This window comes from Impatiens glandulifera, chromosome 1 (genome assembly GCF_907164915.1).
Source record: "Impatiens glandulifera chromosome 1, dImpGla2.1, whole genome shotgun sequence".
NCBI lineage: Eukaryota > Viridiplantae > Streptophyta > Magnoliopsida > Ericales > Balsaminaceae > Impatiens > Impatiens glandulifera.
In genome coordinates, this window is record NC_061862.1 from 138589798 (window position 1) to 138661886 (window position 72089).

The 72089-nt window shown below is 34.5% G+C and overlaps 3 protein-coding genes and 2 pseudogenes across 3 annotated transcripts; 2 read left to right on the top strand and 3 right to left on the bottom strand.

Annotated features, from left to right (window-relative positions):
* Window positions 1-11370: 11370 nt before the first annotated feature.
* Window positions 11371-12390, bottom strand: LOC124944997 (F-box/kelch-repeat protein At1g80440-like). The gene has a single exon (XM_047485359.1). The coding sequence runs from the start codon at window positions 12388-12390 to the stop codon at window positions 11371-11373; it is 1020 nt and encodes a 339-aa protein (XP_047341315.1).
* A 13341-nt stretch (window positions 12391-25731) lies between these two features.
* LOC124919903 (heat shock cognate 70 kDa protein 2-like) lies at window positions 25732-27315 on the top strand. Its single transcript, XM_047460267.1, has 3 exons — window positions 25732-25955; window positions 25997-26348; window positions 26387-27315. Exons 1-3 carry the CDS (start codon window positions 25732-25734, stop codon window positions 27230-27232), a joined length of 1422 nt encoding a protein of 473 aa, XP_047316223.1. The 3' UTR covers window positions 27233-27315.
* A 20487-nt stretch (window positions 27316-47802) lies between these two features.
* LOC124919904 (F-box/kelch-repeat protein At2g44130-like) lies at window positions 47803-48945 on the bottom strand. The gene has a single exon (XM_047460268.1). The coding sequence runs from the start codon at window positions 48923-48925 to the stop codon at window positions 47831-47833; it is 1095 nt and encodes a 364-aa protein (XP_047316224.1). The 5' UTR covers window positions 48926-48945; the 3' UTR covers window positions 47803-47830.
* Window positions 48946-54613: 5668 nt separating this feature from the next.
* On the top strand, window positions 54614-56090 carry LOC124945016 (annotated as a pseudogene).
* Window positions 56091-56144: 54 nt separating this feature from the next.
* LOC124945026 lies at window positions 56145-58501 on the bottom strand (annotated as a pseudogene).
* Between the last annotated feature and the right edge of the window lie 13588 nt (window positions 58502-72089).

The window sequence follows — 72089 nt, forward strand, 5'->3', positions numbered from 1 at the left end:
CATAGTACGTCACTCTTGAGATTTGAATCTTCCGACTTTTGATCTGTACTTTCCGGTTTCTGTGTCTTTGTGCATTATGATCCGGTTGAAGTGTATTCTTCTATCTTGGCTAACCGGTTGCTTGAGAAAGTGAGGCCGGTTCCTGTGATCATTTGTCTTGATCACTTGAAGCCGGTTTCTTTGATATGATAGCAGCTGGTTATTGATGCACGATTTCCGGTTCCGGTTTGTTCAGTGCCTGCACATGAAGTTTAATTTCTGTTTAGTTTGTCTGGCCGGTTCCAAAATTAATCTACTTAATTTTCCTATCACACACGAGCTTTTAATGATTCTTTATAACCAAAGAGATCACCTATGTGAGAGAGTAGTGGGGTCGCTTCGAAAGAATTTCACGTCTCAATTCTAGACCCTCTCATTGAACCAGGAGAGTGTTCATGGCCAAAAAAAACACAATCATGAGAACTGACATGTATCACGAAGAATTCTATGTGAATGTGTGTAATCGTTTACACAAAATGTAGAATAGTTCAAGGACATTGAGACTACTAATCGGCTAGTAAAGTTATATACTTTCATAAGGGAAGGTTCAAAGGGTTACACCTACCTATCCTACATAGATTTCAACCGTTGAACTTTTCACCGGTTAATCTTTCAATTTCCATTAATGTGGGGGTTTGTTAAAATTAAACTAATTCTATTAATCAAATGAAAATGATATTTGGGCAAATGAAATTTAAACCAAATTAAAATGTGAATTAGTGGTGAAGTTTAATCCAAATGAAATTCTCATGAAATTCAAATGTGAAATAATTGTGAAATTAATCCAAATAAAATTCACATGAAATTCAAATGTGAAATAAAGTGAAATTAATCCAATTCAAATTCAAATCAAATTCATTGTGAATTAAATTTATTAATTGTTACAATTAACATTAGTTCTTTGAATGAGGCAATTTATAAATGGTGTTAATTGCTCTATTGTAACTACACGATACTTGTTGTTGGATGTACTGTGCAAGATGATGAAAATGCAAGCAAGGATAACCGTTGGATGAATGGATGATAAATTAGTGACCGTTGGATTAAAGAATTGATTATGAGTTTAATTTTCAACTATAATTATCTCTTCACCTTGTATTCCTCTCCATACATTATCTTATCACTTCTCACTCTAGAATTCTGAAATTCTTTCTTTGTTTCTTTGAGTGTTCTTGTGAGTTTTCTTCGATTTTTTCTTGACTCGACCATTTCTGTGCGAAACTCGATGATTGTGATTCATGTACTTTTATCTAGTTCGTTGTTGTAGTGATTTTTCTATGCTAAATCATTGCAGGTTTCGTTGTATCCTGAGAAGCAGCTACGGACAAAACTCTCCAACACAAACGGGAGACGGTGAAACTGTTTTAAGAGAACTGTGATTTCACAGGCCTCAGAGCAAACAAGAGAACTTTTTCTTCATCTCATTGAATAATATATTGTATCTGTTCTATTATCATTGTATTGTATTCATATAATATTTAAGTGTAATTGTTACGAGATAAGATTACCAACAATATATATCATTACAACAAATTCCAGTTGTTTCGACACATAATCTCCGAGGCATATTAATTGTCGGTAAAAATTTCTCTAAACGATAAATAACGTGTCTTGGAGAAATGCAGAGAGGATGGAGAAGGGGCGAGGGACACTAGAGGAGAACCAACTAGAGCAAAAAAATGAAGTCGTGCCTTACAATCATTTCCCTTGACTTCCCATATGTCGATTGCTAGATGGAATTTTGTCAAAACCAATTGAATGAATGCCAATTTTAGAAGAAAATTGTTTTCTGAAATTTGTCTTTTTGTATTGTTGGAGATTAGTCTTAAATGTTTATTGTCTATTTCTAAAAATCATATAAGTTTGAATTTCTTGAAGGAATTGTTCAAATTTGATTTTGAAGTGATAATATTTTCCTATTATAATATTTTGGATCTCATCTGTTATCGTTAAATTATACCTATGACCTTGATATCTAAACTAAGCCTGAAATATTTTTTTTGATGATTAGATACTCTTATAAATTCATATTTGAATATGAGTATAAACTGATAAACATTCTCAAACAACTAGAATAATAACATGTTTATGAAAAGAAATCAAAAGAATAACATTAATTTGTGAGTAAAAATTATTTGAAAGTCAGATGAAGAATAATAGGTTTGGTTAGTGTATGATGATCATGCTTATATGTATAATTTATAATTTTTAAATAATCTTTTTGATGAATCAGGTGTTTCATGTAAAAGAGGAATGCATCCAAATTATTCTTGCAAATGAAATAAAAATAAGTGTTTCCAAATTGATTAAGTTTCTTACAAAGAATGAGTTCTCAAAATTTCATGTAAGAGTTCTTTAATCTATGTACTGGTATAATGATTTTCTTATGTATTGTCTTATTTTAAATGGGTTTGATTTCCCCATTTTGAGGCAGCTTGGGCCATCACAAATATTACTTCTGAATTTTTTGAGAGCACTAAAGTTATCATCGACATTGTCACGGTTACTATATTTGTGAAACTCGTCAGATCATTGAGTGATGATCTTGGAGATCAAGTAAATTCTTCTACGTTCATTCCTTCTTTATTTGTCCGTATGTTCTCAAGTGACTGATTTTGTCTAGAGCATTCAAATTTCCAAAGAGGTAGCCCCCAGGGGCGGAGCCAGGATGAAAAATTACCTGGGGCTGACTCCAACTTACATCTCAGAATTAACTTTCTATGTTTCGCTTTTTTTTCAATAAAATTTTCACGATTATAAGAAGATGGAAACCCGTCATGTCCTCTCAATGCACACGCTTGCAAAGTAAGACACCGAGTGCTTTCAATAATTGTTGTAACCCGTAATCTATTATTTTGTTTTTCATCTGAAGACTGTGCATTTAGTATTTTGTCAATATGACAAGGATATTCATTAGATTATCAAGATATTCAACTACCCTATTATGTGGTGAAATATTATATCTTATATGCATAACAAAAGAGCATCTATCCTCATCATTAACTCGCTTTCAATATTTGAATCCATCTATTGTAAATGTAGGTTTTGGGGTTGCTTATGTTAAAACAAGAAACATGGAAAACAAAAAGCAGCATCTTTCAAAGGAGAGTATTCTAACCAAGTAAATTTATTAAACCAATGACTTTGGAACCGTCGATTTTGATTTCAAATTTGGTCGGCGGGTACTCATCCTTAATAGGTTGATATGACCCCATCTTAATATAAGCTCTTCTAATTTCATCCATTTGATTAAAAGGATATTTCTATATCGGAATACGTAATGTTGGATCAAGTTTAAGAGAACTTACATCAACATTAATTCTAGGAGATTTATTAAGTTCTTGAGTAGGGATATCAAATTCTTTATTTTAACTTGTTTATTAATATTAATTTATATTTTCTTATAAATTTTTAAAATAGTTTAAAATTAAGAAATATAAAACACTATTATTATTATTTTAATTTTTATATTTTACCTTTATAAATAATTTGTATTATTAATTATATTAAAATAAATAAAAAATAATGTATAATTATTATATAAATATAATTTTAAAATAAATAATATTATTATATGATTTACAAAATTTTATATATAATTTTTTATACATTATTATAAAATATAATAAGTTACAGGGTTTGATCACCTAACCTCATACTCACATTTCAATAACATAGCCAACTAGGCTAAGACTCACATGTCAAACACATATATAACAGTTTTTCTTTTAGTATTTTAATTTAGGTGGGGCTGGAACCCACCCTAGCCCATGGGTGGCTCCGCCACTGGTATCCCCGACCATAATTTTTTAAGCCATGCATTCCTTTTATGAACAAGTTATTTTGGATAGTACTCGAATAATCGCATCAACCCCTCTTAAAACGGGGTAAAAATCTTTGAATTTCAAATATTTTAAGTTCATAATTAATTAGCCACTCTCCTCTCTCCCTCCATATAATTGAATTGTAGCACAGTTATTAAAACACCCATATGATTTGAGTAGTTTTAGCCGAATGCAAATTATCACCTTACTTTGAATTGAATGATACACCGCGTGCCCATCTTATTCATGATAATAGTCACTAATTCACATTGATATATGCTCCTTCCCGATGAGTATATATACATGTTTGGATCGGGATCGTCGATAAGGGACCGGGGTCCGGCTAAAGGGACCTCTTTAAACACACACACCGGTTGGCGCTAATGCGGTTAAAAATTAGAACCGGTCTTAACACCACATAGGCTGTCACAAACTCTTGAACTGAGTTCAAGGGAGGAAATAGTTTGTTTCAACCTGAAGCAACACACACAGACCGGTTAAAGAAAAGAGTAGAGAAGGATCGGTTAGAATGAAGGAAACCGGTTCGGTTAGTTCGGTTGGAATACTCGGTTCGGTTGGAATACTCGGTTCGGTTGGAATAAGGGAAAACCGATACGGTTGGTTTAAGGGAAAACCGGTTCAGTTGGTTTGGTAACCGAAAATAAATGAAGAACACAAGACACAGATTTTATGAATGTTCGGAGATAAAACTCTTACGTCACCTCTTTTTCTCAAACAGTGAGAAAGATATTCACTAAGGAATATTCAACAACACAATACAATACACAATCGAGTCTTATTTACTACTCGTTGTTCACTTTATAATACTCACACAGTATTGTAATACACTTTTACAAATATGTAAATACACATAACTTTTCAGTTTGTTCTTATCACTCAATTGCTTTGTAGATTTCTCAAAATATGTTCGCAAGAGTGAGAAAGTCGCGCAACAGTTTTCGTTCGTTAGTTCTTCACACCAAGTCAGATTTCTTTGGCTCTCTTGCTTCCTTTTATACTAGAAATATGACAACGATCATATTTCTCTTTTTTCAGCATTTAATGCGGTTGGTCAAGAAAAGAGGTTGCTTCTGGACTTGTACAAAGCTAGGTGACTGTACACCTGTCAGCTACATACTACTTAGAGGTTGTTTCTAGATTTAGACAAGCTATAAGGTTGCTTCTGAACTTGTACAAAGCTAGGTGACTATACATTTGTCAGCTACCTACTGCCTAGAGGTTGCTTCTGGATTTAGACAATTATGCTGTCAGTAGTTCATTTAATAATCAGAGCTGAAGACATAACTGGAGCTGAAGGCATTTAATTAACTGAGATTCATTTAATAACAGGAAGGCATTTATGACCGAAGTCACTCCTCATTTAATGCCGAAGTATTTAATTAACCGACAATGCTTCATTCAATACCGGTTGATTAATCTCCTATTCAGGAGCATTAAGTGTCGGTTGACCAATCTTTCATAAAGCCGAAGTCGAATACCGAACCGATATTCACTGCCTGTCGAGCCGATCTCGCCTTCAGGTAAATTTTAGTATTTTGATAATCTTCCCTGAAATAACAAAATTTTAAATATTATTTTGCAGCTAATGAGATTTGATCTCTGGTCACCTATGTGACAGACAAAAGTGTTTACCACTACACTACAGCCCTTTTTTTTCTTATATTTAAACCAATTAATATACTTGATATGACTTAGCAGTTTAACATATATATTTATTTGAACTTAGTTTTATCTATTCATTAAACTTTTCATAAGTTCTAACAATTTCTCCCTTTTTGATTATTTAAAAATAAATATTCAAAACTTGTAATTGTTGGTCGGTTTAAAGAAGTTGTATTTATTTGGTCGGTTGAAAAAGTTGTGGAAATTATAAATAGTTTTGTATGTTCTAACCATTTCTCCTTTTTTTATTATTTAGAATAAATATTCAAAATTTGTAATTATTGGGCAGTTTAAAGAGCTTGTATTTGTTTGGTCGGTTTTTTGGAAAAACGATTTGGTTTAAGGAGAACTTTATTTGACGAAGAATTTTGTATGAATTTTTTTTGTATACTTAGCAATTTCTCCCTTTTGATTATTTAGAATAAATATTCAAACCAGGCGGGTTTTATAATTTAAATCGGTTTAGGAATTATTGTAATCTAACAATCCTAAAATATTTCTAAGGGTAGAAAACTTAGACTCGAGAAGTGGCTTTGTGAGGATGTTAGCCACTTCATGCTTGTTCCCTTCATGTGATGTGTTCGTCAGCAGCCGGCTGTTCGGATGCAATGTTGTCTCTTCCAAGCTTTTGTCTTGATTTATCTATATTCATAGACAATAGAAAATCTGGTCCCCATTTTTCTTTGGGTCCGTGACTTATTAATCCCTTGGGAATCCATACTTTAATTATTTTGATGGATTTTATATTGTGTGTATGTATAGTATATTTACCTGCTGATGATTCTTTAAAGGATGATTTTCGGTAAACATCTCTTGACTTTCGGTCAAGTTTTTTCTTGCCATACAAAATGGTTGTCCTTCTCTCAGGTTTTAGCCAACTTGAAGTTGGCTTTACATAAATCATCTCATCCTTTGAAGTTAAATCATTACAGCTTGTAATTTCTTCCTTGAGCTTCTCATTCTCATATGAGATCTCACTTATTTTATTTTTCGAAACATCATTTTCATTGTTTTGAAATAAAGATCATGTACTGCCAGGTTTAAAATCACTTACCTCAATGTCGCTTGCCATGAGACTGTTGACCCTCCTTCATCACTTTCATTTGATGAGCTGTCGCTAAATGACCTTTCAAGAGGTTGAGTTAGCTTCTCCCAGGTTTCTTTGGCAATGGAGCATGACCTGATTGTTGATAACATGTTTCTGTCCAAAGCTTTGTATATAGCATATCTAGCTATGTTGTCAAGATTATTCTTCCTTCTGTTCTTAGCTGTCCATTCACCTTTTTCTTTCTCGATCTTAATCGGACCATCTGAGAGGATGAACATCATTTCATCATCCATGGTGGTCAAGTGCAAGTGCATGCGAATCTTCCAATCAACAAACTTTTCGCTTTCTAGCATTGAAAGTTTATTGCCGAAAGTCATACTTGCTTGCTTTGTGGGTTGCATTGGTGTTAAGATTTCTGCTCTGATACCACTTGTTAGGATCTGGATCGCCGATAGGGGACTGGGGTCCGGCTAAAGGGATCTCTTTAAACACACACACCGGTTGGAGCTAATCCGGTTAAGAATTATAATCAGTCTTAACACCACACAGGTTGTCACAAACTCTTGAATCGAGTTCAAGGACGGAAATAGTTTGTTTCAGCCTGAAACAACACACTCAGATCGGTTAAAAAAGAGGGTAGAGAAGGATCAGTTAGAATAAAGGAAATCGGTTCGGTTAGTTAAGTAGTAATTCGGTTCGGTTGGAATAAGTAGTGATTCGGTTCGGTTAGAATAAGGGAAAACTGGTTCGATTGGTTTAAGGGAAAACCGGTTCGGTTGGTTTGGTGATCGAAAATAAATGAAGAACACAAGTCACATATTTTATGGATGTTCGGAGATAAAACTCCTACGTCGCCCCTTTTTCTGAAACAGTGAGAATGTTATTCACTAAGAAATATTCAACAACAAAATACAATAAACAATCGAGTCTTATTTACTATTCGATGTTCACTTTATAATACTCACACAGTATGTTCGTAAGAGTGAGAAAGTCGCTCAACAATTTTTCGTTCGTTAGTTCTTCACACCAAGCCAGATTTCTTCGGCTCTCTTGCTTCCTTTTATACTAGAAATATGACAACAGTCATATTTCTATTTCTTCAGCATTTAATGTGGTTGGTCAAGAAAAGAAGTTGTTTCTGGACTTGTACATAGCTAGGTGATTGTACACCTGTAAGCTACCTACTACTGCCTAGAGGTTGCTTTTTGACTTAGACAAGCCTACTGCCAGCAGTTCATTTAATAAGCGGAGCTGAAGGCATATTATTAATCGGAGTTCATTTAATAACCGTAGCTGAAGGCATTTAATTAACCGGAGCTCATTTATGACCGAAGTCACTTCTCATTTAATGCCGAAGTATTTAGTTAATCGGCCATGCTTCATTAAATACCGGTTGACCGATCTTTCATAGAGTCGAAGTTGAACAACCGTTTAAACTACTGATAGGTAAATTTCTGCTTCCCTGAAATAACAAAAATTTATATATTATATGCAACTGGTGAGATTCAATCCCTGGTCACCTGTGTGATAGGCAAGAGTGTTTTACACTACAACACCTTCTTGGTATATTTAAACAAATTAATATACTTGATATGACTTAACGGTTTAACATATATATTTATTTGAATGTAGTTTTATCTATTTGTTGTACCGCTTTTATGACCTTTTGTCTTCTTTCTAGAGACAACTTATACTTCATATTTTACTAGACTCTGTCAACCAATGAATATATACACATTTAAAACGATAACTTATTACCATAATAAAATGTAATATATAAAACAATGTATAAATAAAGATATGTATAAATAAAGATATCATCTCTCTTTATTTATTAAATCATCCTACCATATTCATTATTATTAATAATTTTAATAACCAAACAAATTTTTAAATAACACTAGAACAAATTAAATTATTGTGTTCTAATTTATTTTATATATAACATTTGTATAATGAATATACAAATTAATGTTTCTTGAGAAAATTTTCATATCAAAATATATTAGCTTATAAAACTAAGCTTTAAAAGCATAAGAACATATGCGTTAATAATCAAACATATTTATATGCAATAAAGATTTATCTTTATTTGTTGATTCCTTAAGATGAATCTTTTTCATTTTTTTCCGAAATGAACATCATCTCTTTCGCAACACCGCGGCTCGTATTTCTGAAACATCAAAGACAAAGATTGTCGACGGCAAAAGCTACTAAATAACTTAGCACACGAAACTGTTTTAAAATTGTTAGATATAATGTCTTTAATAACAGAAAAAATATATATACATACGATGTTACAAATAAATAAAAATAAAATAAGATATACGAAGAACAATATCACCATATTTGATGTTGATTCGAGGTATGTGCTTGGCACATTTCCCTTAAAACAGTTCCACCATCTCCCGTTTGTGCTGGAACTTATCATAGATGACTGTCTCCTAGGGTACAACGAATCCAGTAGTGATTCTGCACTGAAATCACTACTCGTCGAGCTTGACCAGTGTACCTGAACTATCACCGGGGGTTTCAACGGAAAATATCGAGCGAAGAACTCGAAGAACACTCACAAAATAAGAAGAGGGCTTTTGGAATTCTAGAGTGAGAAAAATTAAGGATGAAGTGTATTGTAAAATGAATAATGAATGAGTATATATTGTTGAAAAGTTAAACCATTAAATAAAATCATCATTTGATCCAACTGTTGACATTGTTTGCCTCTTCATTATCTTAACGTTTTTCTCTTCATTATAGAGTAATTGTTTTCCAAAACAATTAAGGCATTTATAATTCAATACTAACGTTACATGGTTTTCCAATTTGTTAATAATAATATTAATTATCATAACAAATAATAATAATAACAAACTCATGTAATTTACACTACAAATTAACAACATTTTGTTAATTGGTCATCAAGGCATTTTAGATCAATTAATTTAAATTAATTGATTTAAATTATACATTTGGATCAAATTTCACCATTTAATTCACGTTTGAATTTCATGTGAATTTGATTTGATTTTATTACCCACATTCTAATTTCCATTCATTAATGGAATTTATAGAATTAGTTTAAAAATTCAACAGTTTGTTGGTTATTTCAAGCTAATAATACTTTTTTAAAATAGAAGAAGAGATGGAAGGGAAAATCCATGTAATTTTTATTAAGTTGAAATTATTTAAATACATACAAATGACTAGATAATGGAGCTAAAAATTGAGGAAATACATGTGCATGATCTCCTAAAAATCACTCACCCACACAAACTAAAACTGAAATATTAAAAATAAGAGGAAATAACAGCAGCTCCAAGCAAATTTTAACGGACAAACCAATGATCTTTATCAACTACAAAGGTGAGAACCAATTCTGCACGGAAGAAATATCTTTTATAGAAATAATGAAGATGATCCGTGAAAAACATTATCAAAACAATAAAATTTTGGTAACTCTAGTTCTCCTTTCTAGATGGTGTAGACCGCGATTTTGAGAAAACATTTGTATCAAAGATAAATTTCTTTTAAGTATGATTAGATTTGATTAGAGATATTATATTTGACGAGGCTAAATGATATTGAACTATTAGTGAAACCTTGGCTAAAGAAAGATTCATTACCTCATATTTTCTGCATCTTTTTCTTTATATATATTATGTAAAAAGAAGAATGATTTCTTACTTTAGATTTTTCTACCTTTTTATTTATATATATAGTATAAAATTCTTTCACCTTTTCACTTAAAATACTTCTTATTAGTTTTTATTCATAAATTTGATTTTTACTATTCTTATGGCAGTGAAAAAAACAACACACTTTATAAAATGAATTTTGAAGATGTTTTTATAAGAATTGTTGCATATATACACATGTTTGTTTCTTTTCCAGATAAAGCATGAACTGATTTAATCCCGAAATGAATGAAAGAAATATTATAGTCGATGACGTGAAATTCTATGTCAAACACAATTCCCGATGGTTTAACTGGTATATGAGTACCAAGGATTTCCCTTCGTGCAATTTCTGTTTCATCGCCAAATAGAATTTAAAAATTGATTGGATTTGAGAGTTGTATTCATGATTATAATGAATGAGAAAGGAAGGTTAACAAAGGAGGAGATAGACAAGTTGTTACAAACAACAGAGAAGTACAGAGAGCCGAGGACTAGGAGCACAAAAGAGGAGTGGAGACACAGCTGAGGACTATGCTTACAAAATGAGGAGCAAAGTCAAGAAGATGAGGTATAAGTTGACATATGGTAACAAGAAGAAGATAGATGATACAATAGAGGAAGCATATATACAATTGGACAACAATGAGATGGCAACCAAGGAAGATGTGTTTGAGGAAAAGCTGAAGGAGATAAAAAAGGGTGTGCAACCCCACATTACTGGTTTTGGGGAACCCAGAATGAGGAAGTTATTTGATTATATATTGCTGCTGGTGTTGGGTTCTTTTATCTTCCTTTTTTTTAGTTTGAATTGGGTATTTTTATTATAACCCAGCTGATGTTACTCTACTAATTAAATGTAAAAACAGCAAAAGACATAATAAGAAGTTTCCAACTGCAAGTAACCATGAAAATGAATGCCAGTAAGTAGTAGAAAACAAGCATTACCTGAGAACTATTTATTTTTCATCTCAAGAAGGAACCCTAACTAGGATAGCTGTAAGTTCTCCTATTAATGAAGCACCATATTAGGACCACTTTTCATTGCAGCACTTTTCATCTTCGTCCTATATTAGGACAATTGATATGAAGTTTTCAAATTTTAGAATTCCACACAACAACTTGATCCCACAATTCCAGAAAAAACAGAATTAGAGGGGGGATGCAGTCTTTCAAAATTACTATCTTGGCCCTGCATAAAAAATAATCCCACCCAGTCCCAGTCCGAACAATAATGGTCCTTGAGGATGATGGCCATTAGTAATCTTTGCGTACCCAATTGGAGTCGACAACAGTTGTGCATGTTTTTGAACATAAACTTGAACAACTTCTTCTTCCACTCATACAATTCAAACTCAGTGAGGCAACAAGGACACAATAAGTCACCAAAAGCCCATTCAACTCGTCTCCACTTCTCAGTTTGAAGATGATACACATCTGCACCATGTTCAAACATGCTGAAGTTAAGTATGCCCTTGCATCCGCCTATAACCCATAATTCCTCTCCAATTACCTGCAGCCCTTCGATCTGGCCGCCTCTCACCCGATGCAACTCGGTCCACTCATCCGTCCTTACATTATACTCCAAAACCGCATCCTCTCCCTGACCGAGGTGACCGCTGATGAATACCCGATGGCATTGTGAAGTCACGATGGAATACTTTGAACTACTAGTTAAAGGCATGTCCTTGCCTTTCCTCCACCGTTGAGTCGCAAAATCGAACACGAACACGGACATAACCGGGTCACGACTCTCCGGATTACACGTGCTAAACACGACGAGTTTCCCTTCTGAGCTAGCAATTGATGTCGAATAAGAAAGCCCATTTGTTAAATTAGGGATCGGAGGAAGTCGGTTCCAACCCCGATTCATCGGGTCAAACACGTTGATTACATATTTGACAACAGAAAATATCGTGGTTGGCGGAGGAAATTCTTGGAGCAAGCAAGCCACCTGATTTGTATATCCCAGTTGTTTCCTGATGGTGTAGAAATGAGGAGATCTAATAAGATGAAACCATTTACGACAGACTCGCGATGCGACAGGTAAGTCCTTGAAATGCAGACGAGCAAGGCAATCAAGAATCAAGCTTTCAGGCAAACCGTCTATAGGTGTTTCCATGGCTTGGACTAAGAAAGTGAGAGAGAAGGAAAAGTGAATTAGGGTTGTAAGAAAGTGAAGGTATTTAAAAAAGTTAAGATCCATGGGCTATTGACAATTGTAGTTGTTGATATAAAAATTCACATTTAATGAAACTTACCGGACCTGTTATCTTAATACTTAAATTTATCAATTAAAAAATTAAAAATTATTTACTTTATTTTTATTAAATTTAAATACTAAATAATATTTTAATAATTAAAACAAAAATAACCTATTTTTTATTTTATTTTTTTTATTAAATAATATTTTTTTACTACTAAAAAAAGTTTTGACAACCTTAAGATAATGATTTAGTTTAATCTTGTTCTCTGCTTTAAGTTTAAACGGGTTATGAATAGGAATGTTAGAATAGTTCTCTTTAATTCAAATATATATATATATATATATATATATATATATATATATATATATATATATATATATATATATTTATTATTATTTCAATATTATTATATTTTTATTTGATTTTAGGTTTGGAGCATGATTTTTGTTTAATACTTATTTGATTCTTTGAATTATTTAAAGATTGAGTTATATGATTTATCCTTTATAATTTGTTTTTTCTTATAAATTTTACAAATATTTTAGATTATATAAAAAATACATTATTTGTTAAAAAGATATTTGAGGTTTGTATGATAAATTATTAAAATATTTAAAATATAAATTTAATAAAATAAATAAAGTAAATTTTAATTAATAAATTGATATCAGTGTTAATATTAAAATAAATAAATAAAATCAAAAAATATTATACCACATACGGCTAATATATACACGGGTGAGGCCATATAACCATATAAAGCCCCCCACACCTAGAGATTTAGTGATAATATTTAATTAACTCAATCAAATTATTTTTATTAATTTTAACACAAAATTATTATATGTTTTTAAGATAATATAAAATGAAAAAAGGAAAAAAAAAAAAAGGAAATCCTAAATTTTAGGATAAGATGTACTAAAAATCTATATTTCAATTTGTAAAATTAAAATAAATATTTTGATTAAATTTGAATAAATAAAATTAAAATAATTAAAATTATGATCCAAATCTAATTAAATAATTAATCATATTAATTATTATATTAATTATTGTAATAACTAAAATCTTAATTAATTAAAGTTAATGGCTAAAGAAAATCAATAAAATAATTTGGGATAAAGGTGTACTCATATTATCTTAAATTAATTTTAGAAAAATAAAAAGAGATTAAAATAAATAATTTAGGATAAATGTTGTATTTATTTTATTCTAAATAAATTATTTATTTAACCCAAAATATACACTAATAAAATAAATTGACAAAATAATATCATATTTATTTTAAATATTTTGTTTATTTTAAAAGATTAAAAAAAACAAAGTTAAAAGTATGAAAGAAAAATTAATTTCAAATAAACTCTTAAGGTTAAAATAAAAAAATAAATATGTAATCAAGTGTAGCCGAAATTCGGGAGAATGACTATAATAGGAAGCATAACCTTCAGATAGGCATTGGGTGAAGAATGCAATATAATGCGTCGCCTGTGATAACGGAAGAAGACGAAGTAGCAAAGCATCAAACAGTTGATATAATGTCGTCTCCTCCAACACGGACGAAACGCTTGAGCGCTGACAGAACATGGACGAAACGCCCAACGACCGTGAACGCGCCAAGAAACGGTGTCGTTTTGGCTCTCCCTCGACTCTCGAATGCGGAAGCTTAGAACGACGTCGTTTTGACCTGCATCTTCGTCTTCCTTGCGACGACGGATGGATAGACATTTGCAACCAACTTTGATTTTTAAAAGATGAAATTTCGTCGATTCTTGATCATTTGACTCCATTCAAAAATTGAAATGATCACCCTACTTCGGTGATCATTTCTCTTATATCTAGGATCGTCATTACGACATACACCGACAATTGGCGAGGAGAATAGCCAACACACCATTATGGGTGTTTGACTCAATGAAGCCCACTTGGCCGATCAACCGACTTCATGAGGCTATAAATATCCCCATCAATCCGAAAGAAATAGATCAACTCTTAAGCCCTCAATCCGAATTTTCAGAAAAATCTTCCATTGAAGCTTCAAGCTTCTAGATTTTTGAAATTTTTGTACCAAGCATTAAAGCTCGGATACATGCATCCTTAAAGCTTCCATAAGGTCCAATGAGTGTTCTTCAATCCTTGAAAAACTTTCAATCACCCTTTAATTCAAACTTAAGTTTAAAATTAAAAAAATTATATTTCAGTTTGCAGAAGTTTGTATACTATCTGGTTGTTGATTTTTTTATTGGAAAATGATTATAGGATCATTTGCAAATTATAAGGTCTAATGGTTCAAACTATCATATCTGGAAGTGTAAAATGAAAGATCTTCTATTTGTGAAGTCTTTGCATTTACCTATTTTTGGTAGTGAGAACCCTATCTCCAAATCTGATGAGGAATGGGCTTTTGAGCATGAACAAATATGTGGTTTCATTCGTCAATTTATTGAAGAGAAAGTTTATAAACACATACAACATGAGACAAATGCATCTACTTTGTGGGGTAAACTTGAGAATTTGTATGTTTCAAAGACAGGAAGTAACAAATTATTTTTGCTCCAAAAGATTATTCATTTGAGATATAGTGATAGTTTTTCTATGGCTGATCACTTGAATGAGTTTTAGGGTGTTCTTGATCGGAAGTCAGGAATGGGTATAAACCTTGAAGAGGATGTTCAAGGGCTTTGGTTATTGACTACTCTGCCTAATTCATGGGAGACTTCTAAAGTTTCTCTTTGTAACTCTTTTTTTAATGGTGCAGTGACATTAGAGATGGCCAAAAGTGGTGTCTTAAATGAAGAATTGAGACGAAAATCTCAAGGCTCTTCATCACAGTCAAATGTGTTTGTTGTTAAAAACTAGGGAAGACAGGATAGTAGAGGCGAGAAAGACAAGTCGAGACATAAGGGTCGAAACAAGTCTAAGTCAAAATACAAGCCAACTAAGTGTTACCATTGTGGCAAAAGTGGACACATGAAGAAGAACTGTTATAAGCTTAAATATGAAGCGAACAGATCTAAACAAAAGAAAGATGAGTCTGAAGATCGCGTCTCAGCAACTACTTATGATCTCTTCACTTTTCATGACGAGAATACAATTAACCTTGTATGCGATGAGTCAACTTGGGTGTTTGACACAAGAGTTGCCATACATGTTATGCCAAAGAAAGATTACTTTAAATCTTATACTTATGGCAATTTTGGAGTATTGAAGATGGGTAATAATGTCGTAAGTAAGGTTATTGGTATTGGAGATGTTTGCCTAGAATCTAGCAATGGGTCGAAGTTGCTGCTTAAAGATGTTCGACATGCTCCAGACATGAGGTTGAATTTGATTTCAACTGGAAAGCTTGATGATGATGGTTTCTCAAGCTCTTTTGGTTCTGGAAAATGGAAACTTTCGAAAGGTAACCTCGTTGTAGCTCGAGGAAATAAGTTTTCAAATTTATATTTAATACAATCTTTAATAAGTAAAAATAATGTGAATATTGTACGAAGTAAAGAAACTTCAAAGTTATGGCACCGAAGACTAGGTCACATTAGTGAAAAGGGATCGAATTTGCTAGTTAAGCAAAATGCTATTCCGGGTTTGAGTGACACAAATTTGGAAAATTATTTTGAATTTTCTTGTAGAAAAACAAACTCGAGTATCGTTCAAGCATAATCCTCACTCAAGAAAGTCAGATCTCTTAAAGTTGGTGCATTTAGACGTTTGTGGACCTTTAAAGGTACGAACTAACAGTGGTGCTCTTAACTTTGTAACATTTATTGATGATCATTTTAGGAAACTTTGGATCTATATTTTGAAAACTAAAGATGAAGTTTTAAACAAGTTCAAATAATTTCATGCTCTTGTTGAAAGAGATACTAGAAAGAAGATCAAGTGCATTCGTAGTGATAATGGTGGTGAGTATTGTGGTACATTTGATGCATACTACAAACAATATGGGATCAGACACCAGAAGACACCTCCAAAGACTCCTGAGTTGAATGTCCTTACAGAAGGATGAATTGACATCATTAGACAGATTTAAGATTCTAATTCCTTTGGGACCCTATACGCCTTCTTTTCTTGATCTTTTCTTTTTATACTCTATCGATATAGTCATAGACTTTGTCATTGGTCAAAACGTAGGAAGGCTTAATGCGGACTCCGGGTCCAACAACACTTGGAGATGGAAGAAGAACATGTTGAGCTGAGCAACATATCCAATTGATATTCTTGGATAGGAGATCATTTTCACCAAGTTATCGAAAAGAATTTTTGACTAGTTGATGGGTACACCCCTAGTAATAGCCACCATCATCTCAAAAGTCTTTTTGGAGTAGAAATTAGTGGCTTCTTTAGCTAAAAGAGATTTAGAAATGATGTCACTTAGAAGAGAAAACTTAGGTTTTAGGGAAGACTTAATCCCATGAGTTTCTATAGGAAAGGAGGTGTCTAAGAAGAGAATCTTCATCTCGTATAGAATGTTGTTTAAAGAGGTGGAAAATCTGAAAACCCCTCTGTTGGAAATTCGAAAAATCGAGCAAAGGTTTCTTCAGAGAAGGAGACTTCATCTCCTCTTATTGTTGTTAGGAGAATTCTATCATCTATGATTCTTGCATACTCAAAGAACTTAAAAACAATTTGTTCGTAAATGACAAGGGAACCCTTGAGGGACTTCTTCAGACCAGAAGCTTAGAGGGATCCAAACATTGTGACCATCGGTTAAATCATCACAAAAGAGACATATTTGAAGTTTATAAGTAGAGTGTTTCGAGCAAAGGAGGCCATTTCTTGATTTCGAATGAAGAAGATGGTTTTTTGTTGAGAACATATCTGAATTTTTAAAGAGATTTCTAGAGCAAGGGAAGATAAGATCTCAAGGATAGTGAATCGATAAAGAAACATTTACCCAATAAAATCATCATTTAATAAGGAAGACATGATTTAAGAACCATCATAAAGTCTATCAGACAAAGAAAAAACAGAGGAAAAATAACCATCCGATCTATCTGCCTCCTTAAGGGTTCTGTTTCTCCTTTCAGCCAAGTCGTTTTGCTGTGGAGTTCTGGCACTAGACAACTCATGTCTAATATCAGACTCCTCAAGGTAAGAAGACGAAGTCATGTTAGTGAACTCAGTACTCCTATCGCTTCTAATTTTATTTATGCTTACCGATTTTTCATTTTGCACTCTTTTAAGCATTTTAATCAAGTTAGAAGTAGGTTGATATTTAAAAGGTAAGAAAATAACCCACGTAAACCTAGAGTAATCATCAATAATTACTAATATGTATATCATGCCTTCTAAGCTAGTTATTTTCATTAGACCGAAAAGATCCATATGCAGAAGCTCTAAACATCTTTCAGATTGAATGTTACCTTTACTTTTAAAAGTTAATTTGATCTGTTTGCCCATTTTTCAAATAAAACAAACTTTATCTTTAGAAAACTTCAATTTAGGAATACCTATAACTAATTCCTTAGAGAAGATATAGTTAATAGTCTTAAAATTTAGATGGTTAAGTCTCTTATGCCAAAGCCAGTTTTGATCGTTCTTAACTATAATGCAAATAGGATTGGATGTTTTGTTTTTCTAGTTGACTTTGTAGACATTACATGTCCTATGCCCTGTCAATAGGGTACTTCCCTGTTGACTATGCATGCTTGTTTATGAAATTCAACAAGATATCTTATATCACACATTTGACTTATACTAAGAAAGTTATAGCACAGATTTTCAACAAGTAGCACATTGTTTATAGTGAGGTTACCATTGACAATCTTACACTTGCCCATGGTCTTACCCTTGGAGTTGTCACCAAATGTGATTCTTGATCTAAATTTTTTACAACATTGTTAGAAGCTTGCTATTTCTGGTCATATGCCTTGAGCATCTACTGTCCAAGTACCATTCTGAATACTCCAAATAGCTAACTTGTTTAATCTGCGAATAAAACTATTTACAACCTTTGGTACCTACATTTAATGTGTTCATTAGTTCGGTTTTCGGGTTATTCTTTTTTTAGCCAATTCGAAAATCGAACCGAATTTGAATTTTATATTCGGTTTGAATTTCGAATAAGAACCCAGGTCTATAATGTGGCAGGGTACTATTATACCACTAGACCACTAGTGCTTTACTTTCTTTGTTCTTTTATTATTAAATCTTGAAATCAAATATTCTAATTTGATTATTTTGAAGTTTCTTAAACTATGTTTGGAAAAATAAATAATAAAAAATGAATTCGGTTTTCGGTTTGGTTTCGAGTTGAAACTCAAACTCGAAAACCAATTGGAAAACCGTAGTTGAATTCGAATTGGTTTAAAATTTGATTCGAAAACCGAAAATGAAATTCGAATTCGGTTTATTCGAATTCGGTGAACTTGAATTCGGTCGGATATTCGGTTCAAGCCAAATATTGAACACCCCTACCCACATTTAATTGGGTCCACAGTTAATCAGTCCTTTGGGGACATACTTGTGTTATTTTGATGGATCTCCTTGTGTTAGTCTTATTAATTTTTCTTGTATTAGGCTTGACATCTCTCTGTCTGTCTTTAAATTAGTCATAGTGTTTTGAGGATGAGTTTTGATGAGACCTCCTCGGCCTCTTGCTGTGTCTATGTCCAGTCGACTGACTGACTTTCCTTCTCTCAGGATTAAGCCACAGTGACTTGTCAGTTGGTTCAACATATTTTAGTTCCTTTTTAGTTACTGACTCATCTATATCGTGACTCGCTTGAGTGCCAGTTGAAGTACCCTTGACAAAACTTATAGGAGGATGTTTGCCTTTCTTGGGTTTCAACTTCTTGCATGACTTGTCTGGGTTGCTGTTGTCATATCCTAGACCAAATTTTTAATTGGAAGGCCTTTGATGACTCGTCATCTGATTGACTGCATCCCCAGACTTTGTCCATGCAACAATCACATAGTTGGTTCTATAGTTTTCTTTGGTTAACAATTGAACTGTCTCCTTGAGTTTTTCAATCTCAAATGATAGTTCATTTATTTTACCAGTTATGTTGTCTAGTTGAGTTGAAACGAGATCAGACAATTTCCTTTACTCAATGACTAGTAATTAGGTCCTCTCGAGTGAACTCTTTAAAGGAAAAGTCGAATACCTCTTCATCGTTATCCATAAAGCACTTGATGTATTCATCATCACTATTACTTGAGGAGCTAGAGTCCAAATCACTTTGGGCCCACTTGCTTCTACTTTCTTCTACAAACATCGCTTTCTAATCCTTTTTATGATTGGATGATTTATAATCCTCCTTATATTTCTGATCAGCTGGCTTCTTGTCGTCTATCCCTGGCTTCCGACATTCCGACTTGTAGTGACCTAAAGTGTTACAATTAAAACAACGAATGTTAGCCTTATAATCATTAGAGTTATTGTTGTTATTGGAAGATGAGTTGGATTGATTATTCCTCATGAATTTTCCAAACTTCTTGACAAACATTTCCATCGCATTTTCGTTGATTTGCTTAGTCGACTTGATGGGCGAGGGAACTACTACCTCACGGTCGAGGATGAGGGCTCGTCTTCATTCCTTGAGTTCATCTCGAACTCATGAGCTTTCAGGTCGGCAAACATATCGTGCAACTCCATCTTGTGGAGGTTTCTTGACTCCCTCATCACCGTTGTTATAATGTCCCAAACACTAGGAAGAACCTTCATTGCCTTGACGATGATTTCTTTGTTGCCATAGACCTTTCCCAGAATGGAAAGTTCCATGACAATTCTTTCATCGTCTCCCCGGGACACATCTTCATGTTATCAAACTTCTGAGTAGCAACCATGATTTTGTTCTCTCTAGTTTGTTCGTTGCCCTCATTAAGTTAGATAATTTTCTCCCATATGTCCTTGGCGGAGGAACATGCCCTGATCTTTACAAACATGTTCTTGTTAAGAGTCTTATACAGAGAGTTCTTTTCCAAGTTATCAAGGTTGTTCTTCCTCTTATCTTCATTTGTCCACTCGCATCTTGGCTTTTCAATCTTTATCATACCATTAGTGATAACATACCACATGTCGTCGTCTTGTGAGGCCAAATACACCTGCATACGGATCTTCCAATCAACATGATGATATTTGATTGCTTGAGAATATAAACAACTTGCTCTAATACCACTTGTTAAGATCGGGTGCAACAATAGAGACAATGGTCTTACTATATTGAACGCTTATACACTTCACTTTGATATAACTCTGTTAGAAGTTAATATTTGTTTCTATTCTACGCAAGCCTTCACAAACTAAAGTCAAGTGCGGAACTGTTTGTTTGGACTTGAATCGGGAGATGAAAGGGGATTAAAAGATTAGGAAAGTAAAGAACATAAGACACAAAGTTTGTTTATAGATGTTCGGAGAAAACTCTCCTACGTCACTCCTTATTCTCAACCTTGAGAAGGATAATCACTAGAAGATTTGATTTGAGTACAACGCTTACACATACCCAGTCGGACAACCTGGACTTAGACACTATTTGTTTCAAACTCCTAGTACACAACACTATGTTGAACAGAAACAAATTTTTGTCAACTTACAATACTGAAAATTCATACAAAATGAACAGTATGTAATACAACTTTAACAATCTAGAAAACTTCTAACTCTTAGAACTTGAGAGCTTAAGAGATTGATTTAGAAAGGATTAAGACTCGTAAGAAATTGTAATCATAAGCTCGTGTAAAAAGGTTGAAAGTAGGCGAAGAGCGGTGAAGCAAGGGTGTAGCAAATTGTCCTCTAACTTCTCTTTAAATAGACAATATGCAACGGACACATTTGCTTCCGAGGACACATTTGCTTCAGAGAACACATGTCCTAATTTGATTGGATGAGTTCCAGAATAGTATATTAGAGAATATGCTCTTTTTATCTTGTCTATACTGGATGATAGTATGTCAAATATTCATTAATTGAATGTGGTGTACTGGGAACGTACAACGCATGTAATTTGAATGATCTTGGTACATGGAAATCTTCTATAGGTCTGGCTCTGCTGCTGTGTCAGACTGCCAATAAATGATTGATGATGCGCTGGAAATGTATTTTGGATGCTTGATCAAATACTAAATTTGATCAAGTACCAAAAGCTCTTCACAAAAACCGAACTTTAAATACCGAATTTAATCAAATACTGGAAGCGCCTTGATACAAAATCGGTCAGACTAGTTAAATACCGGAAGGCCTTGTATAAAACCGAAGAGCACATAAAACCGGAAGCGTTTATCCAAAAACCGATTTGGATAAATTACCGGACGTGCTGATATAAAATCGAAGTTAATATAATATCGGGCGCGCTTCTGTAAAATACCGAACTCCATATAAAACCGGAAGCTAACAAAATACCGGACGCGCTTCTGTAAAATACCAAACTCGATATAAACTCGAAAGCTAACAAAATACCGGACGCGCTTCTATAAAATACCGAAATCAATATAAAACCGGAAGATAACAAAATACCGGACGTGCTTATATAAAATACTGAACTCGATATAAAACCGGAATCGTTTATCCAAAAACCGATCTGGATAAAATACCGAATTGGAGAAATACCGAATTGGAGATAGAAACCGGAAGCGCCTTATACAGAAACCGAAGTTGATCAAATACCGAATTTGATCAACAACCGGACAACTTTTCTTTTCGGTTTTTTTCAATCTGCATAGAGTTAATTTAACACAACTCAGTTTACACTTATAATTAATATCTTAACTTAACAATTTCTCCATTTTTGATTATTTAAATTAAATTATCAAAACCCAGTAATTTTATAATCATTGACTAATTATCTTAAGTTAATTAGTTACTTTAATATAACAATTTCTGTCTTTGATTTTCAAACGTTAAACAAGCTTTTAAACTTGATTCTGAGATAATAGAAAGTTGCTAGAAGGTCTTAAGAAGTTTTTTACACTAAACTAAACATTAATTCTACCTGTAATCCAAGAAATTAATTGAAATTTATTCTGAAACTTTTGAGTTCATAGTTACTTCATTTCTTCATTATTTGTTGATCGGATTGTTGGTACACAATCCTAAGAGATGAATTAAAAGCTAACTACATGATTAAAAACTAACGACTCAACCTAATTGAGAATCGCCTAATTTGAAACTTTTCTCCAACAATCGTGGATTGTCCTCTTGAAGCGGATGTCTGAAAAGAGTGATCTAAAATCATTCAATGAAGTACTTAGAAACTATTGTTGGAGTCAAATCTTGATTGTAATCATGTTTAATCACCTTTACAAAACATTTTGCAGGATCTTTATTTGCTATCTAGAGTGATTAACATGTTCTTGTTTTAATTTAAAGGCCAATGTGAATTCCTATGAGGATTATAGGACGGTTAGAATCATTTTGACTTTGCTATAATCATTTGTATGAAATAAGATATTTGAGATGAAATTTTGAAATCTGATTTTGATGATCAATAGCTGTCTCATGCTAGATATGAATGTTCTCGATTTAGTTTGAATCAAAGACTTGACTATGTTAGATTTAAGGAGAATTGAGACCCTCAATCTCAAATAGACAAACCGAGTTGAACCATTATACCAAGGATTCCCTAATGTTGGTTTAGTTTCCAACTTGTCTCTTAACCTGAACCATTTTAATCCAAAACCCTTGCTTGAATCCTAGATATATCCTACTAGTTTTCAACGGTTACAAATCAGCCACTGGACTAAGCCTTCATCCATGTTTTACCTCCACCTTCTAGAATTAATTTAAATTGATTCTAAGTCCCGTTTGGCTTAATATTTCCAACATTTCGAATTCTCTAATTAATTTGGACCTCGAAACCATTTTAGAAAAATCTAAAAAAAAATATTAATGACGTGAACTAATTATTTTAAGCAAAATAAAATCATTTTCCAATTTTTAGAACTTGTTTGGAATATTTCTCAAATTCTTCAAACTTTGGGAACTCATAACTCAAGTTTTGCAATTCTAAAAATTATGAGAAAAATGTTGAGTTTTGCAATAGCAAAACTATGGATCTTCTTCGAAATCAAACTTGTAACAAATCAGTTTCCAAATCGTCTATGAAGACAAACAGATTACGAAAACTGAAATAGCACAAAACAATAAACGACAACACAATATACATGGTTCGGTCAAAATCGACCTACGTCCACGGGAGGGATAAGTTTCACTAAATCAAAGAAATGTCAATAGTAGAAACTTACATGATCTGCTCTCAAATGAAAGAAGTGATTACACTAGGAATGATTGGACTACTCCACAATCAAAAGCTCCCCCAATCTTTCTCTCTGAATCAACCAAAGAACAAGAAGAAGAAGGAAACCAGAAAACCCTAGATCTGTAATTCACTCTCTCTCATAACAGAAAACCCTGACCCGTTTACCCGGAATTTAAAACCCGCCGGAATGGCAAGGAACACCTCAACAAAAAAATTCATACACGATCCTCATAATTTAAATAAAATTGTCGTGATAAAAAACTCTAATTTTGGACAAGTCTAGATTTTTACTTCATTCTAAGATTCCTAAATTCTTCTTATTAATGTTTAAGTCTGGTTTACAACTACAAACATCATAGACATCCTTTCGAAATGGAATAAACGCGGTCCTTTTAGACATATGATATATCTTTAGACGAACCATTCAGGTTTGGAATCAAAATAAAGTGAACAATTTATTTATGTTTCGAAATTTTTATTATTATGTAGTAGAGACTGTTCATCTGGACGGGCGTGTGACCATAGCGCCGATGTTTTTTCTAACACGTAACCAAGTACCGAGCCCAAAATAATTTATACAACTTTTCTTTCTTAGTTTCTTTTGGAGCAAACCATGTGATGACCCTTAAATGAGCTATAAAATCGACTTTTGTTTTAAAACAAAACTCAGTCTAGGCTTACAATTTTGGTTTCTCATCCCACTCGAAATTCGAGAGGAATGTAAGGCAAGTAGCTTAAAGACTTTGAAACGAGCGAGTTTTTGAGAAAACGTCGTGGTCGATTTTGCCTAAACGACAAAACATTTTCTAAAATAGTGAATGGGTCGAGTTTTACCATTTCGATTCCCACTCAGAATTTTAGAGGAAAATAAGACATGATTTCGGATCGAATTAACCGCTCTTAAAACTAAGGAAAAATGTTTTAAGATCGAGAAACTTTTAAAAAAAGTGAAAAAAATGACGTAGAACTAGACTTTTATGTTATTACCTTTATTGAAATAAATCTTATAGTGAGAATTATTTGACTATTAACATCAAACTATTTATTTTCATCATTTAATATTGAATAAAAATTGACATGGTAAAAACAATAAAACAAATAATAATATTGAACACTCAATTATATGAAATCTTTCTGTTTGTATTTATTTGTTTAAACAAATACATTTATTTTCTTTTATATTAACTTAAATTTTCAATTTGTAAGTGATCAAAATTTGTTATCATATTTTTCAATAGTCTTCATTTTAGATTTTAAGCTAGGCATATGCATATTACAAACCCATTAAAAAGTTTTACACCTTTTCCCTAAAATTTGCTCTTTCCTTCTCTAATTTATTTTTGAAAGGGAGAATCTTCTTGATTTTTGCAGCGCAAGAATAAGAAGAGTAGAAATAAAGATATGTATATGCTCATCGGGAAGGAGGAGATATCAATGTGAATTAGTGACTATTATCATGAACTAGGAAGATTCTCGTGCGATGCACATAGATAAAAATATATTGTTACAACGTCTCGTGTCATCAAATTTAGTGTTGAATTAAAAGTAAAAAGTGTTATTAGCCTAGTTGGTTGAAGAGTTGTATTTGTTTTATTAGGTTGCGAGTTCGAAATATACGTATATCATTTTATATTTTATTTTTAACCGTTTTAAGTTTATGGGCGGGTTAACCCAGAGTTCGACTCAAGTGTCCATTTATTCTCACATATATATCCAAATTAACCACAATTTTCAACCCGCCAATCCGGACACGCACGCGGTGGAGCATTCAATTCAAGGTACGTGTGATAATTTGCATTCGGCTATAACTACTCAAATCATTTGGGCGGTGTTTCGAGAATGCTACAATTCATTTATATGGAGGGAGAGATGAGAGTGGGTAATTAATTAATTATGAACTTATACTCGGGATACCAAAGGATCATAATAATTATCTAGAACCACATTCTCGGGATACCAAAGGACAAGAATCAACAACTGACCCTAACTATAGTTATATATATAGCGTATACACGACAACATAAAAACAGTACCAGACATCAAGTTAGATTCATTTGATATATAATGTCAGAGAAAGGGAAATGGAAAAGACCGGCAATTGGAATCGATCTGGGTACAACAAATTCATGTGTTGGAGTATGGAAGCACAACCGTGTTGAAATCGTAGTCAACGATCAGGGTAACAGAACAACACCCTCCTACGTTTCATTCACGGAAACAGAGCGGTTGATAGGTGATGGAGCTAAGAATGAGGAATCTATTAACTCCATCAACACTGTTTTTGGTAAGTTTCTCTTCTTATACTTTTATAATGTCATTCCATATATAGTTTTCAAATCATTTTTTATGGTGGTAGGAGGTTTAGTGATGAATCTGTGCAAAGTGACACAAAATGTTGGCCATTCAAGGTGATTTCCGGGTTAAAAGATAAACCAATGATCGTTATCAACTACAAAGGCGAGGAGAAGAAGTTCTGTGCAGAGGAAATTTCTTCTATGGTTTTAATGAAGATGAAGGAGATTGCTGAGGCCTTTTTGGGATTACCCGTTAAAAACGCTGTCATTACAGTCCCGGCTTACTTCAATGACTCACAAAGGCAAGCTACCAAAGACGCTGGCGTAATTTCAGGTCTGAACGTGATGCATATCATTATTGAGCCAACTGCAGCTGCCATTGCTTATGTCTGGAAAAGAATAGATCTGTAAGCAGCATGGTGGAGAAGAACGTACTCATTTTCGACCTTGGAGGAGGAACCTTAGATGTCTCTGTCTTGAACATTAATGGGCCTGTCTATAAAGTGAAGGCCACCTCTGGTGATACCCATTTGGGAGGAGAGGACTTTACCAATAGGATGGTGAGTCATTTCGTGCTGGAATTCAATCGAAAGAAAAACAAGGATATAAGTGGAAACCCCGGTGCCTTAAGCAGATTGAGGGCGGGTTGTGAAAGGGCTAAAAGGGCTCTTTCATATACTGCCCAGACCAATATAGTCATTGATTCTCTCTTAGACGGTGTTGACTTTAGTTTTAAACTAACCCAAGCCATGTTCGAGGAGATGAACATGGATCTATTCATTAAATGTATGGAGACTGTTGAGAAATGCTTGAAGGATGCGAAGATGGAGAAGAGCAACATGGATGATGTAGTTCTTGTTGGTGGGTCTACTAGAATTCAGAAAGTGCAAAACCTTCTTACAGAGTTGTTCAATGGAAAGGAACTCTGCAAAAGTGTGAACCCTGATGAGGCTGTTGCCTACGGTGCTACAGTTCAAGCTGCAATTTTGACTGGGGAAGGAAATGAGGAAGTTGAAGATCTGATTCTTATAGATGTCACTCCCCTCTCCCTTGGATTGGAAACAAGTGGAGGCATAATGACAGTTTTAATTCCTAGGAACACTAGTATTCCCACAAAGCAGGAGAAAGTCTTTTCTACAAGTTCCGACAACCAATCGAGTGTTTTGATTAAAGTTTACGAGGGAGAGAGATCCTTCACGAGAGACAATAACTTTCTAGGGAAATTCGAGCTTTCAGGAATCCCCCTGCTCCGACCTGTGTTCCTCAAATAACTGTATGTTTTGACATCGACGAGAAAGGGATCCTGAATGTTTCAGCAGAGGTAGAGAATTCCGGAGAGAAGAGTATGCTAACGATAACAAATGAGAAAGGGAGGTTATGTGTAGAAGATATAGAGAAGATGATGCAAGAGGCAGAGAAGTACAAGTTGGAGGACGAGATACATATGGAAGATGAACAACTTCTTCTTTAGATTACAAACCATTTACAAGACTCTGATTCTGATGACAACTTGAGTTCTCTTAAATGAAAACTCAAGAGTTGCTCTTACAATTAACTGGTGAATGCAGATGATTGTGTGGAGAAGATGAATGAATGATTTTGGGAACATATAAGGAAGTTGATTGATTATAATTATATTGCTTTTCTTTTATATTTGCATTATTGATCATGATTCGGTATTTTATAAACTAGTATCTTAATTTATTGCTTCACAAAATTCAGTTGAGTTAATTTTATAAAGTTTCATTTTTTACTTAAGCATCCAGTTTTCAAAAATATAGTTCCACACAACAGCATGATCTCACAAATAAAAAAAACTCAAAACTAGAAGGCTGCATTCTTTCAAAATTACCATATTGGCCCTACATATAAAATAATTCCTTCCGACCATAACAACCTCCTGAGGGCGAGGACCTCAGTAAACTTTACTTACCGAATTGGAGTCGAAAACAGTTTTCCAACACATTGAAGTTATTCTCGGACAACTTCTTCATCAACTCATACAATTCAATGTGAGTGTGGGGACTGTTAACTCATTAAGTCCTCCCAAAGCCCATTCAACTCGTTTCCATTTCTCAGTTTGAAGATGGTACACATCTACACTGTTTTTGAACATGCTGATGTTTGTTATGTCTGCATCGGATTATAATCCATAATTTCTCATCAATTACCTTTAGCCCTATGATCTGCCCGGTTCTCACCCGAAAAAACTGTTGTTAATCTTATCTTGTAACAAAAACACAAAATATTATCACAATACAACTAAATGATAATATAAAAAAATACAATAGTTTATTAAAAAATAAAATGAAGAAACTCCTTGATTATTCTGATGCTTTTGAGATTCACAGTTCCTTAAAAACAGTTTCACTGTCTCCAATTTGTGCTGGAGATTTTTTGTCGGTGGTTGTTTCCCAAGGTACAATGAAACATGCAATGATTTAACACAAAAATAACCAACGAACTTGACAAAATTATCTAAATTCTATCACCGAATTTCAAACAGAAATAGTCGAGTAAGGAAACTCAAAGAACATTCACAAAGATAAGAAAAAAACTTTGGGAATTATAATGTGAGAAATTATAAGATAATGTGTAGAAATATATTGGAGTGAAGGGATATATATAGCGGGAATTTAAACCCTAAAAGAATTCACCGATTATTTAATTCAACGACCACTAATCATTTATCCAATGGTTAGCCTTGTTTGTCTCTTCATTATATTGACATTTCCTTTTCATTAGGATAATTAAAGTTAAATAGGTTATATTAATAAGTATTTTGTAGTTACAATAACAATTTTCAAGACATTAATGTTAATTGCAACAATTAACAAAAATCTTCTACAATCTACCTCTAAAAACAACGATAACAGCTCTACTACTGCAAATGTCCTCAATAAAATCAACTCCGACTATCCCAAAGCGCTTAACACCCACTTAGGATTGAATCAGGGAAGACGATTGGCAATTCTAAGTTAGTCTATAAAAAAAATCTAGTGATACTCCGGCGTTTCAAGTCAACTCGTCGTCATCAAATTTCAGTGAAATTTTAGCAATTCAAAGCCTTTTCACTGCCATCCAGCGAAACTCCGGCGATCCAAAGCTAACTCGTTGTTATCCACATTTCATCCCATCGGTAACACCCTCTTCAATCTCTGCCTAAGACTCTATTGCACCCATCTACGTTACATCCCGCAATCAGGTGGCTGACATACTCACCAAGGCGATTCGAGAAAGTATGTGGCAAGTTGGGCAGTCTCAACATCTACTACCCATCTTAGAAGGAAACAAATCCAAGAATTGAATGTTATAGTAACAAATCAATGAGAATAATTAATTTTCTATTTGATTAAAGATTTGTTGCTAATTGTCAAATCAATTATAATTGACCTAATTTTATTTTATTTTATAAATAAACTTGATTTTTATTTTATTGATATTTTATTTTATTTTATTTTATTTTTATTTTATTTTATTGATATGCAATCTTTACTATTTAAGCTCTAGATTTCTTATATAATACATGAGCAAATACAAACAATAAAAATATTATTTTTTCTCTCTCAAAAATTCTACATCTTCATTTGGATTAAATTGTACCTTAATTCAATTTGAATTTATTGTCAATTTCATTTAGATTTAATTTCACATTAATTTACATTTGAATTTAGTGTAAATTTTATATGGATTAAAATTCACCATTAATTTAAATTTGAATTTAATATGAATTTTATTTGGATAAAATTTCACCAGTAATTCACATTTGAATTTGGATTGAATTTTATTTGGATTAAATTTCACAAATAATTCACATTTGAGCACCATGCCTTACCTTTCGCTCGAATATTCCCACGGTAAAATACGAGTGATTTTAATGATAAAGCTCAACTCAAGTATTTTTAGAAAAACTAGCATGTAGTCCGTGCATTTGCACGAGTAATAATATAAAACCGAGAACAAATTACGATTAAAATGTAATAACATTTTTAATTTACTCTCACATCAAATTTTCGACCCGACAATCCAGACACTTTGAAAATTATGCATCATTATATATATATATATATATATATATATATATATATATATATATTAGTTAGTTAGTTAAAATGTTGAACTTATATTGTTAAAACGTCCCGCGTTCATCAAATTTGGTGTTAAATTTAAATTATAAAGTCTTATTAGCCTAATTGGTTAAAGAGTTGTACTTGTTTGGTTAGTTTATGGGTGGGTCAACCCACAATCCGACCCAAATATCCATTTACTCTCACATATATATCCAAATTAATCACAGCTCTCGACCGGCAATCTGGACACTTTGAAAATTAAGCATCATTATATATATATATATATGTTTTGTCAATTAGGTTTTGTTTGATCTATTTGTTAACCTTTCTCTTGAATCTCGTAAAATGAGGTGAGAAAACAATCACTCAAGAGTCGCCTCACTAAAATTGAATTGAGATGAGTAACCAAAATAGAACTTACAAAAATTGACGTACTTTTAGCACTATTTTAATAGTCACCTCTTTGTATAATTCTCAAAAATTAAGAAAACATATTTTAAGAAATATTTTTGGGCTTAGTGTTTGGTTATGTGTGGGAAAAGGCATCATCGATTGGACAGTTCCTAATCCGAAACAAATTTGGCCTTTTTAATTTTCACATTACATGTTACACATTTTATTTTATTTAAATTTAAATTAATAACCTAACCTCATTTCTCTTCTAAAGGATTTTACCTAGGCCCTAATCTAGGATCTAAAGGGAGCATGTTCTTTTCGTTTCTAAAATACATTTAGTTTGTGACATTAAGTAACTAAAGATTTCTATTATGTTTAGTTGGGTTACTTACAACTTTAATGACAGATAGATACTGAAATTAATAAACGTTTGACTTAAACTTACAATGTGTTCAAATTTTGATATTAGTATATCAAAAATTCATAAATAATGTGATAAGCATTCTCGATTTTTTATATATTTTTTGGACACATATAGCACAAGTCATTGACATTACAAGTTAGCAGTACCGGCCCCTGGATTTGGGCTGCCCCATCCATGTAAAAAAGCGTGGAATTTCTTTTTTATGCATTAATTTTAGTTAAAATAAATTTCTTCTTGAATTCATAATCAATTGTTTTTTGATTCACACCAAATAAGAACAATCAAGTTCAGTATTAGATAATCATTAATCATCAAAATAAAATTTCCAAATCTTATTCAAAGCATTATGCCAAAATGGAATTCATGCTAAGCTTATGATATTGATTTACAAAGCCACAAACAAGCTCCCTCAAGTGATTTAGAACTTATCCACACCGAATCACTCTCTCCGTGCTGTTCCCCGCCTGAATCTCTCTACGCTCGCTTCACCCATCATCTCCCGCGTGTCTCATAGAGTTAATAGTCACGAAATTACTGTCGGCGGTCATATCTACACAAGGACGTTGACTTTTGCATACTCTCACCATGGCCGTCTCCTTTCTCTCTATTTCATTTGTATTGATTTATTGTTCATAGCAAAGAATATGGTCTACGATAACATAGGTTATATACATTTCTGATCAAATTTATCCGTTCTGATCAATTTGGATATGTAGGTTTCTTCTAGATCGGATTGGGGCCAACATACTTGAAATTCATTTATTTTTTTCACATTTAGGGCTTTCTTTAATGAATTTTTTAGCGTTGTGGAATTCTCATATATTCGTCTACTCCTGTTCTTCTGATCACTTGGATTATTGGAGAAATTTGTTATAAGCATCTATGTCATCTATTAAATGTACTTCCATTCCATTCCTTTTGCTTATGATTTAGGGTTCTTAAGATACTATTTGGAAACTCATTTTGGATTTAGTCTGAATTCGGATATGGATGAGAAATCAAATAAAATTATGAACATGTTCTTACACCCTAAGATGTAACCTATGAAGATAAATTAGGGTTTAAGGTAATAGATAGAAATGAGGAGAAGAAAGATCAAAGAACTATAAGGTGAGAGAAGGGAAATTTGACGAAATAACCCTCATAAGAGGATTATTTCCAAATTTAGCATAGGCCAAATAATTTTTTCAAATTTAACCTTTTGCCTATGGAAAAAGAACCTTTTGCCCTCAAATTAAAAAAAAAATCAGTTGGTTTTCTTCTCCCCTTCAGTTTTCCCTCCCTCTCCTCTTTTCATATTTCCAAATCGCGTCCTCCCCGACGACGACCAATCTAAGCCCACGACCCACCTCTCACCGACGACGATCCAAGCCACGAAACATCACCGCTCCCTCGACCCCCGATGACTGTTAGAGCCCCCGAAGACATATCTGAGCCCCCGACGACGATCCAAGCAGAACGGAGAACGATCAAACAAAACCAAGGAAACCGGAACGTCTTCAACATTTAGGTTAGTTTTCTGTGTTTCCGTTGCCTTCGTCGCCTTCGTCGTTTCATCGCTGAAATGGAAGAATGTTTAGGGTTTCGTCGTTTAGAGTCTAGGGTGTAGGTTAGGTCGTGGATGAATGGTTTTAGAGCTTAGTTGATTGGTTTTACGGTGGAATATACATCTGACGAAGGCGACTGTGCATTTGTCGCAGGCGACTATGCATCTGTCGCAGGCGACAAATGCACATTCGCCTGTGACAGATGCATATTCGCCTGCGACATATGCACATTCGTCTGCGACATATGCACATTCACCTGCGACATATGCACATTCGTCTACGACAGATGCACAGTCGCCTGCAATAGCCTTTGACAGATGCATTTTAAACCCAAAACGATTCAGTCAGCCTTCGACGATGCATTTTAAGCCTGGTTTTGTTGGATCGTTCTTCGCAACGATGATCGTTCTTCGCAACGATGATCGTTCTTTGTTCTGCTTGGATCGTCGTCGGGGGCTCGGATATGTCGTCGGGGGCTCGGACAGTCGTCGGGGTTCGGGGGAGCGGTGGGGTTTCGTGGATTAGATCGTCGTCGGGGAGAAGTGGGTCGTGGGCTTGGATCGGTTGTCGTCGGGGAGGAGGCGGTTTGGAAATATGAAAAGAGGAGAGGGAGGGAAAACTGAAGGGAAGAAGGGACGGAGAAAGGAAACTGTTTTTTTTTTTTATTTAAGGGCAATAATGTCTTTTTGCATAGAGAAAATGTTACATTTGAATATTTTGTTTAGCCTATGCTAAATTTGGAAATAAGCCTCTTATGAGGGTTATTTCGTCAAATTTCCTGAGAAGAAAACCATTCAATAACATTCATACCCTTCAAAAGAGGGTATTCAGAATTACATATAGTCTGAATGATGAGCTGGCCTAACAGGTGACCACTTTATTAAAAATAGAAAATAAAGGTGGTTTAAACATAAAACATAAAGTCATGGTGAGTTTGAATAAATGAAATTACTGAAAATAATATTAATTGTCCTTATATCCCTTAGATCGTAACAATACCCTCCTCTTCAGTGTTTCGACGACCTCAGCGAAACGAACGATGTCTTGTTCTTCCCCAATTCGCGACTAGTTCTGGATGTGCAATTTCAATCGCCTCCTCGTCTTCCCACGTATTATCTTCATCAGTATGTCCTGATCATTTCACTAGCACCTGTCTTGTGTTACCATCTATATGTCTTTCTCGTACAATGGTTTCTGGAGTTAAGGCTTGTGATTTCATCTCAGGAAGTGCAGTAATTTCGCTTGGATTTCCTTGATAGCTTTTCAGCTGTGAAATATGGAACACGTTATGGATTCTTGATCCCACTGGAAGGTCCAATCAATAAGCCACTTCCCCTATTTTCGCACTAAATATGAATGGCCCAAAGAACTTATTCTGGAGCTTATGGTGATTTCCTCGGACCGATAATTGTTGATAAGGTTGGATCTTGACCAAAGCCCAATCCCCAATTTTCAATTGTGCTTCAGTACGATGTTTGCCTGTCTTTTGTTTCATGCGATTCTGAGCCCGACTTAGATGAAATTTCAGCAGTTTTAATGTTTCTTCACTATCCAACAATAAACGATCAGCTTCGTCTACCTTCGAATCTCCACCTAAGTAAGGAGTGTGGATAGGAGGTGCGTATCCGTAGATTATTTCAAAAGGAGTGGATTTCTTCGCGGAGTAGAAATTCGTGTTATACCACCATTCTGTTAGTGGTAACCATTTAATCAATTGCCTAGCTTTCTGACCTGTCATACAACTCAGATAAGTACCAATACAACGATTAACTCGTTCTGTTTGCCCATCTGTTTAAGGATGATAGGCGGTGGACAACGCTTGATGAACTCCCTACAGTTTAAGAAATTCTCTCCAAAACGAGCTAAGAAATATTTTATCTCTATCACTTACAATAGATGAGGGAATTCCATGTAGTTTGTAGACGTTGTCGATAAACACCTCTGTAATGCTTTTAGCAGTAAATGGATGTTTTAACCCGATAAAATGTCCCATTTTGGAGAGTCTATCCACTAATACCAAGATGACGGTTTTTCCTCCATATGGGTGAAGGTTTTCAATGAAGTCCATTGAAATGGATTGCCAGACCTGGTTCGGTATGGGTAAAGGTTGAAGGAGACCTTTAGGGGCCACTGGTTCGATCTTGTTCCGTTGACAAATATCGCACTTACGAATAAACTCTCATACATCTTTTAACATTTCCACCCAGAAGTAACCCAACTGCAGCTTTTTGGTTGCTACTAATACTCCTGAATGACCACCCAATGGAGTTAAATGTGTGGCTGCGATCAAAATAGAATGAAGCTCGCTATCAAAGCCTACCACCAAATTGTCATTTTTCCTCAAACTCCCATCGATGAAAGTATAACTTAGGTGAGATTTTTCATTTTCAGTTAACTCTTGAATGAGTTTAATCATATTTGGATCATATTGCCAAGCTTCATTTATACGTTTTATGATTGGAGAATGGTAGACCGATATACCAGCACATTGTATCATATTATTATGACGAGATAGAGCATCAGCCACTATATTCTCTTTTCCTCTTTTGTATTGTACTGTGAAATCATACCCGATAAGTTTATACAGCCATTTCTCCTGAGCAGGAGTCTGGACTCTTTGTTCCAGAAGGTGCTTCAACGCTTCATGGTCTGTCTTGACAATGAAGGACTTGTAGCGAAGGTATGATTGCCATTTTTCCACGACAAATGTAAGAGCTATTAGTCTGCGTTCATAGGTGGATGACGGATTCTTGGTTGCTGGTATGGATCGGCTGATGAAAGCGATCGACTTGTTCCCCTGTATCAGCACTGCCCCAATCCAATGCCGCTCGCGTCCGTTTCCACCACAAATAGTTGTGCAAAGTCTGGAAAAGCTAGAACAGGGGGTGTCATCATGGCCTTCTTCAATTCCATGAATGCAGTTTGTGCTTCTAGTTTCCATTCGAACTTTCCCTTTTTTAATAGGTTAGTTAAAACCTTGGCAATTAATCCATACCCCTTTATAAACCTTTTGTAGTACCCCGTTAAACCAATAAATCCTCGCAGTTGCTTGATTGATTGGGGGATTGGCCATGTTTCCATTACTTGTAACATCTCGGGGTCAGCCACAACTCCTTCTTTGTCAATAATGTGGCTTAGATATGATACTCGAATGCACCCAAATTCACATTTTTTCCTGTTAAGAAGTAAATCATTAGTTCTCAACAATTCCATAACTAACCTTAGATGTTGTAAGTGTTCCCATCTTGAGCTGTTATAGATTAGGATGTCATCAAAAAACACAAGGACAAACTTCTGAAGGTACGGTTTAAATATCTCATTCATTAGGCTTTAAAAGGTACAAGGTGCATTAGTTAATCCAAATGACATTACCAAGAGCTCATATAAACCTTCATGTGTTCTAAATGCTGTTTTGTGGCAGTCTGCAGGTTTCATTCGGATTTGATGATAACCTGCACGAAGGTCTAATTTGGAAAAAATTCTTGAACCGTGCAATTCCTCCAGTAGTTCTTCAATCACAAGTATGGGAAATTTGTCTTTTATGGTGGCAGCATTTAATTTCCTGTAATCAATACATAATCTCCATGTCAGATCTTTCTTCATAACCAAGACCACTGGTGTTGCAAACGCACTGTGACTAGGTTGAATAACGCCTTTCTCAAGCATTTCATCAACCATTCTTTCCATTTATGCCTTCTGGAGGGAGGGATATCGGTATGATCTTAGGCATATTGGGTTGGTTTCTTCTTTCAGAGGTATTTGATGGTCTTGATTTCTGATTGGAGGTAGGTGGTTGGGATGTCGGAAGATGTCTTCAAACTAGAGTAACAGATGGCTTAATTCCTCTTCCCCATGCTCTTCAAATTCCCCTTGACCAGTAAGTAGAAACAATTGACATTGATTCGTTTGAGGTATGATAATCTGAACTAACGCTGCTTGTGCACCTTTCTGTAACATTCTATCAAGTTTATCTCCTTACAAGATACAAATATCCATTTGGTTTACTCCCTGCAGGAACAATGGGATTTCATTCTTACAGAATGATAGTGTTAGTCTCTCAAAGTCCCAAGTAGATGGACCGAGAGTGATGAGTCATTCTATCCCTAGAACTATGTCATAGGAATCCATGTCCAAAACTCTTAGGTTAGACATAAATTTGATTCCATCCATTGTCCATTTGAGATTTTCACAGCTTGCTGTGCTTAATATGTTTGATCCGTCAGCTACTTTAACAGGCAAAGCACTTATTTTTTGTACTTGATGATTGATGTTTCTCATTACCCGACTGTTAATGAAATTATGTGTGCTCCATGTGTCAATGAGAATAATGATTGGTAGCTGACCTATATTTCCAGATATCCTTAGAGTTTGATAATTCTTCGATCCATCAAGGGCATGTATAGATATAGATGCTTCATCCACTTGAGGGATAACCTCACTGGTCTCTCTAGCTTCAATTAATAGGAACTCCTTGTCTTCTGTCTCATCTACATTAATCATGAATAACTTAGCCTTGCATTGGTGGGTATAATCAAATTTAGCATCACAAGTATAACACTGTCGCTTTCTTCTCTTCTCTTCTAGGATTTTGGGATCTATTTGTTGGAGGTACTTATTCATTTGGGAGATAAAGTGTGTAGGTGAGTAATTTGGTCGTGAATAAGTTGGTTTAGGTGGGAGATAAGTTGGTTTAGAAGATGGTGGCCAAGTAGAATTAGATTGGGTGTGGGTTGGTGTAGGAAGGATGGGAGGGTTACCTGAGTATAGACTACCTCGGGTAAACAGAGATTTGAACGTGGATTCTTGTACTTTGGCTACTGCCATAACTTCATTTTGGGACCTTGGGTTTAATAGCCTAACTGTATTCGCTATCTCTTCATGTATTCCACCCAGATAACAATCAATCACATACTCCTCAGGTATATTGAGTAGTTTTTGAGATATAGCCATATATCTCATGTTATATTCTTGTATAGACCCTGTCTATTTTTGATTCATGAGTTGGCTAATGGGACTATCATAAATAGAAGGTCCAAATTGTTGTAGCAGAGCAATTTTAAATAAATGCCAAGTGAGGGCAACTGTAGGACTACGAGTTTGAATAAAGGATCCATACCATAATCGTGCATCCCCTTGAAAATGAATCGGGGCGATTTCGACTTTAGTCGCATCGTCTGTATGATCGACTCGAAAAAAGTGCTCTACTGAAATGAGCCATCCTTCCACATCCACGTCATCGAACTTCGGGAAATCAACCTTAGTCAAGCGGGTTGGGGGTACATATTGCCTTTCTCTGGTTGGTGTAGTGCGGGAGGATTCTGCTGAATCTACTCGACCTGAGCTCTCTTTTACAGACATGTTTTCAAGCTTCTGTTCAAGTGAGTTAACCTTGTTTTCCATCCACTTCCTTTGTTCTTCCAGTGATTGTGTAATCGACGTCAATGTTGCTCGCAAGGAGTCGTTGTCCGCCTGGTTCCATGTTTCCACCATGGTCGTCGGATCTTCGGCTCTGATACCAATTTGTTACACCCTAAGATGTAACCTATGAAGATAAATTAGGGTTTAAGGCAATAGATAGAAATGAGGAGAAGAAAGATCAGAGAACTATAAGGTGAGAGAAGAGAACTATTCAATAACGTTCATACCCTTCAAAAGAGGGTATTCAGAATTACATATACTCTGAATGATGAGTTGGCCTAACAGGTGTCCACTTTGTTGAAAATAGAAAATAAAGGTGGTTTAAACATAAAACATAAAGTCAGGGGTGAGTTTGAATAAATGAAATTACTGAAAATAATATTAATTGTCCTTATATCCCTTAGATCGTAACACATGTGTGATATTAAGTTTTGTTTTTGAAAGTCCACATCCATTGTGAGATTCCTTATAAAAGCTTTTCAAATTAAATCTATTAATTTCTGAGGACATGACTGATATCGGATTCATGGTTTCAGACTCGTCGTGACTAATTATCAGTTTCAAGAACTAGGGTTATTTGTTAAGTAGTATAGGATTCAGATTATTTCAAACTGTAATAGTAATAGTATTGCCCAAAATCTCCTTCTACTTTCTTCAATGAGATTGTGTAAGTATGAGTTATATGTTATGGGAGGGACAACTGATAAATCAAAAATCTCTTTAGAATTTGTTGATATTAGGAAGAGAAGGAAGTTTGTTGATTAAACCAATTGGGAAACAACATATTTTAAGGTAATTGATTAGTTGTTATATAAGTTTTTATTGATTATTGATCACTTATGGAGGAATTGAAGTGCTATTGTTCTTGTTTCATGTATTTATATATACTTGTTCATTTTTCCTTCAATGGGTTTCATATGAGCAATGTGGTCTAATTTTTATGTTCAATGGTCATTTTTATGTTAAATATATTGATGCCCATACCCTAATTTTGGCATTAGTTTTTGTTAGATACATAAATCAATTATCTTGATTAATTATTGCTCTTGTTTTTTTTATTGTATTTGATGATGAAAAATTGCAGTTTGATACCTGACATTTGAAAATAATTTGTTCTCTTCTTTATTTTTGTTATTCTTCTATCTCTTATCTTGTTTGATGTAAAAATAGTTTATTTGGATAGAATTACCAAAATATTTAATATTTTAGTTTTGTATTCTTCATATGTAGTTGAAGACACCAGAAAACTCACCAAAGGAGGAAGAATAATTATTCTACTTAATTAAGAAGATTAGAGATCTCTCCCTCAAACCTCTCGGTTAATTTGAAAAGCTGATGTAAACTTGGTGAACTTTAAGAATCATGTTAGTATAAAATTTCAAGCATTTTATTGATCTCTCTATATAGAAAAGTCTCTTCATGTATTTTACTATTTAGGATCCATTTGATACGTTTCCGGAGCATATTGATATTCACTTACAAACTAGCATAACATATGCCAAACAAATATGAGATAGATGGTGGAGTGATTTGCATGCCAAGGTCATGAGAGGTGAGGGAAATGAGGCACTTATTTGGGAGAAAAAATCCGATGAGTACTCGCAAACAGATTGGGATTACATCTTGGACAACAGCTATTTCACGAAGTACTTTAAGGTACGTATATAGTATTTGAAACCTTATTTTAACATTCATTAACTATTCTAATTGTTTTTTTAATGTAGAGAAAGAGCACTATTGATATCTAGAATAGGGGGAATGTGAGATATGCCATCACATGGGAAGTAAGCCATATTATCAAATTAAACGAGAGATGTAAAAAACTCTAGGAAAACCTTCCTACATACATAGAGAGGTTTATACAGACTCAATCTCCGATAGCGATTAGAGAGAATCCCACACCGACACCTAATGCACTGGCTCAAGAAAAAGTAATAAATATAATACCACATTTAAGTACCTAACAATTAAAATGTATGACTTTATTATTTTAAATGTGTAGACAAAGATGGAGCAAGTGCTAGCTGAGAATTTGGAGATGAATGACTTTGCTTTAATAGAGACCGTTTTCGGAACCCAGGGACATAGAAGGGTAATGGGAATGAATCCAGTATATGAGTTACACATTTTAGAGATGATCGAAGTGGTGAAAATAATGCGTAGAGAAGTAGTCAAGATTTTCTCGTCCCCACCTTCGGATCAGTAGTAGACATGTACAGGAGCTAATGGAAGAACAAGCCACAATGAGAGTTGAACAAGCATCAACCTAAGCTGCAATGCAAGTACAAATTGCATTCCTAATATCATATTTTTTTCCCATCTTCGGATCAGTATTAAACATGTATGTTAGGTGAACTAAATGTATTTGCGTGTTATGGATCTTATTTTTGGTATGAAAGTTTTATTTAGTTACATATGTTTTGATTGATAATTATTATATAGTATTATTGATATTTGGTATGAACATTGATGGGGAATACAATAAATAAATAATTTTTTTAAGGCGACCGACAACTTTGTTGAAATCTATCGGTTTTATCAATCGACAATTTCCCCTAAATCTGTCAGTTTTACCTGTCGACAGTTGTTTCTAAACCCGTCAGTCTACCACGATGGTTCTGGAACACTATCACTAGGGATTTTACCGACAACTCAAGTGAAAGCTGTCAGGAAAACTCTTTCCCTTTTACAGAAAGATTTCAAGCTGTCGGGAAAACTCTTTCCATTTTACTAACACAGGTAATACCGAGAGATGCCGACAGATATTGGAGCTGTTGAATTTAGTCTAATACTAACAGTTTTATGGGTTTTAAGAATGGCTTATGCTGTCGGTGAAACTCCAATTTCCACTAGTAATAGAACTATAAATGTGGGATACTCATTTTCGACATTGGAGGGAAACCTTAGATGTCTTTTTTTTAACCTTAAAGAGCCTATCTGTAATATAATTTGAACCTTAATGAGCCCATCTATAAAATGAAGGCACGTCTGGTGTTACCCATTTGAGAGGAGAAGATTTTGACAACAAAATAGTGAGTCGTTTTGTGAAAAGAAAACCAAGGGCATAAGTGGAAGCCCTATGCCCCCTATGAAGATTGAGGACAGTTTGTGAGAGGGCTAAAATGGCTCTTCCATATACTTCCCAGACGAATATATGGATTGATTCTCTCTTAGTTTTAAATTAACCAATCCATGTTCTAGGAGATGAACATAGAGATTGAGAAATGCTTGAGGATGCCAAGATGGAGTTGATGTTATTCTTGTTAGTCTATTTAAATTCTAAGAGTGCACAGACTTCTTATGGAGCTGTTCAATTGAATAAGTTGAAGATTGTACTTATTAACGTCACTCCCCTCTCCCTTGGATTGGAAACAAGTGGGAGGCATGTGACAGTTTTGATTATAGGAACACTAATATTTCAATACAATCGAGTGTTTTAAAAGAAGCAAAGAAATCCGGAGTGAAGAGGATGATAACATTAACAAATGAGAAAGGAAGGTTACGACAAATGAGAGATTTGTAACTTGTGCCACATTTCTTTGTTGAAGGTTCACTTGAGTCACATCCTCTACTACAGATTACTTTTGCAAATCTTCTGGTGATGCCCATCACATGACATTTCTCACACTGCACATCTACTTTCTCAAGCATCTCAAAATTGTATAACATTTCTTCTCCCAATACTTATAAGGACGAAAATCAGGTTTAGAACCTCTACTTGTTCTTGGAGAATTTGAACATGCACTTTTCTTTTTTGTTTTCTTATTTTTCTTCCCTTTTTTACTTTGACTTTATTGCACTTTTGCTAGCAATGCTCCTTCTATAGACCTCTCATTCTTCATCAATCTTCTTTGTTCTTGTATCTACAATGCACTCAAGATTTCTGCAAGATTGACTTTTGACAAGTCCTTAGTGTTCTCCAATAAAAAAATGATAACCTTAAACATTTCAGGAACATTTACCAGAACCTTTTGAACCTATCTAGAATTAGAAAATTCAGTGCCAAACAATCTTATCTTGTTGGAAATTGTGAGTAATTTTTTACACTACTCTTTGATGGTATTTGAATCCTTCAACTTCACCATCTCAAATTCCTTAATTCAATTGTGGACCTACAACCCTTAATTTTTCATTTCCTTCATGTTCCTCTTTGAGAAAATTTTAGAACTTGAATGCTAATTTTTTGGTCATTATCCGGATGAAAATATAAGTTTACACACCAACAAACAATGTAGCAATTGCCTTTGACTTCATTGTCTTCTTCTCCTTGTGATTCTTTATCTGTGCTAATGTTAGGTTAGCTTGTAATTACGACACTTTGTACTCCTCAACAAATTCTCATATATCATTTGTCTTCAGATGAGCCTCCATTTGATCAGCCCAGGAATGATAATTGTTACCATTGAACACAAGTGATGCTAATGATTACTTCATTGAATCCAAAGACAAGCCAACAAAGACGCTAATGTAATTTCTATTTTGATCATGATATTTATCATTATTGAGCCAACAAAATTTTACAACTACTGTTGCGATTGCCTATGGTCTAAGCAATAATAGAATTGTAAATAACGTGGGATACTCATTTTCGTCCTTGGAGGGAAACCTTAGATGTCTCTAATTTGAACGTTAATAAGCCTATCTATAAAATTGCAGCCTCGTCTAGTGATACCAATTTGGGAGGAGAAGATTTTGACAATAAAATGGTGAGTCATTTTGTGCAAAGAAAACTAAGAGCATAAGTGAAAACCATCTTCCCCTAAGTAGATTGAGGATGACTTATCAGAGGGCTAAAAGGGCTCTTCCATATACTACTCAGACGAATATAGGGATTGATTCTCTCTTAGTTTTAAATTAACCAGGCCATGTTCGAGGAAATGAACATAGAGATTGAGAAATGAGAAATGCTTGAAGAATGCGAAGATGGAGGTGATGTTATTCTTGTTGGTCTATTTGAATTCTGTGAATGCAACAACTTAAGTTGTTCAATGGAATAAGTTGAATATCTGGTACTTATTGGATTGGAAACAAGTGGGTGGCATATAATAGTTTTGATTCCTAGGAACACTAGTATTCCAACAAAGATAGAAAAAGTATTCTCAACAAGCTTCAACAACCAATCGAGTTTTTCAGCAGAAGTAAAGAAATCCGGACAACCAATTCGGAGTGAAGAGTATGATAACATTAACAAATGAGAAAGGAAAATTATGTTAGAATTTGTTTGAAAAAAATGTTGGTTATTTTTTAATTAGTTGGTTAGACTAAGTTGATAGTACTCTTAACTTGTTCTAAGTAGTGAGTTAGTGTTTCGTAGTTTATTTAGTAGTGGGTTTGTGTTTGGCAGTTTATTTAGTAGTGGGTTCATGTTATTGTTTAGCAGTTTTCTTATTAGTTAGTGTTTACTATTTTGTAGGACAGTAGTTATTTGTTGTACTATTTAAGACCTATTTTTCATTAATATTATTATGAGTTTAAAAAGACTTTTGATTATTATTTTACAATTGGTATTAGAGCCATATTCAACTATTAGAATCAATCGAGAGTTTGATTTATAATCAAAGGGGCGAAGTAAGACGCATTCGATTCACAAGGATGGACGAGAAGATCGACAACAGCCTCACTGGTCAACATTATGACCACTATAATGAATTGATGGAAAAAAATTTAGGGCAAAGGGGATGTGGCATCTAATCAAAAAAATTGTTGAAGAACACACAGAGGTAGACCGTCTTAGAGAAACTCAAATTGAAGAGCTAAAGAACAAGGATTGTAAAGTGAAATACTTCCTCTATCTAGCAATCGATAGAGTTACATTTGAACAAATCTTAGATCGTAGTTCAGATTGTTTAGGAGTCTCTTAAAAGAAAATTTGGGGGCAACGAGAGGGTCAAGAGATCTCTGCTCAATACTCAAAGACGTGAATTTGAAATCTTGGAGATTAAGAAGAGTGAAACGATTAAGGAGTATTTCGTGAGGGTTACAGCTGTAGCAAACCAGATGAGAAGCAACGGAGAAACAATGTCAGACACCATTATCGTAGAAAAAATCTTGAGAACCTTGACTGAAAAGTTTACCTACGTTTTAGTTGCAATAGAAGAGGCAAGAGATGTTAGAACAATGTCAGTCAATGAACTACAAAGCTCGTTGGTTGTACATGAGCAGAAATTCAAGCCCATCGAAAAGGAAGAAGATCAAGTCTTGAGAATGTATGTTTCTATTAATGGAAGAGGAAGAGGCAGAGGCATGAATAAAGGAAGAGGAAAAAGAGGAAAGGCATTTGACAAATCATGTATTGAAAATTTCAAGTGCAAGAAGTTGGGATATTTTCAAATTGAATGTCCTGAGTGGGACAAAGCCAATTATGTTGTAGAGGATGAAGAAGAAGTCCTATTCATGATTAATGTTGAATCAGAAGTTACAAAAGCAACTCCAATAAAAGTACAAGTAGAGCTCAAGAATAATAAATGGTTTCTAGACTAAGGCTGCTCAAATCACATGTGTGGAGAACTACATTAGTTAACACACTTGGATACCAAGTTCAATCACTCTATTAAAATGGAAAATGACATGAAAATTGTTGTATTAGAAAAAAGAAGCATTCAAATTAAAGTGGATGGAATTAAGAAATTGATTGAAGATATTTACTATGCTCAAGAGCTGAAATGACTTAAGTATGGGTCAACTACAACATACAGATATAGGGTTGCTTGTGCTATACAATGAATACAAAATCTATCATCCGAGAAGGGGATTAATAATAACCACCAAGATGATCTCAAATAAACTCTTTAAAAGTTAAGCAACATAGGAAGAAGCAGTCAAAGAAAAGTAAGTGGAGAGCCACAAGGAAGCTACAATTAATTCACTCAGATGTTTGTGATCCTATTACTCCAGTCTCTGGTGAAGGTAAAATATACCCACGTACTAACTTTTATTAATGATTACAGTAAAAAATATGGGCATATTTTATATTTAAAAAATCTTATATGTTTGAGAAATTTAAGAACTTTAAGATAATGGTTGAAAATGAGAGTGGACTACCACTGACTTAGCGTCGTACCGATAGAGGTGGGGAATTTACCTCGAAAGAGTTCAACTAGTTTTGTGAGGAAAGGGGAATTAAGAGGTTATTGACTGCATCATTCACTCCTCAGTAAAATGGAGTTGCATAATGGAAAAATAAGATAATCGTGAATTCTGTAAGGAGTATGTTGGCTAGAAGAGAAATGCCTAAAGAGTTTTGGACAAAAGTAACTAACTAGTGTATATACCTATTGAACAGAAGTCACATTTCTGATGTGCAAAAACTAACTCTAGAAGAAGTATGGAGCAACATAAAACCATTTGTAAGTCATTTGAAAGTTTTTAATTGTATAGCTCACACCTTAGTTCCTATACAAAAAAGATATAAACTTGATGATAAAAGTTAAATTTTCTTATTTTTTGCATTAATAGAGAATCTAAGACATATAAACTCTATGATTCAATGTTAAGAAAGGTCATTGTGAGAAAATATGTGATATTCAAAGAAAGAAAATGGTGGGATTGGAAAAAAGAAATGCCTGAAGTTTATAATGGAGTAGTTTGGAAAAGTGGAGTGATTGAAGAAAAAAGTGAAACAGGAGAAAAATATGCTATAGAAAATGAAGAGGAACTTGAGTCTTCTAACTCATCTTCTGAAGAAACAACAACAAATAAACCTACTATATCTAACTCCTCTCAAGAAACAACAGTAATTCAACGTACTCAACTTACTGTCCAATCGAGAAAAATTAGAAGGGCCCCTGAATGGAACAAAAACAATGTAGTTGATGAAGACTTGTCAGAGGAAAAGGGATAGAGTTATGTGGCTTTAATTGTTATTCTTGATCCAGTCACTTATGAAGAAGTTGCACTCAATGGCAAGGGAAATAAACAATGAACCAAGAAATATCATCCTGAGAGAAATAATACATGGAAGCTAGTGAAGCTTCCAATTGAAATAAAAAAGATAGAAGTGGTGTGGATTTTTAAAACTAACTCAATGAGCATGGAGAAATTGATAAATATAAGGCCAAACTAGTTGTTAAAGGGTACGCTCAAGAATAATGCATTAACTATAATAAAGTATTTGCTCATGTAGCTCGTTGTGATACTACTATTTGTATGATCATTGCAATATTTGCTCAACAAATGTGAAATCTCTATCAAATGGACGTGAATAGTGCATTTCTTCATGGAAAACTACTTGAGGAAGTATTTAATTACCAGCCCAAGGGATTTGAGAAAAAAAGGGGAGGAGGACAAAGTTTATAAACTAGAAAAAGCTTTGTATGGATTAAAACAAGCTCAAAGGGCTTGGTTTAGTAGAATTGAAGCTTACTTCATAGAAAAAGGCTTTGAAAAGTGCTCATCTAAACCAACTTTGTTTGTTAAAGTAAATGCGGAAATAAAATATTGATTGTTAGCTTGTATGTTGATGATTTGGTTTTAACATGAAGTAGTGAACAGATAATTGATGTCTTCAAAAAGCTATGATGCAAGATTTTGAGATTACAGACCTTGGATTGATAAAAAAAATTCTAAGGGTTGAGGTGAAGTAAGATAGCAGTGGGACTTTCATAATATAGAAGAAATACATGTGAGAAAAATCCAATTCTTTCTGGAGCTAAATTTAACAAAGATGAAAGTGGAAATAAAGTTGATTCAACGAGATACAAATAAATGGTTGGTAGACTGAGATATCTCACAGTCACTAGACCAAACTTGATGTTTTCAGTTGAAATAGCAAGTAGGTACATGAAGTCACCCACTGAATTGCATCTGAATCTTTTAAAAAGGATAGTCAGGTATATAAGTCGGAGTGTTGGATTGGGTATACTATATGGAAAAGAAAAACAAGAAGAACTTGTTGGGTATAGACAGTGACTACGCAGGAGATGTTGATAATCGTAGAAGCACATCTGGGTATGTTTTTATGATGGGAGGAGGAACTGTAGCATGGTCATCTAAAAAAACAACCAATTGTTATACTTTTCTCTACTAAAGTTGAATTGGTGGCAGTCACTTCTGTAGTATGTTAAATATAATATTGAAGCTGAATTGGTGGCAGCCACTTCTGTAGTATGTTAAATATAATATTGAAGCTGAATTGGTGGCAGCCACTTCTGCTTAGTATGTTAAGCATAATGGATGAGAAGAATTATGCAAAAACTCCATCAGTCATAATCCAAATACATTACAGTTTTTTGTGATATTTTTTCCACTAAAAATTGTCTAAAAATGCTATTTTGCATGGAAGAGGCAAGTACATTGACACTCTTTATCACTTCATTGAGTTTGATAAACCTTGTTCATTGCAGGACTTAAAAACTTGGATTTGAGAAGTTTGATGGGTATCACTAAAGTTAAACTATAATAGGGTGAACTTTTGTTTGAATAAAATGTTGGTTGTTTTATAAGTAATGGGTTAGTGTCTAAACACTTCAACTAGGATCCATCCAAAGTAGTGGCTGCTACAAAAATGGAATATTCCAAAGCATTCGGTGAACAAATTGAATAAAGATATGGAAGACGAACAACTTCTTCAAAGGACAAACCACTTACAAGAATCAGATTCTAACGACAGATTGAGTTCTCTCAATTAACTGGTGAATGCAGAAGAGTGTTTGGAGAAGAGGAAGGAGGTGGAGAAGAGGAAGGAGGTGAATGCTTTTGAAATTGATTGATTATAATTATATTGCTTCTCTTTTATATTTGTATTATTGATCATGCTTGGATATTTTATATACTAGCATCTTTGTTGAGTTAATTTTTCACAAGATAAGTTAATATTTTGGCCAACCACCTCCTTATTGAAATAGGGTAAATGGATAACTTCAAATGCAAAAACAACCAAGATACATAAACATGGAAAAACAACTAAGATACATAAATATGAAAAAACAACTAAGATACATAGACAGTTGCCTATTATGTAAATCCTACTATTAGGCCCAAGAATCATCTCTTACTTGGTATCCAGTTTTCACAACTTTAGAGTTCCACACAACAGCATGATCCCACATATCCAGAAAAATCAGAACTAGATGGCTGCATTCTTTCAAAACTACCATCTTCGAACTGCATATAAAATAATTCCTCCTGACCATAACCCTCATTGAGGGTGGCAGCGGTGACGAAGGGAGCCATTAGTAAACTTTGCTTACCCAGTTGGAGTCGGAAACAATTTTCCAAGACCTTGAAGTTATTCTCAGACAATTTCTTCATCAACTCATACAATTCAAAGTCAGTGCAGGGACACAATAACTCATTAACTCCTCCCGACTCCAATTTAACTCGTCTCCAATTCTCAGTTTGAAGATGGTACACTTCTGCACCAATTCCTTCAATCATTCCCATGTTTTTTATACCTCTGCATCCGATTATAACCCATAGTTCCTCTCCAATTACCTTCATCCCTATGATCTGCCCGCCTCTCACCCGATGCAACTCAGTCCACTCGTCCTTCCACGCATCATACTCCCAAACCGCATCATACTCCCAAACCGCACCCTCTTCACGGCCGAGGTCACCGTTGATGAATACTCGATCGGATCGGGAAGCCACGGTGGAAAACTTTGAACTCCTAATTGAAGGCATGCCCTTGCCTTTCTTCCACCGCTGAGTTGCAAAATCCAACACGAACAAGGACTTCACCGGGTCACGACTCTCCGGATCGCACTCGCTTAACACGACGAGTTTCCCTTCTGAGCTAGCAATCGAAGTCGACCCAGGAAGCTCCTTCGTGAAGTTAGGGATAGGAGGAAGTCGGTTCCACTCCCGATTCATCGGGTCAAAGACGTTGATTGCATATTTGAGATTAAAGAATGTTGGCGAAGGAGACTGCTGGAGCAAACAAGCCACCTGATTCGTAAATCCCAGTTGTTTCCTGAGGGTGTAAAAATGACGAGATCCAATAAGATGAAGCCATTTATGACAGACTCTCGATGCGACAGGTATATCCTTGAGGTGCAGACGAGCAAGACATTCAAGAATCAAGCTTTCAGGTAAAGCGTCTATAGGTGTAGGTGCAAGACATTCAAGATTCAAGCTTTCAGGCAAAGCGTCTATAGGTATAGGTGCTTCCATGGCGTACGTAAAGGGCTAAGCCGGCATAGAGGGAGAGAGAAGGAGAAGAGCGAGTTATATTGGAATGATAAATTAGGGTTCTAGGAAAGTGAAGGTATTTAACCAGGTTGAGATCCATCGCAGCCGTTGAAATAAAACTTCATATATAAGAGTTCATATCTATCATGACATGTGGTTTCATAGATAATTGACACATGACGTATTCTAATGGAAATAAGTGACACATGTGATAAGAGAGGCAAGTAATCTAGTTCTTTGATAAGATATTATCTGTATCAAAAAAAGCGATATATAATTCGATAATAAGACCTTATCTGTATTCACCGATAAAGCGACACATATACAAAGCATTTAATTCGATAATAAGACATTATATGTATCCACCGATAAAGCGACACGTGTACAAAGTGTTTAATTCGATAATAAGATATTATCTGTATTCACCGATAAAGCGACACATGTACAAAGCGTTTAATTCGATAATAAGACATTATCTGTATCCACCGATAAAGCGACACATGTACAAAGCCAGAAAAAATCACTAAAAATGAGAGTTGGTGATTTACTTTTGTATAAATCTCACTTCATGAATGAGATACCAGCCATGCATGTACTTTGGATCAAATTAGCCGTGTGTCAATATTTATTATAACCTTCCTAATTAGAGAAGACTAGTTTGGTTTGGTTGGAAGAAAAAAGAAAGTAACTAAACCCTTATTTTAGAATATATGTGTCGGCATAGGATTGAGCTGCCAGTGAAAAAAAAAAAATTTACAATCTGTACAGGTTCTTTCGGCTTGTGTATACATGGGATCAGGTAACCATACGATCGAGATTATGGATAAATATGGAATAGGTAATTCAAATCTTATCAGCTTCAGAGGCAGATAATTCACTACTCACGGGTATCGTCCACTAGGAAAAGTAAAAATATTTTCCCACAATTTACATGATTTGGTTTTAATTAAGTGAATTTCACAAATAATAATATGATTTAACATCTGTTACTTATTTGTTTTTTATGAGATTTTAGAGCACAAAATAGAGAAGACATAACAAAAAAACGAGCATAACAAGAGGCTCTTACTTATTTATCGTTTTTACCGCAAATTTGATCGATGATTGTTAATAGATATAGATAACACTTTGGTCAATTAATTAATTATATATGTTTTATGTTTGGAAACATCGGGAATTTGATACTTTATGTTTAAATGAACTAATGTTATTAAATTTATTAATATATACATAATTAAAATATATTTTAAAATATTATTTCATTTAAATCAATAGCTTAATAAGAAAAAATAGTATTTAAGTAAATTAAAAATAAATATATCGCCCAAACTCAAACTCAAGTCCAACGTTTAAAAAAAAAAGGGTAAATTATTGATCTAGTGGGTACACTTATTTTAATAAATGGTATTTTTTTTAATAAAAGACTCGGTTAGATTTCCTTTAAACACAAATTTAGAGAAATTATAAAAATTTATACTATAAAATAATGGTTGTATAAAAGAGTAAGAGGTTGGTTGTGAGAAAAAATATCTCATGTCATGTTAGAGTAATAGTTATGTGAGGGTTAATGAAAGATAAAATATTATGTATGGGGTCAACTTAAAATATTTGAAGGTGGATTTTATTATAAAAAGTTTATATATGTTTTTTATACAAAACAAGGAGGGAAAAAAGGACCATGAGATTAACCTGCCTTGTCTTAAGTAAGTCTTGTGTTCAATTCCGTGAGTTGATCAGTTAGAAGGATTGTTTTCTGCCGTCTATTTTTTTTTCTTCTCTCGTCAAGTCACACTTTTAGCTTGCCATGGAGAAAGAAATTGCTAGCATTTATCTAATATGCCATCCACGAGAGACCCCGCAAGAAAAGAACCGGTACGAATTGTGACATTTTATAATCAAGGTTGTTAAAATCTCGAGTTGATTCTTAAAATTTTACGATTTTACGATTTTATGGAAGGTTAAAGAGTCTGATTTTAAATAAACTCTTTAATATATAAACTCTTACAATTTTAAATTTACAATAATAAGATTTTACGATTTTACGAGTTTATAAATAATTTCGATTTTACGATTTTATACGATTTTACGTTCAGAAAAAAAATTTATATTTAAAAAATAAAATTATTATTTACTCAAATAAATAAATTAATATAATTGATTTTTTAAATATAATATTTTAATAGTGTTATTTATTTATTATTAATTTTTAATTAATTTTATATTTATATATATATATATAATTTAAATTGGTTAAGTATATTTATTATATATAAAAATAATAATAATATATAACTATTATTTTTTCAAATTAAACTTTTACGATTTCGAGTAAACTCTAGATTTTACGAGTTTATAATTGGCCAACGATATTACGTAAACTCTCGATTTTGACAACCTTGTTTATAACTGTAAATGAAAGAGCTCTTCCTCCCTATCCAACGAACCACTGCTCTACGGATTCTCTTCCACCCTATCCAACCAACCACTGCTATACGGATTCCTCTTCCAAGGCCACAGATTGTTGAATCACGAATATCCCTAAGTCTGAAGAAAAGTAGTGTATGTTATACTTATTATACAATACTAGCATGTATCTCGTGCATTTGCACGAGTAATAATATAAAAAACCGTGAAAAAAATATTACGGTAAAATTTTTATGGGCGGGTTAACCCACAATCCGATCCAAGTATCCATTTACTCTCACATATATCCAAATTAACTACAGCTCTCTACCCGACAATCCGGACACTTTAAAAATTAAGCATCATTATATATACATATAGATTAGTTAGTTAAAAAGTTGAACTTATATTGTTAAAATGTCACGCGTTTATCAAATTTTGGGTTGAATTTAAAATATAAAGTGTTGTTAGCCTATTTGGTTAAAAAGTTGTACTTGTTTTGTTAGGTTGCAAGTTTGAACCATACCTATAGCATTTTTAATTTTATTTTTAACCGTTTTAAGTTTATGGGCGGGTCAACCCACAATCCGACCCAAGTATCCATTTACTCTCACATATATCCAAATTAACCACAGCTCTCGACCCGGCAATCCGGACACTTTAAAAATTAAGCATCATTATATATATATATTAGTTAGTTAAAAAGTTGAACTTATATTGTTAAAATGTCACGCTTTTATCAAATTTTGGGTTGAATTTAAAATATAAAGTCTTATTAGCCTAGCATTTTTAGGTTGTACTTGTTTGTTAGGTTGCAAGTTCGAACCATACCTATAGCATTTTTAATTTTATTTTTAACCGTTTTAAGTTTATGGGCGAGTCAACCCACAATCCGACCCAAGTATATCCATTTACTCTCACATATATCCAAATTAACCACAGCTCTCGACCCGGCAATCCGGACACTTTAAAAATTAAGCATCATTATATATATAGATTAGTTAGTTAAAAAGTTGAACTTATATTATTAAAATGTGACGCTTTTATCAAATTTTGGGGTGAATTTAAAATATAAAGTCTTATTAGCCTAGCATTTTTAGGTTGTACTTATTTTGTTAGGTTGCAAGTTCGAACCATACCTATAGCATTTTTAATTTTATTTTTAACCGTTTTAAGTTTATGGGTGGGTCAACCCACAATCCGACCCAAGTATCCATTTACTCTCACATATATCCAAATTAACCACAGCTCTCGACCCGGCAATCCGGACACTTTAAAAATTAAGCATCATTATATATATATATATATATATATTAGTTAGTTAGTTAAAAAGTTGAACTTATATTGTTAAATGTCACGCGTTTATCAAATTTTGAGTTGAATTTAAAATATAAAGTGTTGTTAGCCTAGTTGGTTAAAAAGTTATACTTGTTTTGTTAGGTTGCAAGTTTGAACCATACCTATAGCATTTTTAATTTTATTTTTAACCGTTTTAAGTTTATGGGCGGGTCAACCCACAATCCAACCCAAGTATCCATTTACTCTCACATATATCCAAATTAACCACAGCTCTCGACCCGGCAATCCGGACACTTTAAAAATTAAGCATCATTATATATATAGATTAGTTAGTTAAAAAGTTGAACTTATATTGTTAAAATGTCACGCTTTTATCAAATTTTGGGTTGAATTTAAAATATAATGTCTTATTAGCCTAGCATTTTTAGGTTGTACTTGTTTTGTTAGGTTGCAAGTTCGAACCATACCTATAGCATTTTTAATTTTATTTTTAACCGTTTTAAGTTTATGGGCGGGTCAACCCACAATCCGACTCAAGTATTCATTTACTCTCACATATATCCAAATTAACCACAGCTCTCGACCCGGCAATCCGGACACTTTAAAAATTAAGCATCATTATATATATATATATATATATATATATAGATTAGTTAGTTAAAAAGTTGAACTTATATTGTTAAATGTCACGCGTTTATCAAATTTTGGGTTGAATTTAAAATATAAAGTGTTATTAGCCTAGTTGGTTAAAAAGTCTTATTTGTTTTGTTAAGTTGAAAGTTCGAACCATACCTATAGCATTTTTAATTTTATTTTTAACCGTTTTAAGTTTATGGGCGGGTCAACCCACAATCCGACCCAAGTATTCATTTACTCTCACATATATCCAAATTAACCACAGCTCTCGACCCGGCAATCCGGACACTTTAAAAATTAAGCATTATTATATATATATATAGATTCTAGAAATAGTAGTTAAAACACGTGATACCTAGCAAATAAAAATGTCGGTGATTGAAAACAAAATGTTGGATTTAAAACAATTGATTGTATTTTTTCAAGATTCGTTAGAAAAACCATTTTAAAATTTTAGAATGAACCACAACAATTAGATTTCTTTTATTTAAACCATTTTGATTAATGATAGTGACATATTTTAATTATTTATTTAAAAATATTTGTTATTAATTTTAATATTCAGATATTTTAATATTATTTTTATAAAACTTACCCTAAAATAATAATATAATATAAAAGAAATATTTAGAATAATTAATTATTTTTAATAAATAAAAATATTTAAGTTAATCTTTATTTATATATATATTAATTAGATGAATATTTTGTCTCTTGTGTGTAAAACCGTCTTCTCTATATTTACTGTTTACTTATAGGTAGATCGTGAGTCAAACCCAACAAACCATGGGCTAGGGCAGTCCACTTTAGGAAATTTGATGAAATGGTCCTACTAATAATCTTAATTTCAAAAAAGGTCTACATCTGCTAATGTTTGCAAGATGAGCCTTTTTGCCTTCTAAAAAGTCTGAAATACCCATCGCACTTAATTTACCGCTCATTTACGAGAAATTTCATTCACGCATTTTTATCTAAAATGCGTCAGTTGATTAAATGCGAGAAATACCAAATGCGAGAAATACACCAAATGCGAGAAATATACCAAATGCGAGAAACACACCATAACTTTATTCTGCGTTAATAAAAAAATTTCCCGCACTTCGTGTAATGCTCTTACATCTGAGTATATATTGAGATTCGAAAATTTGTAAAATATATGAAAACGACTTGCAGCTAGGGTTTCATATCGACCTACAATAGGCTATGAAAGAAGACGATTGAAGAATCTCTACGACTGCGATTCTACAAGGAATAGAAAGAGAGAAATGAAACCTGTGGTAGGAATGGTGGTTTCAAACAAGATGCAGAAATCAGTAGGGCTGGTAGTGGCGTATGCTTCTCAAGGTTATAATTCTCGGCGACAGCGGGTAAGACCTAAAAACACCTACAATTTTAACCATTCGAATCATTTACTTGAGATATCATGTTGGCTGCTCGTAGATCTGAAATATTTACTTTCTGAATTTGGTCAAAACATGTCCGTATGTAGAATTTAAACTTTTGATTTCGTTTGTATATTAAGGTTCAAGGTTTAGATTTACTGATATGGATATATCTTTCATCTTCTTCTAGTAGGTCGGGAAAACGTCATTGATAAATCAATAAGAATCATGTGGAGCCCTACATTCTGATGATGATTTCTTTTGTTGAAGTTCTTGGATGTATTTCTTTGTCCAGTGTTTTATTTATTTCTTCGACTCTGAAGGTATGTGAATCGTAAGTTTAACAATCAGTATAAGGCTACCATTGGAGCTGATTTCCTTACTAAATAAGCTCAGCAGTTTGAAATTTGAAGACAAAGCCTTCACTTTGCAGGTCAGCTTTCTTCACTATTAGATTTTGATTGGATTATTTAATTGGCATGTAATGTCAGCACTAGATTCTTTTTTTCAAGATCCTTAAACATATTAAAAGAATGTATTTGGTGGCCACAAAAGGATAATGAGGTTAAATTTCGTGCCATTTTCTTTAGGGTTTAACAATGGGATTCAAACACCTGATGATTTGCAATGAACAAAATGTTTATGTTGAATATGCCAATATGGTCCTATATACTTGATATAATGGATAGATGATAATTTATATTCATTTTTCATTCTTTAATAAGTTGAACATGGAAATGTCAGTTTGGTGATGGACTAAATATCTCACTTCTACTCCAATTTTCATTACACAAGTTGTTATACTTATAATTTCTCAATATTCATAGTATAGTAATCAATCCTTGCAGATATGGAACACAACAGGACAAGAAAGGTTGGCGTGGCTTTTTATCGAGGGGTTGATTGTTGTGTTCTCGTCTATGATGTTAATGTGATGAAGTCGTTTGAGAATCTTAACAACTGGAGGGAAAATATTTTGTTTCAGGTACTAACTATTTTGGTTAAAAAAAATTCATAAATTTACTGAACTAACTATTTTGTTCATTTTTTGGGATCTTTTAGGCTAGCCCACATGACCCTTAGAACTTTCCATTTGTGGTCCTAGGTAACAAGGTATATGTTGATGGTGGCAATAACAGGATAGTATGTTTGAATCATTTTTTGACATCAGAAAATAACTTAAAATATTTCCTGACTTATTTTGGCTACTGAGGCTACTGATCACTGTATACATACTGCTCTCTGAATTTCAGGTTTAAGAGGAAAAAGCAAGGGCATGGTGCGCTTCTAAGGGTAACATACCTTATTTTAAGACTTCTGTAAAAGATGGCTTGAATGTTGAAGCTGTGTTTGAGTGTATAGCTAAAAATGTTCTGAGAAATGAGATAAATTATGAAACATGTACATTGCTTCAATATGTTCTTTAATATTGCATTTATCCACAATTCAATTGTGTTTTCAATTATAAGACCTTATGTCTTTTAAGGCATTATTTGTATTGAATTAGAAGTACTTGATTTTATAATTACATTTACACCTTCCTTCCCCACACTAGTCCATATCACAACCCTCCCAACTTGTGAAGCACTAGCAATGGTAGATTTAACAAGCCTCAAATTAGGCGCCCACGAAACATCTCTAACCCAATCATCATGCATTTTCAAGGCAGGAAAGTAATCTATCTTCCATAATCTAGATGATGTCAGCTTCTATACTTTCACAGTATTATCACATCCATCAAACACCAACTTCTGAACAGAAGGGGCCCAAGAAACTGATGTTACTCCTACAGGATGAGCCTGCTCTTTCATGGAATTATCTCAACCACCTTCGGATCTAGAAGTGAAAATTGAGATGCTTCCATCCGAAGATCCCAAGCCAGACACAACCTGAATTCATGAGGAGCCCAAGAAATTGAGTTCACAGATGATTTATGGTCTTTGAATACATGTGCTTGAGCCCACTCGTTCTGATTGCCTTCTTTCCATATTATTACTCTACCGTTGTATCTGCATCTTTGTATATTTATCAGTTGGAAGGATTTTTAGACCATATTATTTTTTTAAATATCTTTTTCTATGCAAAATAAGTTTTTGAAGAGTACTAATACTGTATAAATGCCAGAATATGCTAATACAAACATTGCCTTTGTAAAGTAAAAAACTTACACTGCATTAAAATTCAAAGAAAAGTTTGAATGAATAGAGCCTTCAAATTTCTATATAAGTGAGTTCCTGGTTCACAAGGCATCGCGAGCAGCAATTCTGCTTACAATGGCATCAACTACAGAGGATATCCCCTCGAGTCTAGATATTTTGTAGTGTAGAGAAAGAAAGAGCAATTAGTCATCCTCCTCCTCTTCCTCGAGTTTTTTTAATAAAGTATGAAACAGACGCACAAAATAGATAAATAATACCTTCTGAATTTGAGTTTTATTTGCTCTTGCTTGAAATCCGTCTAAGTCAATTTCTTTCCCCCTTGACAAGTTTTTCAATGGATTTCATCTGAAATTAATGTCAACAACAACAACTTAAGTCCTTTCTTGTAAGGGGAAGGAAAACAGACAAGACAAACTACCTCATCCTCGGAGGCATCAAAACGTGCCACAAGAACATAAGTGGCACTCTCGGAGATTCCACATCGCTTAAAGGATTCCGTTATATAATCAAGTTGGTTGGAACTATGAGCCGGTCAATCATATCGTTAACAGGAAAAAGAGAAACAATTTGTTTGCGCCTGCTGCCTAATAGAGAGAACACAACAAGACTTATATGCTTGGAGCCGGAGTAGTTATAAACAAGCTCAGAATGAAGAGTGCGTGTAGTCAGTGATTCCCTATTCTTAGCCACCAGAGCTTTATGTGCAGCCGCTAGAACAGGGAAAACATCTAGGGATCTAAATGTAAGAGGAGGATGACATTGACAAGTTAAGGGCGCATTAAAATGAAATCTATCGAAACAAAAACTAGATAATTAATGGATTGATAGTGAAGCGTTAAGAAAAGCCACTTCCAGTTCAGTTGTCCCGGCTTGCATCAAGTCAAGAAGTTCTCTGCAACCATATCATAAAGAGATTTCAAACACATGTTTATTATCATTATAGGTATCCATTGTTATCTTTCAATCGTCTCCTGCAGCAGTATCAAATAAGCTTGGAGTTAAAATTCCTAACAGAGATTTCTATATATTTATTAGCCAGACAATTAAACAAATCAAAGTACATAATCAATCTGCGCTCTTCAAATTAAGAAAGAGCCAAATCAAATCTGAACCCTGTTGTCAAGACTAAATATTCAAGCTAACCGAAACGCCTGCGACTACCAGAGAAAGAGATAGAGAGAGTACTTGGAGTTAGCGACGTTCGTATAAAGGGAGAGAGAAAGGGTGTTTCCTTCTATGTGGAAGGGCTTCATGGCTACTGCTGGTGGTTTCCCAAGTAAAGAAGGCGGATGAGTTCTGGTTTAGATTAATCGAATGAGTTTCTTGAAGTCCAAAGCTTGGACTTTGGAATCGACCCTGCGTTAATCAACTTTTTTTTAAATCTCTTTTATTCTGAGTTGATTAACACATAATAAAGTTATGGTGTGTTTCTCGCATTTGGTATATTTTTCGCATTTGGTGTATTTTTCGCATTTGATGTATTTCTCGCATTTGATATTTCTCGCATTTGGTTTTTCTCGCATTTAATCAACTCACGCATTTTAGATAAAAATGCGTGAATGACATTTCTCGTAAATGAACGGTAAATCAGGCGCGATGAATATTTCAGACGTTTCGCAAGGCAAAAAGGCTCATTTGTAAACATTAGCATACGCGGGCCTTTCCCGTCCACCTCCCATAATAGCTCATTTAATAAAACAATAAAATATTTATGTTATATTAATTAAACTTTAATATAAAAATGAGTAGTTTATGGATTTAAAACAAAAAAAAATTATTTATTCAAATTTTATCTAAAAAAATTTATATTATTTTTAAACTAAAATTATGGCAAGATTAAAAGAATAAACAAAATATTATTTATATATAAATATTTTTAAATAAAAATAATATTATTCAGATTTAAATAATTTTAAATTTATTTAATTTATAAAAATTAAGTTAAATTATAATATAATGTTTACACATATTTTTAAATTAGTTAAAAAAATATTTAAAAAAATAATCAGAACGGATCTATGGATGGGTGGACTAAAGCCCACCAATATTTTGTTTTAATTTTTAATTGTAAAAATGTGTCTTTACTTCTTAATTTAAAAAAATAAAATAAAAAAGTATCTTTATCCATCCGTTTATTTTAAATTTTCTTTTTATTTTTTAATCATAACCACAATTATTTTAAAACCCACCACAGTTCAGATTTTTTAATTAGTGTAAATACAAATTTCAAAAATTAAATTTTGAATCAAATTATTAATCAAATTATAAAATTTTACTAAGTCTAATATTATTTATTATTATACTTATTTGAAAAAATAAAAATATTAAAAAAATTAAATAATCAATTCATTTATTTTTTTTTATATTTTTTATATTTAAAATGATTTTAATTATTTAATAATTAAATTTAGTAAGAATGGATATTTATTAAAAAATAAAAAATATATAAATGGAATATAATTAATTATTTTAAAATAAATAAATTATTATAATATATAATTAGACAAATATAATAAAATAATTTAAATTAATATATATATAATTAAAAATATATATATGATAATAAAAAATCGTGTCTTGTTTTTTTATAATAATAAATTATTATAAAAGATAATTAAAAAATATTTAAAATTAATATAATAATTAAATAAATAAATAAATGTACTAATATAAAAAATTGTTATACAATGTCTTAGTTTGTTTTCTTTAATAATAAATTTTATAATAGATATTTGGAAAATATTAAAAAAAAAATTTAATTAATATGTATATATAGTTAAATAAAAAAATTATATGATAATAAAAAAATTATTCTTTGATCTTAATTATTCTTATAATAATAAATAAGTCTTCAATACATTAATTCCTGCATAATGTAAAATTTAACATATTTAACTAGGTATATTTTCATATTTTTTTATTTAAATTTTTTTATTAAATTTTTTTTACATTTATTTGTTTTTTTAATTTATTTTACAATAAAAATGATATAATTATTATTTTTAGTGTATCTTTTATAATAATAAATAAGCTTCAAATCAATTTCTAAATCACTTTAAAACTTAATTTGACTAATTAAATATATTTTAAAATTTAATAAAAGTATTTTCTCAATTTCATGTTTTTGTATGATTTTAGGCATTTACTCATTGACGAACCATGCAGTCTTAAAAAATATATTTAATTATTCGATTACACATTTCGACAAATTGTGTTACCTTAAAAATCTCTAGTACTCTTATTTGTAGAAAAGAAAGATGTGTCAAATTGATATTATTTGCCAATGATTGATAATTTGTTCGACCAATTAAAGGATCATTTTTGTTTAACAAGATTGACATACAATCAGGCTACTATTATTTGAAGATATAGGAAAAAAATATTACAAAGATAACTTTTCGAACAAGATATATGGTAATGCCTCTTGGATTAACTAATGTTCTTGTTGTGTTTATGGACCTCAAAATCGAGTATTAAAACAAATTATTGATAAATTTGTGATAGTATTTATTGTTGACATACTTGTATATTCTATGTCAAAAGAGACACATTAAAGTCATCTAAGGATAATACTACGCACTTTAGAAAAATATCAATTATATGCCAAATTCTCCAAATGTGAGTTTTGGCTCTATCAAATATAAAATTAGGGACTTGTCGTGTCAAAGGACAGGGTGTGTAGATTAAAAAAAGACGAAGCAATGTTAGCTTAGACCATCAATTGTCTAAGTGTTGGGTATTTGTTGGCTCAATATTATGGTCCAATCTCTAGTAACCCGTTTATTGGACTAGACCTAATAATATAAATAAATATTACTCTCTTGGTGGGAGGCACAAGTCAAATTCATTTATGGTGTTTGGATGATAGTGAGAGGGTTTCCTACTTTGTGTGAGATAGTGGTGCAACAGAATTGATAAACAAGAGGACTGAACCAAACTCCAATCGCATTCACACTCAATAGTGGTATCAGAGTTAGGGTTTAGGGTTTGTAATTGAAGTTTGAGATTGGGTTGAAGGATATAAGTTATCTTCACCAATAAGCGTAGATCAGTCATCTGTTTCATCTTTAATCCTCTTGCTTTTATTCTCTGCTTTTGTTTCTACTGGAGGAAGAAGAAAGTCGTTGCCGCCTCTAGAGAAGAAATCGTTGTTGTCCTGTTCAACCATTGTCGGTGTAGTATTTGTCGCGACTGTTGAGAATCAAAGTTGTCTTCGTGCCGCTGTCATGCCACTACTGAGAAGACGAAGCAGCAAATCCCCGAGCGGGGTGGGTAAGTCGAAAGTTTCTTTGAGTTTCGCAAGGTATCATAGCTTGAACCCTCCTATTAATTTATGTCAATTGATTGTTGATTGCTTTTAATTTGTTTGATAGAATGTCTGGTGTTAATCAAATATGTATGGTTCTGTTTGACGGAAAAACTGATTTTAGCATTTGGAAACAAAAAATGAAATGTGTTTTGATTCAGAAAAAATGTTTTAAAGCTGCTAGTCAGGTTTATGCGGTTACTAATACCGTTGAGAAAAATAGTGAAATGAATGAAAATGCTTGTGCCTCTATATACTTGAATTTATCTGATTCTGTGATGAGAAAAATTGGTAATTTAGAGTGTGCAAAAACTTTGTAGGATAAATTGTCTAAACTTTATACTGAAACTTCTCTGTCTAATAAAATGTTCTTACTTGAAAATTTTTCAAATTTAGATTGGATATGTCCAAGGAAATTGAAGATAATCTGGATATTTTCACTAAACTTATTTCTGATATTAAGTTGTGTGGTAATAAGAACATTGATGAGTATGCCCCCATTGTCTTGTTGAATGTTATTCTTGATTCTTTTAATGATGTGAAGTCTGACATTAAGTATGGTAGAGATAGTGTCACTCTTGATATTGTTGTCAATGATCTTAAGAGTAAGGAGTTAGATTTAAGACACTCTGAGAGGGATAAACAATCTGGTGGGGAAGTCATGCATTTGAGGGGTAGATCTCAGGGTAGGTCGAGTGCCCAAAAGAATGTCAATAATGAGAGTTCTGGTAAGAAATCTCATCCTGCTAGTAAAAGCAGATCTAAGTCTAAGTCTAGTGCTAAAAAGTGTTATAATTGTCATGATCAGTCTGGTCATTTTATCAAGGATTGTCTGTTAGGATCTAGGTCGCGGCTGGCGGACCGGGGTCTGACCGATTAGTACTTTCACTCAACGGTTGGTGTTTAATCCGGTTAGAGATTAACACCGGGCTTCAATACTACACAGACTGTCACAAATCCTTGAACTGAGTTCAAGTGCAGAAGTGGTTTGTTTCAGACTGAAGCAACACGCACACGGGATGAATAAGACCGGATCTGAGTAAAGTCGGTTTGGAGTTTAGTGGGTCGGTTTGAGATTCAGTAAATCAATTTAAGTGATGTTGAATCGGTTAGGGCGGTATGAGTCGGTTAGTATAGATCGGTTAGAATGTAAAGTCGACATAGAGTAAAGAACAAGACAGGTTTTTATGGATGTTCGGAGATAAAACTCCTACGTCACCCCTTCTTCTCGAAACCGCGAGAAGGATATTCACTAAGGAATACACAAACACAATCCGATCGAGACTTATTTTCTGCTCGATAAACACTCGTACAATTTTCACCGAAATTGTAATCTTACTTCAAATGCACACTTAAAACCTTGAATCTTGTAGAGAGATAAGCTTGTAATTAATAATTCTTAGAGCTTGTAGCTGGTAGGACTGGTTTCTGCTAGAACTACATTACTCCTCTTCAGCTCCTTCTTTTATAGGTGAAATGTGTCAACGGTCACATTTCTTCTCCTTGAATCTGATTGGTTGAGCAGAGGTTCAGTGATTCAGATCTGGCTGTTTAGGCTTCTAGTGCGTAGGTCAAACCGGCTAGTTTTGTCTTTTACATAATGTAGCAACTGTCGGTTTGACAGTTGCCTGCACCTGGAATGTTGTGCCTCTGACTTATCCCGGAATAGGAAAGATCTTCTTTAGGCGATTTTCTACAGCCTACAGAGTATCCTCAGACTTGTATGGATATGGCAATGTTATAGTCTGTTCCTTTGGTATCATCTTCCTCAGATACTCGAAGTATCTGTTTGCACCGATTTTTAGATTGTACTTAGTTTGATGTTCTTGGCTTCTTTTTCTAAGTAGCTTCTTCATCGGTTTTCTAGATTGATGCATTTCGGTTTAGAATGTTTACCGATTGTTTAGGTTGACCGGATGACTTCAGGTTAACCGGATGACTTCCGGTTTTGGTTACATCTTTTGCCTTGTCTTCTAACCGGTCTTGTTTTCCTGATTGGTTAGATTCTCGGCCGGTTAGGTTGCTTGACCGGTTGTATTCTTTGACCGATCCTGGTTCTTAACCGTTCCTGCACTGGAAGTTTGTTTGTTAAGTTCTATTTAACCGGTCTGATTTTATCTATCAATTTCTCACTTTTTGATTATTTTATTTAAAATATTCAAAACCATGTAAGAGTTAAAATATAGGCCGGTTTCATTAAAAGTTCATTTGGCCGTGATGGCTTCGTTGACAAATTCCTCGATTATGTCCTTGACCCTATCCTCTATTATAGCCGGCACCGAGGCGTTGTCGGTTTGCGAAGATCCGTGCTGATCGGTGATCGGAATGCCCGTTTCGATTTCAGTGTTGTTGATCGTGGGTTCCGGTGGAGGGGAGATATCCTCGACCTCGTTCGGATTCGGACCGCCATCATCCTCATGATGAGATATGGAAAAGAGCGACGCTTCTTGGTGAGCGGGTTCCGATTCTAACTGTGCCAACTGATCGGTCAGTTCCCGTTCCTTAGCTGTTAGCATTTCCAGCACGAGGGCCTCGAACTGGGATATCTCCGTCCCAGGGGCATACTTTTCACGAAGATGATGAAGGTGATCGGTGAGTTCCATCAACCGTGCATGCGGTTCGACCATCTTTCCTCTTCGAAGAGCGGCCACTACGCTCTTAGCTTTAGTGAGTTTGAGCACCAACATTTCCATTTCGATCATCTTTTCGTACCTTCGGTCAGCGGGAAGTTTCGGCAACATGTTGGCATAGAAGATTTCCTGCCGATTCAGAGCCCATTAAAAATAAACATCGTTTGCAGCGTGAGCCTGAACGTAAAGTTGATCCAATATTTGGGAGACGAGATCCTCTCCCAGTTGCCGAACGTTTTCATCCGCGATTTCATTTCTTTCCGGTTGCCTACCCGAACCGGTTTCAATATCGTCATTTCTGGCCGATTGTCCTTCGACTACCTTACCCTTCCCTTTGTGAGACCGATCCTCCTCGGTGTTGTGGGAGAGAGTCCGACTAGAACTTGATGCCGAGTTTTCCGGATTAGGGGTGTCGGCCTGAAGATTGGCCGACCCGGACTGTCGCGGAACCGCTTTGCTTCCGGACTGTTCACCCGCCGGAGCCTTCTTTCTAGGTTGCTGTTTCCTTCGGGGGTTTGATTGTTTGTTGGCGGAGACCTTTGTCCTGCCCGGTTTGTCCTCCGGTTTCAGAAAGTGATGGGATTTTATGATTTTGCTGGGGGAGTGTAGACGCCGGGGCCGGTTTCGGCATTGAAGTTGCGCATTATCTTTCCAAGTGGAACGGCGTATCCCCACGACCGCCTTGAAGATGGATCCACCATCTCACATAGGTTAGAGAAGATTACCTTTGCCTAGTTGATTTTAATGTCGTTGACCAAACCGGCTATCATCTCAATCTTAGAGCGTGTGAGGCTATCATAGTTGCCTCCCCTTCCTTGAACTGACTTTGTGAGAATCTCGCAAAGTGGCCTATATTCCGGTTTGAGAGAAGTTTTCTTACCGGACACTGCTATCGGTACCTCGGTATCCGAGACATCGCGGCACACCATTGGGAATGTATCCTCATCTGAAACAACCGAGAAGTCCTTCCCCTCTATTGGTAAATGGAGAACCTCAGCAACCGACTCCATTGTGATTCGAAACGGTTTTCTGCCTATTGTTGCATTTATATCTCCTTCGTTGTGTACGGCGGTTTGGAAGAATTCTATGACCGCGTCTTGATATAGGATGAATGGTCCGCTCAGAAAGTGTTCAAGACCGGAGGCAGAAATTAGATCTACCACTTGTTTAGCCTCCGTCGATCCGTTGGATCGAATTTCTTCAAAATCTACTTGAAAGATGTGTGTAAAATGTACAGATTCGCGACCCATCTTGATTTGGAGAGACCGAAAGATCGAGAGATTGAGAGCTTTGAGGAGATTAGAGTGCTAGAGAGAGAAAGCGATTTCGCGGAAGAATGAAATAAAATAACTAAGGACGATATTTATAGTCGCGGGTTGGAATTCCAACCGCCGCGAACCGTCACATCAAGATTGGGCGGGAAATTTTCCTCCAAAATGGCTTTGGGCGGCAAGTTTGAGCGGCAAACATTGAGCGAAAAGTTTGAGCAGGAATTATTTATGCGGTTATTTTTGTAACAGTTGATTAAGAGAGCGGTTATTTATCCGGTGATTTAGGGAAGCGGTTAGCGATTTTAACCGGTTGAACATTTAAACCGATATTTTAACTTTGCGATTTTGAACCGATTTTCGAACATAGTAATTTAAATGATCATTTGATTGAAGACATAATTGATACCGATACAAAGATCGGTTTGAGATACACAAAAGAAATAAAAGTTACATAACGAACATTTTAGTAAGTTTGTCAACCACCACCTCCTCGTTGAGGACATTCGAGAAGTTCACCGGGGTACCCGGTCCAAGATCTGGATTGTAGGTACGAAGGATCCGACTTTTGTGGGGAGCATAGCCGAAACCTTTCTTTGTCTCGACCATGGTCCTCAAGTTGTTGTAGATGACCGACGCCCAGTTGATGGGGGTGTGGCTGACGATGTAGGTCATCATATCAAAAACTCTTCTAGAGTAGTTTTGGTTCGGGGATTGGCATATGATCGACCGGTTGACGATCTCATGCAGGAGTTGGATGTGAGGGGCGAGTCTAGCTTTCAGGCCGTAATTCTCCACCGACACTTCGGTTCCGGAGAACATTTCAGCATAGTCAACTACTGCACTGCCATCCCGGGATGGGAAATCGGAGAACCCTTCAGTGGGAAGATTGAACATCCCAGCGAATCCGCTCTCGGGAAGAATGAAAATGTGGTTTTTCACAACGGAAGTAACGACATCGCCGAGCATGGCTGCATTGTCGAAAAATTCTAACACCTCTAGGTAAAGTAGAGGTCCGAATTCTTCGAGGAGGTGCGAAGACCAGTATCGTTAAGGGATTCAAAGAGTATTTCCCTTGTTTCATTATCCTCCATGTTGAGGACAGAATCAAAATCGATGCATAGGTAGTTCCTTAGAGTGCGGTTAGACATATTTCAAACTTGCTAAAAGAGAGATAGATAGAGAGAGAGTTTAAAAAATTATAAGTTGTTTGTAAGTGTTTCGGAATGAGAACGAGAGGTCTCTTAAATAGATTTGGAATTGGAGGGAAAATAGGAGCATTTAATGTTGATATTACGTTTTGTCTCATTAATGCTGGGAATATTTTTATTTTCAAAATGTCTTGGGAAGAAGTTACTTTTGACCGGTTGCGGAGCTCGAGGCGGAGAATCTAGTTGGGAAGTAACTAGGTTTGTGTAATTTCCCATGTAGTTGGAATTCAAAAGTTACTGAAATTTCATTAATGAATGTCGGATTACAATGAACTGATAAACATAAATCAAACCGAGGGAGACACAATCGAATAGGTTAAAAGATACAACCGGTGCGTACAGCAAAATGACCGGTTGTAGGAAGGAGTGACTTAATTTCCAGAGTTGCTAAGATGTCGTTTCTTCTTCTTCAAGGCCTTCTCGAACCGCTCATAGAAGGAGTCGTCGACTTCCTTGGTCATGACTTGGGACTGGTTCAGCCCTTTTCCCGGACATAGTGGAACCCCGAGTTCCATGAGTAGGGAGCTGATTTGGGGAATGAAGCCGGTATGACGGGTGGTGATCATCTAGATCAGGATGTCGAACAACACCCTGGACCAGTTGACCGGGGTATCAGTTGTGATAGCGGTCATCATGTTGAAGACGGTGGCGCAGTAGGTGTTCGTGACATCCTTTCCCAGGATGGCCCGACCGATGATGTCATTGAGAAGATGGTATTCAGCTCTCAATGATGACCGAGCTCCGTGGTCATTGACCGGACGGTTCGATCGAGAGAAGTTCAGAGAGATTTCGGCTTTTAGTTCAGCCAGAACATCCAGATCGGTGAGACCTTGCTTCGGAAGGTAAAAGCATCTAGCAAAATCACGCTCAGAAAAATCAAACATGGTTCCTCCAACCCTAGATTGAATGAGGGTATCAAAGTACGGAGTACCATGGAAAACCCTTGCGTTGTGGAAAAATTCCATAACGGTTTCAAGGAAGATAACATGTTTGTCATCTAAGAAGGGTTTCAGGCCGATGTCTTCAAAATCAAAATCATCTTTCTCTAAGTAGTTTGTTCCTGCAGAGTATCCTCAGACTTGTATGGATATGGCAATGTTATAGTCTGTTCATTTGGTATCATCTTCTGCAGATATTAAAAGTATCTGTTTGCACCGATTTGTAGATTGTACTTAGTTTGATGTTCTTGGCTTCTTTCTCTAAGTAGCTTCTTCATCGATTTTCTGGATTGATGCATTTCGGTTTAGAATGTCTACCGATTGTTTAGGTTGACCGGATGACTTCAGGTTAACCGGATGACTTCCGGTTTTGGTTACATATTTTGCCTTGTCTTCTAACCGGTCTTGTTTTCTTGATTGGTTAGATTCTTGGCCGGTTGGGTTGCTTGACCGGTTGTATTCTTTGACCGATCCTGGTTCTTAACCGTTTCTGCACAGGAAGTTTGTTTGTTAAGTTCTATTTAACCGGTCTGATTTTATCTATCACTGTCATAATTTTAAGAGAAATCAGCATGTTGAAAATACTAATGTGACTGTTTGTGAGGGAAATTTGGGTGATATTTTTATGATTAATAATCTATGTTATCTGATTCTTTGTGCAAATCTGATTGGCTAGTTGACTTTAGTTGTACTTTCCATGTGACTCCATTTAGAGATTTATTTTCTATAAAGAGATTGAACATGGTTTTGTGTCTATGGCAAATTCGAAAAATTGCAATGTGTTAGGAATAGGTGATGTACGCCTAAAGTTTTCGTGTGGCTCTGTGTTTATTTTGAAGAATGTGAGGCATGTTCCTAATTTGCGTTATAATTTGTTGTCTTGTACATCTCTTGAAAATGATGGTTTGGAGGGAAAGTGGGGGAAGTGTGTTATGAAAATTTTACGTGGGTCTCTTGTTATCTTTACTGCTAAAAAGATGAACAATCTGTATGTGTGTCATGCTGAGACTGCTTGTGACTCTATGAACTCTGTGATTGGTGATAAATCTGTTCTTTGGCATAATAGATTATGTCACATGAGTAACAAAGGTCTAGAAATTTTTCATAAAGGTGGTCAATTTGGTAGTGATAAATTTTCCTCGTCCCCTTCTGTGAATCATGTGTGCTAGGAAAACAACATAAGGTGAGTTTTTCCATCTCCTCTTACCCAAATGTGTCTAAGTGTACTGATATCCTTGAATATTTATATGCTGATGTGTGGTGTCCCTCTAGTGTTGCTACACATGGAGGGAACCAATATTTTATGTCCATCATTGATGATTATTCTAGGAAAGTTTGGGTGTTACTATTGAAACATAAGTCTGATGTTTTTGAAAAGTTTAAAGAGTGGAAGATTTTGATTGAGAATCAAACAGGTAAGAGAATCAAAAATCTTAGAACAAATAATGGTCTTGAGTTCTGTAATAAACAGATGAATGATTTACGTGCTACATGGGGTATTAAAAGACATAGGTTTGTGTTGTACACACCACAACAGAATGGTGTTGCTGAGAGAATGAATAGGACACTTCTAAAGAGGGTGAGAGCTATGTTAGCATCATCTCGGTTGTCTAAGAAGTTTTGGGGGGATTCTTTGCATACTGCTGCTTATTTAATAAAGAGAAATGATATTCTCAACGACAAGTTAGCGAAAGCAATGCCACGAATCTACGTGGCCTTGCCAACTAGGAGAGAGAAAAAGAAAAAAAAGAAAAAAAAAGAAAAACGTTTCAGTTTCCCCCTCTTTCTTCTTTCCTCTCTTTCTTCTTTTCATTTACCACTTCCGGCGATTTTTCTCTGGCGATTTTTCTCTACGGCGGCATCCCCGACTTCTTCAACTTTATTCATCTTCTTTCTTTCGATCGAAAATGGTAGGTCTTCTCCTTCGGGAATGTTCATGTTCACTTCACTGTCTACATTCGCCGTCGTTGAGAATATCATTTCTCTTTTTCAGGCTGGTAGTCCAGGTACATCTCCATGCAAGACTCCAAAATCTCCAAAGACAAGGTAAATAACATATTCTCTTTTAGAATCCTAGATCATTTTGATGATTTGAAGACCGTTTAGGTTTTTGCGGTTAGAGTTAGGGTTAGGGTTAAGGTTATGGATTTTTATGATTCTGCTTATTCTAATGATTTTAACGATAGAAAGGGTTGATTATTGTGTGTATATTTGCTGCATTATGGGTCCCGAAAATGTGATTTTTAATATGTTTGGCTGTTATGGATCCCGAAAGTGTTGTTTCGGGGACCCAAAAGTATGATTGTATAATCCAGAAATTTGATTTTGATATGTTTTTTGAATTAAGGGTCCCGAAAGTGTGATTTCGGGACCCAAAATGTGTTGTTTCGGGACCCGAAAGTATGGTTTTAGGACCCGAAATGTGTTGTTCCGGGACCCGAAAATTGGATTTTGATATGTTTGGCTGTTATGGGTCCCGAAAGTGTGATTTCGGGACCTGAAATGTGTGGTTTCGGGACCCGAAATGTGTTGTTTCGGGACCCGAAAATCGGATTTTGTTATGTTTGGTTGTTATGGGTCCCGAAAGTGTGGTTTCGGGACCCGAAATAAGTGGTTTCGGGACCCGAAATAAGTAGTTTCGGGACCCAAAAATGAGATTTTGATTTGTTTGGCTGTTATGGGTCCCGAAAGTGTGGTTTCGGGACCCGAAATGGGTTGTTTCGGGATCCGAAATGGGTGGTTTCGGGACCCGAAATAGGGTGTTTCAGGACCCGAAATGGTGTTTCAGGACCCAGAATAAGGTGTTTCGAGACCCGAAATAGGGTGTTTCGGGACCCGAAATAGGGTGTTTCAGGACCCGAAATAGGGTGTTTTCGGTCCCGAAATGAGTAGATATTTGATTTTAAATATTTATCTTTATCTATTTATCTGCTTCATAGTTTTTAAATGTTTATCTTTTGTTTTTGTAGGGCAAATAAACGTAAAAGGAATGCTCAAGAAGCAACTCCCAAAGTCGGAATTCCCAAATCCCCAAAAGCTCCCAAATTAGTTCTGAAATCCCCTAGAGCAGCAGCTCCCAACGCAGCCCCCCACAACCTATTTTTAACTAGGACGTCTTCTTTTGGGCTTTTCAATCTTCTGCAACTAATGTCTAAGGATCAAAAGGAGGCTGTGAAGTCAATAGGCTTTGGCCATATACTTTCATTATCGCTTTCAAAATGCCCCGGGGAGATCTTTCGTTATCTAGTCAGGCAGTTTGACTGTGATAAATGTTCATTCACTCTAGAGAATGGCGAGGAAGTGAAAATCGAAGAAGAAGATGTTGAAATGATATTGGGTCTCCCAAGAGGGGAGCTAGACATTGTAGAATATTAGAATAACGAGACTGATAACAAGTTGACAACTTATATGATGTTGGGTCAAATTATTTTGACTTAGTGTTGAAATAATTTAACCACTGATATTTTGATGATGAAATAATTTATGAATTTTGATACAAGTGTATTGAGACGATATGTTATGAGACTTGGATCTAATGAGGATCATTAGACTGATTTTGGCCTTCATTGCATGAAATGAGACGTACAGTCTAACTCATCGGAGTTAGACGTGTAGTCTAATAGATGTAAAGAATTAGACGGATGGTCTAATGAATACACGGAATTAGACGTACAGTCGAACTCATCGGAGTTAGACGTGTAGTCTAATAGATGTAAAGAATTAGACGGATGGTCTAATGAATACACGGAATTAGACGTAAGTCTAATAGAATTAGACGTACAGTCTAACTCATCGAAGTTAGACGTGTAGTCTACTAAATGTAAAGAATTAGACGGATGGTCTAATGAATACACGGAAGTAGACGTAAGTCGAATAGAATTAGACGTACAGTCTAACTCATCGGAGTTAGACGTGTAGTCTAATAGATGTAAAGAATTAGACGGATGGTCTAATGAATACACAGAATTAGACGTAAGTCTAATAGAATTAGACGTACAGTCTAACTCATCGGAGTTAGACGTGTAGTCTAATAGATGTAAAGAATTAGACGTATGGTGTTAGGATCGGGGACGCCCTTGGAGGACCGGGGTGTTTTCCGGTTTCAAGAAGGGTGGCCTCTTACACAACACAACACACAATTTGGTGATAGTCCGGTTAGAGACTAAAACCGTTCTCAGCACTGCACAACCTGTCACAGACTCTTGAACCGGGTTCAAGGGCGGAAATGTCTGTTTCAGGTTGAAGCAACGTTTGCGACTTTAGATGATGTTTAAGAAAGAGTCGGTTTAATGGAGGTGAGTGACCGGTTTTAGGAATATGATTAGTTTGCGGTTTTCGTTAAGAAAGCGGGAAATGAAAGTGAAGGAAAGAACACGAGACGAAGATTTGTTTATGGATGTTCGGAGCAAACCCTCCTACGTCACCCCTTCCTCTCAGGTTATGAGAAGGATCTCCACTAACTCTTTAGAGTTACAATTACACTTTCGGTCGAGCCCAACTTCGCTACTCGCCGGTTACACCAAACTCACACTTTGATGTAATACAACTACTCAACACAATAACACACAAAGAACTTCCGGTTTTAGGCACACCGATTTTGGAATGCAGGACTTTATCTCTCTAGAATTTATTGCTTTATGACTTTCAGAATTTATGATGCTCACAACTACAACTACCGAACTGCTTTGAATGAAGACGTTTGATCTTCCTTTTATAGCTGAAAGTAGCTAACGACTACTTTCTTCTCTCTCTTCTGGATTGGTTGATCGTCATCACGCCTGTTTGCAGAAAGGTTGCTTGCACGCTTCAACTTCCTCAACACCTAGCATTCATGCAGCAGCTTTGAGCATAAGATGACATAGCCGGTTTTCAGATTGAGACACGTGTTGAACATCCGCCTCCGGTTGTCAGCAT

Bases quoted from the DNA above. Each gene is read 5' to 3' on its own strand.
- LOC124944997 (XM_047485359.1), bottom strand. From the start codon at position 12,390: ATGGAAACACCTATAGACGGTTTGCCTGAAAGCTTGATTCTTGATTGC.
- LOC124919903 (XM_047460267.1), top strand. From the start codon at position 25,732: ATGTCAGAGAAAGGGAAATGGAAAAGACCGGCAATTGGAATCGATCTG. The intron at 25,956-25,996 runs GTTTCTCTTCTT...TTCCATATATAG, and splicing joins ATCAACACTGTTTTTGGTAA to TTTTCAAATCATTTTTTATG. The intron at 26,349-26,386 runs GTCTGGAAAAGA...AGCATGGTGGAG, and splicing joins CTGCAGCTGCCATTGCTTAT to AAGAACGTACTCATTTTCGA.
- LOC124919904 (XM_047460268.1), bottom strand. From the start codon at position 48,925: ATGGAAGCACCTATACCTATAGACGCTTTGCCTGAAAGCTTGAATCTT.